This window comes from Myiozetetes cayanensis, unplaced genomic scaffold (genome assembly GCF_022539395.1).
Source record: "Myiozetetes cayanensis isolate MyiCay16 unplaced genomic scaffold, myiCay2020 scf2-11, whole genome shotgun sequence".
Classification (NCBI taxonomy): Eukaryota; Metazoa; Chordata; class Aves; order Passeriformes; family Tyrannidae; genus Myiozetetes; species Myiozetetes cayanensis.
The window spans coordinates 50,090,171-50,162,259 of record NW_026087411.1 but is presented as its reverse complement, the minus strand read 5'-3'; the positions used below and the strand labels follow the sequence as shown (position 1 = coordinate 50,162,259).

The 72,089-nt window shown below is 41.2% G+C and overlaps 1 protein-coding gene across 1 annotated transcript; it reads right to left on the bottom strand.

Annotated features, from left to right (window-relative positions):
• Positions 1-15,081: 15,081 nt before the first annotated feature.
• PPP1R14C (protein phosphatase 1 regulatory inhibitor subunit 14C) lies at positions 15,082-66,750 on the bottom strand. Its single transcript, XM_050316333.1, has 4 exons — positions 66,377-66,750; positions 26,727-26,810; positions 25,318-25,350; positions 15,082-16,411 (listed from the first exon to the last, which is right to left on the bottom strand). The coding sequence occupies exons 1-4, from the start codon at positions 66,653-66,655 to the stop codon at positions 16,337-16,339; spliced, it is 471 nt and encodes a 156-aa protein (XP_050172290.1). The 5' UTR covers positions 66,656-66,750; the 3' UTR covers positions 15,082-16,336.
• Positions 66,751-72,089: the final 5,339 nt, after the last annotated feature.

Sequence of the window (72,089 nt, the reverse complement as noted above, 5' to 3'; positions counted from 1 at the left end):
CCTAAGATCACTGTTTTACCTGCTACAAAATTCATCAGCCTTTCTTGAAGAATTGAGGTCAGTAAGCCATACCCACTCCTCCCACACAGCTGCTGTAGGCAGCTGCCCCACACTGTTTCTGGATGCCACCAGCAGCAGTGGGAGGGACACCATGATGAGCTCCTGTGGCAGCAGCCAGGGAGAATAATGAATCCAGCAAACTTGGAGACAAAGCCCCCTGCCCCATACTTTCTGCATGATCTTGGGCAAGTTGTTCAGCTGCTCAATCCCTAATGAGAACTGCACTTTCTTTAACCTACTTAGTCTAACACTGGCCTACGAGATACCCTGAAAACATATAGAGCATCACGAATATTGGTAAGATAAAGACAACTTTGGAATAAGAAATAAAGAAAGCTACCAGGGAATGTTTTCTATTTTCTTTCCCTGGGGGAAGCATGATTGCTATCCATTTGCTTTGGCAACACGCACCCACACAGAAGGGAAAATAGAGGGAAGCTGGCAGAGCAAGAGCTCCAGCTCAGGTCTACAAGGATACCACAGTGAGGTTTGCCCACAGCATATGCATCTTTATAAAGAAAAGTGCCTGGTTCCCATGGTAGCTGACCAAAAGATAAATCCAGGAACTGCTGAGCAGCTGAATCTATGGGATCATCATTCTAACAGCACCGTCCATTGAACTGAGCAGTCAGCCCCACATAAAAATCCAAATAAGCCAGATGGTCTCTTGTCACTGTGCAGACCGCTCAGTAGGAGGCAAATAGCCTTTGCACACTTCGTCTGCTAAAGTGTTACCTAATTTGTTTTAACTGTTTAAAAATTAAGGTCATACTCAACACTTTAGCTCCTCTTTTTTGTTTGCTTCGTTCTGTAAGTACTAAATATTTAAAAAGGTCTTACAAGGTACTGTCTAACAGCAGGTTCAGCTGTTGCTGTGCTGCACATTAATAATTTAACCCCCTCCCAGAATAAAAATGAAGCCTAGAATAGTGCACTGGCATAACCTTTATATTACAACTCTGTGTGCAGGCAGATGGGAGACTACACTAAGGAGCTTCCGAGACTGTGGTGAAACAGCTCAACACGTAAGGACCTTCTAATTCACATCTTCCTCCTATATCTCGCACTCCTTCTGCCCCTGTGACTCCAAAACCGAACTGCCTCCTTCCCCCTTCAGCTCTCCCCCTTCCTTATTTGCTTCACACACCTGCGAAGCTGCTTGTCACTCTAGGAACACAGCAGCTGTCAGCAGTCCTGTCTCCTCCAGGTAAGTGATGCTTTATCACAGTGCCACAGGCTGACAGGCAAGGGATGTGCAGGCATCTCCCTGTGCATTGAAGGAGTAAGAAAAAGGGTTACTGCAGAGGACAAGCTGTATATTTGCCTTTCCCACTCCTTTAGAACATTCCCTCCCTTTCAGGGGAATTCTCACAAATGTTCCAGCTTTTATTGCTAATAACTCTGTTGCTTGCTCGTTAAGCAGCTCTCCTTCTCAGACGTCTTCATGGTTATTAATACACATCACCGGAGCCTTTGCAAGGGAACCAGATTTCCCAGACAGCTTTGCCAGCAGAGTAGAGGCTTTACCAAACCCCACAGCAGCAGACCAAGCCTCCCTTTGAGCTTCCACTGGGGACCAGGGCAGGCATGCAAAAAGGAGCTTTGTGTCTCTAATTATTTGACCTGTCAGCTTGCCCAGACACGTTCAATGGTCTTTTCACATACGAACTGACTAGGAAAGTGTTGGGCCATCAGGATAAAAATTCACAGAAGTCATTTTGTGTACCCACAACTAAGGCCACAAAGGTAGGTGAAGGGAGTTGAGACTCTGCAAATAGAGCTCTGAGTATTTTAATAAAACGTCAAAAGTTTTGTCAAATTCAAGTATCTGGCTGCAAGTTTATTAATTTTATTTTTGGGGTTTTTTTATGTACAGTGCATAAGACCAAAATGTCAATAAAAGAGGTAGTGAGGAGGGGAAGCAAACAAAAAGCCAGAGAATTAATACAGACTTAAATGAAAACACTGACTTTGCCTAAAGTAACCTGGCATCAGGAGGCACTGCTGGGTAACAACGCTACAAACAACACAGGCACACAGGCAGAACTTTAAAAATAGTAACATGGGAATTATTAGCACACCAGCTTGCTATTCCCTTTCAGCTCTGTAACTCAAGAGGCCTCTGCTTCTGTTAAGCAAAATGCAAAGCACATCCCGTGGGTAGCATTAGCCTTGTGAGTACAGCACTTCCCACACTGTTAAAAATAATCTTTCTTGTCTCTGCACTGGACTTTGGGGTTGGCTTTGTTTTCTGCTTTAAACTTCCAACACAATTTCAATGCAAGCTAAAAAAAATTTACTTCACCGAGGTGAAAATACATGGGTTGAGTTACACATCCTATTTTTTGCATCCAATCAATCAAACCAGTCAAGTGGCTCATGTCACCACGGTGCTTTGTGGCCTCAGCTGCATTTATCCTGACAATACCCCCATGACAAAATCAGCCCTGGACTATTAGCGTAAGGGGGGAGCTGATGCATACAAGCGACTTTCTGAAGGCCACACAGGAGGTTGCTGGTGGAACAGCAAGCTTAAATTCACAGCTTGAGGAGCTAATATCCTTTATCAACTGCATTTTTTTCTTTGCTGCAGCCAAGCTCATTTGTATTGCAACTGCCTCCCTGCCAAATAGGTGAAATCCCCAGAACACCACCCAGGTACATCCCAGCAGTGATAGCTTGGGAGATCCCTGTAATTTCTCACAGGGGAATGCTGTGCAGCCGCTTGGCTGTAAGCACCAGCCCTCCGCTCGACCTGACACATGCGCGTCTTCCTCGCACTGTTCAACAGCACCAAAAAGCTACAGCTGAACAGAGCCGTGGGGATGGGAGGGGGTCAAGGCAGGAGGTAGTTCAAGACACCCTTGCCTGTGGGGCCAAGAAGAGAGTATCAAAGAAGGATGGGTCAGAGTATGGGTGAGGGAGGGCAAGGGCAGCCACCAGAGCCTGGAGACCATAAGGACAGACAGGGGTGTGCCCCATGGGGGCAAGCAGAGCAAGAAGCAAAGTGGGACTTTCTCTATAACAGGTCAGGAATATTTTGACTTCTCTACTGAGCTGAATCAAGCCCTGGTCCAGTGTAGGGTAACAACATCTGAAAGAAGTGTGTCAGGGCATAGTTACCTAGTGAGAGCAGCCAGTTTAAAAAAAAGCAATACATGAATCTAAAACCAGAGTAAAAGCACCCAAGAAACCCCACATGTGCTACTTCCTTCCCAGAGCAGCTATAGTGTTGTAATAGTGCATTTGAATCATCCAGCTCTCTTCAGGCTGCCCACTGGGCTGGAAACCTTGCAGTCAGGCACTCAGGTCTCTTCTTAACTCCCATCTGGGTCAGAATGAACCCCACAAGGTTTTCTGCCATCGACCAGCCAGTCAAAACCAGCGAGGCTACGAAACCAAGAGATAATGGCTTCATACACAAATCCCTTTAACAACACTCAGGGTCCAATGTTTCTTATTTCATTCAAGTCCATTAAAGCCAGCTCACATAGCAACTATCTATTGCACTTGTCAGCAAACACTGCTGGAAGCTGACCTTCACTTAGACCACAGCTCCCAAGCTCCAGTAACAACTCAGCTTCCTCCAAGCTTGACCTAAGCTCAGAAATGCACCATTTGGCTTGAGGATTTCAAGCTCTGTTTGCTGACGGTGAACACTGCATACCTGAGCCTGGCTCTTTATTCTCAGTTAGTTACCACTGGCTGCCTGTGCTTGGTTCATTGATTTATTCCCTTCCTTAGCCTGCTGCAGATGACCTTGTTCCGTTCCACACACCAGAAAGGCCATGTTCTGCAGCAAAAAAATTCATATGTCCTGAACTGAGGCATGCAACCACGCTGAAACACATCACTGCCTTCAAATAGCAGAAGGTGTTGCACACACATGAGGCACAAAGGAGTTCAGTGTAAAATGATTATTTTACATAATGCTACCTACGGCATTTTTATGAGTTCTTGGGGTAACAAAAGATGGTTGGAGAGGAGGTTTTTTTATTTACCCTAATATTCTTATGGCAAAGAAAGTCTTAGACGTGCTATACAAACCAGATGCTAACATTATCCTGTCAGAATATGGTAGTTTATCTAACCATACAGCCTGTCTTTTTGTTTATTTTTTTGTCGTTTACTGCCATAGCACCAAACAGTCACAGTCAGTCTTAACTAGGTATATGTTAATAATTCATTTGTCAATATCCAAAAAGTTTTCAAGAATGGCCAGTGAGTTGGGAGTCTCAAATTCCTAGTGCTCCAGGTGAGAAACCTTGTCCCTTTAAAGTGTCCTGTGCTGGAACACCAATAAATCAAGGCCCTTCAAATAAGTAATTAATTATTAATGCCTCAGCCTTAACAAGCTTGCAACAGAATAAGCAGTGTGTGTTCTTAACAAGAGAAAATCCTCCATTAGGTTGGGTGAACTTCAAGTTTGACTATTTAGACTACAGGAACCTTTTATTTGCCCATAGAGAATTTCTCTGTGGCATAAAAAAATGGTGTATCACTAATATTCTGGAGGGATAAAGATTATTTTCCCACTAATAATAATAAATATCTTAATCCTACTTAAACCTTTGAAATATACCCAAACAACAACAGCGCCTCAGCAGGATTCCCACTTGTTACATCTGCCATAACTCCCTCTTTACAAGTCTTCTTGTACTACACAGTTCAGTTTTTTCAACGGTATTTTAAAAATACTACATTAGTTATGACTCCTGCCAGTGAGCAACTGAGAGATGGCAGAGGACAGAAAAAGACAGAGAAATGTGAGCAAGGCTCCTTAGCATTCATTTAGGCATTCTCCTTAAGCAGTAAAACCTCATTAATCCGTAGAAATTAAAGAGGTTAGTGTACTGTTTCTGCCTTTGGTATTTTCAGCCTAGACACTACTTGCTACCAGGAGGCAGGTCCAGCTGGGAAGGAAAGATGTTAGAAAGCCACTGAATCAACCAAGAGATTCCCTGCAGATTTGCTTTGTTTTTCCAAGTCAGTGCCAGCTTCCTGTAGTTTCCTCCTGGATGCTTTTGACATGTCAGCTGCTAAAAGGACCAGCTCTATTCCTTTAGGAAACTAGAAATCAGCACGTAAGGAAGGAAAACTACTCACATACCATTAGATATAGCAGCTTCTTGTTTAGGAAACTGCTGTCCTGAGAAGCTCTACTGTCAGAACTTGTAAGGAGTTTCTTTTCCTTCTTCAAAGAGACTGACCATAACCTCTTTTGACAACGTCACCTAATATTAGATGCAGGAGAGTTCACATGGTTGTTTTCTTAAAGGCAACAGTCTGTCTATTACACAAAACTTGCACCACATTGACGGTAAAGAGCTCTGCGGAGAGGATGCTCTGCTCCTTGGTTTTTGACACTGCTGTTGAGTGAACACCAGTGACAGGCCCATCTGAGATGTGTATGAGGGAGCACTACCTGTATCTCGGCTTTCAGTCATGGGACTTGCTAACAACATTTTAGGTGTCTGCCTGAGTGTGTGAGAATCTGTGTGTTTTACCTGAGTCCCAAGCGGAACAAGTAGGCAGGTTGTGCTCACTGGAGTCCTTCTCTTTCCCTAAGCAGAGATGGGTAATAGCACACTGTCATGATCCAAGCAGTGGTAGTGCAAGTAATAGGAATTAACAGCCTATTTCAGGGCAGTGGGTTAATGCAAAATGCTGTCTTATACCCTCTTGTGGAAAACACTTCTCCATGATCTGCAAACCAGAAGACAGACAACAAAACAGCAGACAGCAAGAGACACTTAGGTCAGAACAGAAACCTCAGGCTTGACAAGTTGAGTGGGCACTAGAATACCAGGTGAAGTAAGGAACTCAATTCTGTTCAATTAATGATTAATGCCAACAAATGGGGGGGGGAGGAGGGGATATTTTGTGGTATTTACTTCAAATATAAGAGCTCAATCATTTGCTATCCCTAAGTGAATAACTTCTAAGTCTTCCATGCACTGTTGTGGCAATGAGCTACAAGCACTTACCTCTGCTTGGCTCCAAGTTGCCTGACACATGAAAAACTGGTGGGATCACCTGCCCTTCCATGAAACCCTGGTCTTTCTCTGGGAACCCTTCCAATTCCCTGCCCTACCCTAAGATAGGGAGGGTTCCAATGAACTGGAGAGTAAGATACTGTTTAATTAAATATATCCAAAACAGTACTCACAAAATTCTTATAAGATTATCCACATCTTTTATACAGAAAGCAACCACTGATTGTCTGTTCCCCCTAAGCAGTACAGCAGTCCCAAAATGTGAGGGAAAGATCTGGGGGTAACCGAATCCCACACCTAATCTGTCATTTACAGAAAAATAAAAAGGAAATCATGAAAATGTTGTCATTTTAGTTTGCTCTCCCTGTGGAGCTTCCCTCAAACATGTGGCACAGAAAGCCGTGTACCCGTTTCCCAAATGCCCTTACACAGCTTTGAAATCTTCTGCCAAGTTTTGAGCATCAACTACCATTCATTTATTAGAGTTGTTTGCTCCTAGTAAGTGACACTTTTAACAATGGAAAGAACTCAAAAGGCTTTCTTGATTTGCAGACAGCCCGGCATTTGACAGCCTTCTTCTGTCCCCAAAGGGCAAAATTGGAAGTCTAATTGCTTGGGGTGATAGGTAGGCTCCACTGCAACTCATTTTCAATCTAAATACATTAAAAATGAGCTTGTTTCTCTCTGTCCTCAACTATTTATACTAAAAAAGAGCTGATTGCTTCTAGCACACACCCAAGAACTGTTTCTTCCACCCTATGTACTGCAGTAAAGCATGGATGAAGTGATATACAAAAGCCCCCATCACTAACTCATTTTAAATGAAGGTTGCTTTCCAGTTAATGAAATCAGGAGTCTACATTTAAATGGATAAAGGGTAAACTAAATCAGCTCTAATGCCAAGTGATGCCAGTATATTTAAATTTTACCGAGTTTGTCTACCTCAGAAGTTTCTCTGAACAAGCAGACCTGAGGTCCTACCAGCACAGGGAGAGCTCCATGGGCTATATGGAATGCACCAAAAAAGGCAGTGTAGCATAACAGAAGCATGGTTACCTCCACCATCTACAAATGTTGCTTGCCTGATTTTCCCTAACAATGTTTTTATCATAAGCCCAGAACCTTTCCTAGGATTTCTGTTCCTGAGATTGCTGGAGATGGAAAAGGAAGATTCAGTCCCCTTTCAACAGCATGAACTACTTACAAGGGATGCTTTACAACTGAGAAAGCATATCAAAAAACAATCAAACCATGCATTACAAAAGATTTAGGACTCCATAGCCTCAGAGTGCCTATATTACTTGCCTCATAATTCTTGAGCATTTGAGGTGAGCAATTTTCAGACAGTGAGGAAACTGAAAGAAGTGAAGGGTCATTATATTCCTGTACCATGTGTGCTGTTTGACCTGGAATCCCTGCCCTGACACATATTTGACAGTTGCTCCACAATTTCTAGTTAACAAGACTAACTGGTTGGATACAAAGCCTCTGAACAGTCCCAATCTTATTTCTGTTTTCAAAAAGCCAACCTTGTAGATTAGTTTCGTCTGACATATTTGAACCAACTCCTAGAGTTTTAAGCACTTTAATTTGGGTACTTCCTGACTAGAAAAATAAAAACACTCTCCTAGGGAAGAGTTTGCTTGTGCAAGAAAGAGAAGATATGAAACTCAGAAGTGGGCTGGTTATGATAGCCTAACCTTCTCCAGAAAAAACTCACAGCAATACTGTGGGTTAATCTGATTTATTTGATCTCTCTTGAATCCCTGCCAAGTTATCTTTGCTGGTGCTGCAGAGGTGGCACAATTTTTACATTCTTGAATTTCTGTTGCAAAAAGGATGAGAGCACAAGAGAAGAATTCTGAGGGAGGGGGAACAGTTGGTAGAGCAGACACCAACTGCACCATAAATAAAAACTATAAGAAACACAAGTACTAAACGAATTAGGAAGCATCTAACAAGATCAGAACTGAGAAAATCATACTAACTTCAGGAAATGATCAGATTTTCAGATTTCAAAGGTAACCAGAAAAGGAAAAGCTAAACAATTATCACTTCACTCAAACCTAGCATTAAAATTTTTAATTTCTGAAGAGTTGACATGCAATTTTAAACACACTGTCCTTGTCCCAAGGACAAAAAAAAATCCAGCCTCAGAGTGATTAAGTGCTGAGCTGAATGTACAGCTTCACAGATGAAGAAATAATCAATACAATGTGTTAAGTGGCAGCTCTTGACCAAGGCACATCAGAGGACAAAAGAAAGAGCAGATACTTGAGGTAATCTATTAAAATTCAAAGGATTTGCTATTCTAAAACATACACTACTGTGGTACATTGTTGATATGGGAACAGAAATATCTTTGAGATAATTATAAAGGGGAGAATCTTAAAAAAAGCCCTTTTACGATATGTAATCTTTTTGTGCCTGGTTTTAACTCTAAAGCAGCACTAGAAAAATTCCCCAAATAGGTTAAAACTTTTGTGATAACTGTGAAATCTATGTTAAAAGGGCAACTGAGTTTTGGAGACATGAATTAAATGAGTTCAGATAAAAGAACATTGAACAGCTTCATCTTCTCACAAAAGCAGACGTTGGTTAGTAATAGCATACATACAGCTACACCTATTTGAAAGACCTGCTTTTTAGGTACATATATCAGAGAAACAAAGTTATTTGTATGCTTGGGTTGGCAACAAACTACTGCCCCTCCCAAGTAAAAAACATGCTCTTTCCTAATTTCAAGCCTGAAAAACTGCAGTATTCCTTAGTGGCAGTGGCAGCAGAGACTATATGTATCACATTCACTGCAAAGTGGAAAAGGGTGATGACACATCCTACCAATGCTCTGCCTCACACGCTGGTTTAGTAACAGCCCAAACACTGGATTCAGGGTTGAGCAACTTAGCTGGTAGCAATTACACTAAGGTGCTTAGATCTGCATTACTCCTAAAGAACCACTACTCACCTCTCCACCAGGCCACTGGTGCAAAGCCCAGTGCAGCATGATGGAAGTAAGTTCATCTCTGACAAGTAGTAAGTTTAGGAGACATGGACAGTTGTCTTTTTTTTTTCTTTTTTTTTGCAAACGACACAAAGAATGTCTCCATTTGGTAAGTTTGCGTGTCTGCCACTAGTTATTCCTTGATCCCTTACTTGCACTACACCCTCAAGTTTCTAAACAGGAACATTTCTACAGCCCTGCAAATGCTACTGGAGCATCTTCCAGGTATTTGGACAAAAAATAAGATCACATATATATATTTTTTTAGAATGTAAGAACAACTGATTAGCTTTAGGAGCTTTGTTCTCTCGTTATAGTGTAAGGCTGAGTTGCATTCCCACACTGATGAAAACTTACTTGGGGAAGTAAAGAAATAAGGCAAAAAGTGAGTAAGCTCCAGCAATACAAGGTCATAAATCAGAAGACACTAAATTTTACCGCATCCTTTCTAGTTTTTTGGATTGACTTGGTATTATCAGCAGAGCCACCGTGGCAGAAATAACACCATGATACATTTCCATTGAATACTAAAAGGTCCGTGAGAGAAATAATTAAGCTGTTAAACTTGGAGGAACAGGGAAAATTAACGCAGGCTGTAGACAAACACACCATAAGGTACTGGAAGTAATGGATGGCAAAACTGATTTAGTAACAACTACTTTGGTAGGCTTGAAACTAAGTCTGGAGAGACAACAGAATACACGCATTTCATTGAGGATGGTTAGTTGCAGGAACTAGGTACAAAACTGCCTGAGGGTCCACTTGAATGCAGGTTGAATTCAACTTCATTTTTTATATGATGTGGTAGTCAGATAATGCATGTGATCCATTACACTTCTACAGGCATTAGGCAATGCACTGTCCCCCTCCGCCCATGGTAGCAGAAGTAATCCACATGCAGCAACCAGAATTCCTCTCCATTGTGACAACTCTTCGAACACACCTGAAGCCCATCTATCCAGCCTGCCACAGCACTAAGTCATAGAATCATAGAATGGATTGAGTTGGAAGAGTTGATTAAAACTCATCTAGTTCCAACCCTAATGGAAGGGACATCTTACAGTAGACCAGGTTGCTCAAAGAACTGTCCAACTTGGTCTTAAACACTTCCAAGTCAGTTCTAGTGCCTCTGTCTCAAGCACCATCGTGGCATACTCCTTGTAGTCTTGTTATGGCTCTGGCTCAGTATTGGTTGCAGGACAAGCCTGAAGCACCCACTGAAGCCTTTTCATTTGCTTTATGAGGCTTCCTAAGTAGTAGAGGCAGAACAAACAAATAGGAAGGCAGGCTCGGGCCCAAAGTCTTCTTCAGACAGAGCTGTAAGGAGACCTGCCTGCAGGGTCTGCACAGCCACCACTGTCACAAATTGGTTTCTCTAACTAGGAGACAACAGGTACTTGATGAGAATTTCAAGATACCATCCCTATTGGAAGTCTTTCTTGACTGTTAATCAGTATATTAAATAAAGGTTATTCCAACCTGGATTTTCCTCAGGTCAAGCAACATGAAGGGAAACGTGGATCTTGGATAAGCACAACCCTGTCATAAACCTGCATGATCTAGTTCTCCATATGTCTGATAGTACACATTGCTGCAGATCCCACAAACCCCAGTATGACTGTGGGCTGCATGACACGAGCTTATCCTCAAAGCCTGGGCTGACACTGATGTAGGATCCTCCTTTAAGGAGGTAGGAAAGTTCTGTGTGCTCCTTACCCCCTAGTAGCAGGTAGTCAAAAAACTCTCTGTCCTTGAAGTGGGTCAGCTCCTACATTTTTTGTCAACTAGTTATGTGCTTCAAGTCCAACCCAGTATTATACAGTTACTCAGATTGAAACCTCTGCTAAAGGATATCACAGGATATTTTTGATTTTGATCTTAGGAGGAAAAAAGTTCAACCTAAACACCAATGCAATAAGACATCTGAGTTTACTACCAAACAAAACCTGTTAACTGCACCTCCAAAACATTTTTCAGTCCTGTACACATTTTAAAAATTATTTTTTAAAATAGCTCAGTTTCTTTAAAAAGCTAATGTCAATTTTTTTGGAAAACAGAGAAGTCTGTAAATAGCATAAGCTAATATCTCAGAGAATTTGGTTATTAGTTCAACCAAAAAAAACCCCAAAACAAACCCCATCACCACTAGGTTAGATTATTATAAATAGCAATTTCAAAATTTGAGAAACATTCTGTATTTACACTGACAGCAAAATCCTCCAGTGGCAAAAAATAAAATTTGCAGCACCAAGCACTTTCTAGTCACATTTTCTCTTCATCACTTGAAGCTCTCTAGCTTTCAATAGCAACTTCAATTATGCTCACACTTACTATTTGCTTACTTTCAGAGGAGAAAAAAAAAACAGAAACATGAAAGTCAAGTAAAAAGTAGTAAAGCTGTATATAATATTTGTAGCTACTATTGGTAATCTGGCTTGACCCCCACACAAGCATGTAGTTACATGGCCACAATACATAGAAATCATTTTCTTATTAATTTCCTCTGCTTTACAAAAATCTAAACCCAAACAAACCAACAAACCAACCAAACAACCAAGTAAAACACCCAACCCCCAAACAAACAAACAAAAACCACAACCCCCAAACAAACAAACAAAAACCACAACCCCAAACAAACAAAAAACACAACCCCCAAACAAACAAACAAAAACACAACCCCCAAACAAACAAAACCCATGAAGCAAAAGTCTAGAATTTTAAGGCCTTGGATTAACTTGACTGAAACTGAATAACTCACCTAATAAAAGCTTTTCTAGAAAAGCATCCAATTTCAATTTGGAGATACTAAGAGATGGCAATCTCACCTCTTCCCACGGTAGCAAGCTCAAAGGGCTCCTCACCAATCGCCATCAAGATGCTCTATCTTCTTCCACACTTCAGTTTTCTTTCCTTTATCTTCCAGGTATTCCTCCTCCTTATGCTTCTCTCCAATACATGAAAACACTCATTTCTCATTTTCTTCCCATACAGAAATATATGCAGCAAAGCAAGACTCCTCTGCATTCTTAACTGCTAAACACGTGACAGATTATTTTCTTAGTGATTTTTTCCTGAATTTCCCAACATTTGATTTCTTTTCTGACTTCCTCCCTAAATCTCAATACCCTTAAAAAGCATTGCACACAGTTAGTCGGTACCTGTTTAACACCTGTGCATGATGCTGGCAATGACAAATCCTACGCAGCCAAGAAGCAATTTGTAGTTTTGTTGCAGCATTTCACCAGAGTTTTAAGTTCAGCTGTTTGTTCAGAATGAGACCTGTATTTTATTCTAGTGCCCAAGCAAACAGGTCCTCCATTGATGTGGCCCACGTAATTTTTTTTTACCGTGGAGGTGCATGCTTACATTAAAACTGTCTTAAATCTGAAAAATCATAATAGAAATAGGTCACTCAGTAATTTCTATTTCACATACACTATTATACCTAAGAGAATAAAGTACTAGAAACTCTTACTAAGACTTTTTGTCAAAGACTTTGAAGTGCACAAGCAGAGCAGATATTTTGCTCTCAGTTTTCTTGGTTGTGTTCTTGGAGAATAGAAAAACTCTCCTTTCAACACTCATGTTCCCTGCATGCATGACAACTCTAGGAGTAAACCCCACTGTTGGGGTGAAGGAACAAAAGCAAGGCTGGCAGATGAATGGCTCATCTCCTTCTGTACCACAGGAATACACTACCCGGTCACTGCAGACTCACAAGGCACGCTAAATATCATTACAAGCACTTTCCTCTTCTTTCTAAGCCAACTGGAAGAGCAACCATGAGAGACATCACACTGTCAGCTCCTGCTGTAAAACATGCAAAGGCTAATTATGCCATGAAGCAGACCCCAGGAACACACGCTCTTGCAAGAGATCTTTGCACACTGGAGAGGCACTTCAATTCCAAAACAAAAACCTCAGCTTCACTACATATTTATAAGGAGGAACGTTAGTTCCTTTCATTCATTCATTTCACTTAAAAAGCCCAGAGGAAGCTCTCATTGCAGCCAGACTTGGCCCTTCTCATGAAAGCTCTCCAGCCAAAGCAGAGAAGAGCCTGGGCTGTAAGATTTAATTTCAAGTTGTTTCAGTAACAGTGTGCTATTGATATGCCCCTTGAATATTGCCCCAAAGCCAAGAACACCCACACAGTATAAAGACATAAAGCACAATTAAATCTTTAGTGAATGGGTCAATTCTTCCCTCACAACAAGGCCAAGAGTATTTCCATTAAGGAAAAATTAGCAAGAATGAGACCCCTTAAGTCCCCAGGAAAATCAGGCCAGCTGCAAACAAAAGCTATTTAGAGCTTGGTTTTGCTCACTGACACTTGTAAGACAGCAAAATCCATGGAGCTGGAGAAGACGAAGCCCTTCACAGAAGTGACTTGACCCACCTACATAAGGCAAGAAAATAGTAAGTGCTGTCCCAGTCTTAACCATTTCTAAGTGGACCATCAAACCTACTGTTTTAGAAGGGGTAGACTGTTTCTTTCCACTGCTACTTCAGTGCAAGATGAGTAGGACAAAAGACACAAATGTGTCATGCATAGAGTTGGGTGGGCAGCTTTTAGTCAAACAACAGGAAAGAAAAAATATTTGTGGACAGTATTTTGCTGTAGGAAAGCAAAGAACTGGTGCAGTTGCGATTATTTCACATTTCTGATTTTGCATATCATTATTATAAAGGAAAAAAAAGTTATATTTGGAATTGTTAGTGAAGTCACAAAATGCATTTGTGGACGTTGAAATTGCTAGAACCCTTACTTTTCATACTTTGGGTTGTTTCTAAATACCACCTGCAAAATGTAAGCAGCTGTAACCACCTCAGAACTTGAAAAGGTATATTACATGCTCTTAGTTTTTTCACCCATGTATTAAATGCATGTTAATAAATGTCATGAGTCCAGGAACAGTACCCGTGAGTAGACAGTTCAGACTCCAGCTCAAAACTCTAAATTTGAGAGTTGCCAACAGGTCTCAAATCAAAAGGTTTTTCCCAATTTTGGACATACTAAACTTGGGATTTCAAAAAAGGGTCTCAGTGGTTCACAAATCAAGAGGTTTTCCAGCAAAAGCACCTGCCCACTCAAACATCAGGCTTGCTAGCAAGTAAGACTTCTTTACTAACACCATTGATTCCTGCCTCCAGAGTTAAGTGAAAAATCTAACAAAAGGCCCCTTACCTCAGCAGTTAAAGAAGCTTTTTCTGTAACATTCCCTCCTTCGAAGGGTGACGGTTATATAAACTTGGTCATTTAGATCTAGCTACGTGAGATCCTTGGCAAGGAGCACAGACCAAAGAGAGACAGTCATCCTGTGGCAAGACACACGATTCACATTGACCTCTTTCAGAACCAAAGACATCTCACTGATAATGTTGACAACAATAACTGGATATACCAACACAAAAACAGATGAATTCACAAGCTCCCTTCGATTTCCCTGAAGCATCGGTTTCATTTCACAATTTAAAAAAAATTTGCTCGGTGACTCCTTAGGAATCCAGAGCTAAACTGCAACTTCAGCAAAACATGAGATCTAAATTTAAAATGCTGCAGGCAAGCCTCTTCTGAGGGCTGCTGGAATTTCTTGAGAATTCAGAAAGGTACATAATGGAAGAAAGGTAGAGTGCCTCCAGTTGAAAGGCCCCCTTCTGCCATACCTTCAGTAGACAACTGAGAGTCACAGCATGTAAGCCCTCCCCTACACTCACCTTTGGTGGACAGGAAAAAATTACTTGAACTTACCAGCATTTATCTGAAAGAATTTCCAAGCTTTTTTTCCCATCCTGTTTCATATCCCTTGAGGCACAGGAAAGGAAGGCCTCATCTGCAGTAGAGTTTCAAAAGTGAAGCTGTGCACCACGTTACAGGAGTTTAAGTGATACTGGGCACAGTAAAAGCCAATAAGGGTCAATACAGCTGGGTTCCATGTACTTACCACCTCCCAGGTTTCTCTTTTTGAGAAGCAATTTCATTTAAAAACACCTACTCAGCAACAGTAGTCTTGTAAAGTGTACATGTAACAAGTCACAAGTTGTTCCATTTATTTGAGTAAATATCTGGTAAATAAAATCATCGGTAAACATTACAAAATTAAATACATTAAAAAAGCTTGCCAGTATACATAAAATTCACAAACATGTACTTCTTTTGAAAAATAAAATATGTTCAGAGCACCCTTGATATAAAATGTCTGACTAGTGTCACCTACCAGTAAATGGTAGCTTATTGAACATTCCAGTTAGGACATTTTTCAGAAGGGAGCAGGGATCTCTGTCTGTTCTTGCTTTTACAAGTAAGAGAACCAAAGTTAAGAAGTCTCCCCACTTCTCAGGACAGAGCTATAAACAAAGACTATATTATTCTTTGCCTACCTTTATAAGAGAGGAATCTGCATTTGATTAAGACTACATCATTAAATGCAGTACAGTACTTGCAATTCATTTTGGTATCACTGCCTTTCCCCCAGCCTGAAGCAGCTTTTAAATGGTGATGGACATTTCTCTAGATATCACTGCAGGCCCATATTCAGTACAGGTCAGCACAGCTCCAAGAGACCATGAGGTGGAGAGGAAGTAATCCTGGCAAAGCATCAAAGTCAATCAAATAACTTTTAAGTCTACAAATTAAGTCCTTAAAATTCCCAATTTTCATCTGTTGCAGTCTGAACAAGGAGATATGATAAAATTCTTCACTGGGCTGCTTTAAGGGTATTTAGAAAAATGGCAGCACTTATTTCAGTAATCTAAATTGGGACCTTCTGGTAGCAAATTTGCGATAACCACAATTTAAATAATTTACTATAACAAACTTTTCCTTCCATCCATGTGAAACAGTATTCACAACCCACTTTAAAATTTATGTACAGACAAGCACAATAAACTTGACATCCATGAGTTAAATGTACAACCAACTTAAGAAACGTTATCCAACTAGTTGCAAGGAGAAGTCCCCTAGCTCTGTAAATTTACAAGATCTTCTGATTCAACATGTAGGCTTGCTGCCCCTCATCACTAACTCTTGGATTCTTCACTTGCTTCAGTAATCCTCAGCTGGAAGTTGAGCAGCATCCAAATTGTTGATATTTTTGATAAAAAAATTTGACACTTAAAAAAGAACCCTTAAAACACACAAAAGAAATTCCTTGAGTCAAAACTGAATAAAATCAAAGAAGTTGTGGAGAATGACAATTATTTTAATAAAGGTCTTGTATTCAAAGTCCCATTTCCCTTGCCATGTCTTTTACAGAGTGCTACTACTTCAAGTTATTTATATACTCTTCTTTTGAGGGGGACTGAGTTTTCTCATTCCTCTTATCCGAGTTAGCAGCTCTTTGATAAATTCCTAGGGAAAAAAATAGAAAATATGAGTAATTTTAATGATTCCATAATACCATGATTGAGAATTTTCAGAAAGCAAATTATGCATTTTTATTTAAGCTTTTACTGCTAAGCTAGAATTTCTCTGGCCTGATCATCAGAAACCTTATAAGCATATCCTCACCACCCAGCAGAGCTGTGAACAACTAGCTTTTCCTTGTGAGTGTGCTGGCTCAGTCATTAGCCATCTTTCAGGCTTTTACCACACAGGGTGTTCTACCAGCTATTGAATGAAGCAAAATCTATGGTTGGATACAATGCAAACAGTCAAAGCAAACTTTCACAACTTAAGCCTGCACAGAAATCAGCACTCCTGCCAAAAGAGGTGTTTCTCTCACCACTCTACGTGCCGGCACTAGCATTTTGGTTGGCTTCATACTAAGCTGTAAACAGAAAAAGATATGGCTAAAAATGCGGCTGTTTTTCCTCTTTGCCTGCTACTTTCCAAGCTGGCTCAGCCCTCTGAGCAGACTGACCACTCAGTCCACACTAACACTGAGTGAGGCAAGGCAGGAACAAGGAGCCAGAGGTAGCACCACTGGCTTATGATGGGTGGAACTGGTTGCAGAGCCAGGTGAATGATACTACTCTGGAAAAAAAACCAAACCCAAGAAAACCTCCAAATCAAACAAACCCCAACAAAACCAAACCCCAAAGCAAAACACTACACAAAAAACCAACCAACCAACCAACCCCACCCCCAACCCCACAAAAAAATCCCAAAACAAACCAATTCAGTCTGTGTGACAACAGAAGCTTACAGAATTGCATCATTATCTGAATTTTTTTCTAGTATACCATTTCTTATGGTAACTACAGATGCATTAAAAGCTAAATCATCTTACTATCACACTGGGAAAATAATGTTTATCCACAGTACTGTATAAGAAAGCTGTTAGCTATAAACATAGAATGTAATTATGGATTTTGTCAGTCAGGTTATGTGAAAAGCTGGGTTGGATAGGACTTTTAGCAACCAGGTCTTATGGAAGTTGTCCCTGCCCTTGGCAGGGGGTCAAACTAGATGCTCTTTAAGGTGCCTTCCAACCCAGATCATTCTATGATTCTATGAAACAATAAAAAGCATGACTTCCTGTCTGAATGCTTGAAGCTAAGAATTCCAGTGAACAAAGTTACCACCTTAAAGACAACACAGTACCTCTCAAAAAAACTCACATAGAAACATATATTAACCAGGTACTACACTTTACATAAGGAAAGTATCTGTAAATGTGTATTTTAACTTAAGAAATATCCCAGGTTTTTCTAGCAGAACCACAACACTGGCAGGTATCATCCCAAGAAACCAATTTCCTTTCCTGACCTTTTACGCATCTTTATACTGAGCTGCATGTGCTGTTGCACCGTTGTTGTCACAGCACCAACACTACCTGTGGCTGAAACCAACAGCAGCAAAGGCAGTGCAGCGTACATGTCACTGTGGTCTACAAACACTCACTAAGAACCTCTGATATTCTGGCCTCCGCCCATGAATTAGGCCAAAGCCAGTTCAGGAATACATCTGCGTATATCAATACCACGCTTCCCATCTGGATAGACAGACAGCCTAAAGGGATGACCAGAAAAACAGATTTGTTAAGACTCCAAATCCTGCCCCCCCACCCTCCAGAAGTCGTGTTTTTTCACGCAGGCATAAGCCACTGCAACAATGTCTACTCTAAACTTGTCAGAGTCCAGTACTTTTCCACTCAGAAAACCAGAAAAATGAGGAAGACGTGCTTACTCTGAAAGTTCACAGTTTCCAATGCACTTTGCATTGGTTCTGTCAACACTTCATCATTGTAAAGACCTGATAGATAATGCAAAACTACGTGGCATGCTGCTGCTTGAAACATATAAACACACTTTAGGATTTTTTACTATCAAACTTAAATAAAGCCCCGCAGTAAAATCATTATAGAAATAAACACCCTAAAGTGATCTTAAAAGATTTTTACTTGGGATTAAGGCCATTATTACTGACTTTCAGCAGCTCTTTCCATGAAAAAAACTCCTATACTCCTATGCCAAAACATCAGAATAAGACAGCTTTGGGAAGGAATGGGTGGAAGTGCAGTTCTTCCCTTTGAAAAACTTAATTTTCTGTTCAAGTCACAAATACTCTATACCACCTTCATTCACCATCAAGGCAGCAACAAGGCACTGCATCTGGAAACTGTCCAACAGCTTCAAAAAAGTTCAAAGTAAGAGCCTTACAGGAAGGGGCATATGCAGAGTGATCAGGGACACCTATGGTACTGTTTGGGAGGAACTTCTGCCATCTCTCTGCCCATTTTCTCTTGGGGGAGTTTGGAGCAAGTTTCCCTTAGATATGAAACACAGCCACAGGTCACTTGCTTTTCAATATGACATTAAAGCAAGAGAGGAATTCCTCCCCTTATATTTTGAAGAGGTATCACAAGCGTCTTCTTTTGCAAAACAAGATACTTGCTTGAAGTTTTCAGGCAAGTTTGAACACCACTTGGAAACTTCTTAGGGCTGCCAAAATAAACCACGCTGTAGGGACAACCCCCTAAGCAGATCTGAGGTAACTGCAGCTATTCTTAAGGCAGAGGAAGCATTCATTTGAAAAAGTTCATATAATAATTTACGATGCTTTACTCTTTCAGGAGCTATTTTTTCTTGAAATAAGGGTCTGCAGTATGAAACAGTAAAACCCAACAAGAGCATTTTGTATGTGGCAGACATTTGGGATAATGCAGTAGGGCTGTTGTGCACATCCCATGGATGCACAAACCACAGCACTGGGTCAGCACATTTCTGATTTAAGTATCATTTTGCATCTGACACTTGCATGGAGCCTGGCTGTCATTAACACAGCTCTGCTCTGGCGCACCTCTGCCTTTCCTGCTTTGCAGCTCCCCATCAAGGAAAGGCAGCATTCTAGAAAAGATGTACATTTTCCCTTATGGAGGCAGGAAAAGAGACTTCACAGCACCATAAGCCTTCATTTTATAACTAACTCTGCTTTATGACAGTAATACCCTTCTTTTTTTCCTTTAGCATCACTCAGAAATGGCAGTTTTGTTTCTTGTGGCCATTTGAGTCAAGGCTTAATATAGACATCTGTCTCCACCTCGTACACAAAAATCATTTTACACAGAGCATTTTATTGAAATCCCCTCTAACAAGATATGCTGAAATTTAGCATCTGAAAGTTGATCATGTACAAATCTATGTTAAAAGTAGTTCTGTAACACAGGTTGAATTACCTACCTATTAATTACCTATTACACTGATTTAATTCACTGAGTTGAGAAACATATAAGAATAATTCAGCTAAAAATTCAAGAACTTATTCATTATTCCTTGGAGGGTTACAGCCACAGGAATACACAGGCTACATCCACTTTTAATAGAAGAAAAACCCCATACCAGCACTGTTGTGCATTGGTAAATAAAAAATAAAAATTTTTTAAACAAGCAAGAATTCACACAAACTTGGTTTAAATTCTTTTTACAGATATTCTGCAAGGAGACACCCTTGTTACAAGTACTGAGGATCCTGTTAATTTATAATACTAAATTATTGTTTCTAGAAGACATTTCTAATTCTAAAGGTAAATTTAAATGAGAGAAAGAGACTAAATCTACAGTTCATTTGAACTCATCTATATTCAGCCTTAGGGAAAAAAAACCAAACAAAAAACCCACCCTCCAAACAAAAGATGACAAACAAAGGTGAAATGATAATTCAGGAAAGGGGAGGAAATCACCTCTTTGCTTTGGTGGTGTGATTCATTGTTTTAATGAGGTCATTTGCCCAACAATGAATTCTAGGCTTGCTATTCAAGTCTTCCAATTAATTCTGGAAACTAATTAGACTCTGTCTCTCCAGATTTCTCTTCCAGAAACAGTACACATGTACTAGGACTAGTTCTTAGACTAAAATTTAGAGTTTCTAGTCTACCTGCTTCACTAGAGCATGAAATGAATCCTAAGTCAGCTTTCCTTCACAGCTTTACTTCCCTGCAGCCAAGTCAAAAATCAAGATTTCCTTAACTGTTTGCGCAAGGCTGTTTCTTGGAGATGGCCTGATTGGTTGGATGTAAAAAGCTAAAGTCAGCCTGGAGAGCAATCCCACAGCTACTACCTGTGGAAGATATTAAATAATTACTTTAAAAAAAAAAAAAAAAGGTGCCATCTGAATGTGAAAAGGAGGTGGGGGGGAAGAGGGAACTCTAACTGTCCTACTGCCAAACACCTTCCCTTCTACACAGGCTCAAACCTGAAGCCAGTTGTACAGAAAGGAGAGAAGTAATGAGGCACAGATGTGGGAGAACAGGACCAGAAGCTGCCTCAATACACCCTCTCCAGTGAGGTCACAGCACCATCAGTGTCCAGAGGACGACAATATGCAGTGAGAGCAATAATATGCAGCAATTTAGGTTCTCATTGAGCCCTGTACAAGGCACTAACTACATACCACAAAGCTTAGCCATGGTAAAGACCTGCAGCCCAGTTATTCTCCAATTTGGCAGCATGTAAACAAGCACAGCTTATTCTTGCCAAGCCACTGTTTGCTCCTCCATTCTTGAAGGGATACTGCTATGGGTATTTATTAGTTGTATTCAGGAGTACTTGCAGAAATGAAAACATGAAAGATTAAATCCCTCCAACACTGTAGTACAATACAGGGCAGATCTCAGCAGCCACATAACGAGTTTTAGTTCACTGAATTCAGTGGTCAAATGGATGAACAAGAAACCATGTTTTACTAGAAATTCCTCCATCTGCATTGCTTTTAAATATACATGATTCTTAATCTTTTTTCTCTACAAGTTGTCCTATTTGATTTCAAAAATATGGGCACATAATACAGTTACTGTGACTTAATAATTTACTACCCATCAGCTGCCCTGCAATACATGTCAATGAGTTCCTAGGCTCACACAGATGTAAGGCTGTACACTGCACTGAGGCCAAGCAGTAAAAACAACTTGAAATAATTCATTACATAGTAGTACCAAAATAAATGTACAATCCTTCTAAAGTTTTGGGATTCTATTTCAGAAACACCGAACTTTCTACTCATGCCTGCATACCAAATACATATATTGTTTGAACAAAACAGGTTTTAGTTTTAAATCCACAGTGCCTAGACCACTCTAGAAAGCTGTATCACATTTGCCAACACGTATGTCATTTGCTCCAACTAGGAATTAAACTTTGCAAAATATATAGTTAAGCAAATGCATCTCTACCTTTTAAAAATGAAGTTTCAAAAGCTGCTGAAATAGTAAATGACTAGTTAGTGACTTAAATCTCTGCTTAAGTTTTCCAGAAAATATGCACAACAATTGAACATAGTTTGTTTGCAAATCCTATTGAAAATCATTACTAAGTCAAAGTTCCCAGCAATGCAACTTTCTTTAATGATGCAACTTCATCTCCTATTTCTCTCATTTTGCAGTTTTGTACTAACACAATGGTCAGGATAGATCTAATCCTGATTGAATGAGAGAGACCTCCTGGCCAATTAATCTGAAGCTTTGTATATTTCTATGAGGAAAAAAAGAAGTAAATAAACCACAAATCTAATTTATCCAGTTCTCTTAAAACATTCATCATCTGCAGCCATTGTGTTGCTCAGCTGCATCTTTTGGAGTAAGTAAGCATAAAAATTGCCCACTCATTGGATTTCCCTCCCATAGTAGTTTATGAGTTTCCTTGTCATTTCTCCTGTCATCTCTTTGCCAGTCCCACCAGGAGAAGCTCTAATTCACATTGACCACAAACATTTTAGATCTTCTGCAATGCCCAGTCTAAATGAGTGGTTTTGCTGCTAACAATAGCAGAGATACAGTAACACAAATTTAGTCAGCCTTCTTCAAAGCATATATCTTGAAAAAACCTCATTGATTTCACAGCCACAATAGTCTTCCTATCCTAAATAAAAGTCTACTGTCAAGTAACTAAACCTTATCATCAGGATTGCAGATTATATTTAAATTTCTTTGTTACATTCACTGCTAACATGGGATTTGAAATTCCCTGTGATCTACTTTAAGATTCTTCATCATATAAACAGAACTGAGACAGCAACTTGACAAAGGTTCCACAGGCGATGCATGGGACTGAATGAAGAACTGGCTGCTCTGGCACATCGATGATGCAGGAGGGGGATGCTGCTCCCTGCTACTCTTCAGCCACAAAAGTTCAGATCCCAAATTTGGTTACGGCACTGATTTAGCAGATAACATACCCCTTAAGTTAGTGTGCATGACTCGCTACATGAAGTTCCCACATTAAGCATATTTCCATACAAATTAAAACAGCCATAACTACTACCTTAGAAAAGCTTTTAACATTTTAGAGCACATTCAACAGACTATCTATATTTCCATTAGAAGAAAGGTTTCATAACAGTTCCTCCCAGCTTACAGCCAGCTACTATATTTGACCAAATTATTAAAGAGGCTCAGAGTTCTTTCCGTCTTTCAAGTGACCTGGTTAACTCCATTTCCTCTGATGACAAGTCATTCCAGAGTACATGCAAAAATCCCTATTTCTTTCCTAAACTTTTAGTCTAAATGGAAGGCACTAAGCAAAACTGACCTAAAATACATATTTGCATGTTCGGAGGGTTTTTTTAACAGATGGGATAAGAGCTTCAAGTTATTAAGCTTTGTGCCTGTACTATTTTTCTTTATGTTTGAATAGCAGAGGTATCATATTATATAACTTTTTCCCCAGTTAGGAATTAACTGCCTTTTGCAAACTGTATTACTCTTAATGATATGATGATATCCTGATTGGTCAGGATAAATTCCATCAGCTCATATCCATTCTCCACAAATCTTCTAAAAATCCTTTCACAAGCCAACTACCTTAATAGTTTTGAATGGTCTGCAAATAAAAAAGGACTGAAGATTTTCTAGATGAAGTGTGGATCTTCATATAGCAATTTTAAGCCAACTTAAAGGCTGTTCTTAGTCCACACATGGCATGCTAAAAATCTCTATTTTTAAGTGGACTTAGTTAGCAGTCATGCAGTATTACATGCCATAGATGAAGAAAAGCTGCTGCTTTGAAAACAGTGCTGGGAAGTGACACTCATTTTGGCAACTATCCTAACAGAATAGTGGATTAAGTACTCCACTCAACTTGGCTGTCTCAAAAGATTGTCAAGGAAGATGAATATTCTCCCAGATAAGGGAGCTGCCTCCATTCCTTTAGCAGATGACTGAAGACACAAGTCACCATTTCAGTTTTAAAATCTCACCCTCATCCAAGTGCCTTGAGGGTAGTCAAGCACATGTGTCCAGGATGTTTTTTCCTGTGCACTGCCATGCCAACTGAATTTTGCCAGCATGGCAAGGTTTCCAATGGAAAACTCACTAACATCTGTCAAGTACCCTTATCAGCTCTCTGAAATTTGCCCTTGCAATGTGTCAAGTTTCAGCTTACACATTCAATGAAGAAGGAAGAAGAGTAATTATTTGAGTCTCTGCCTTCTTCATCTGCCTTCACATACACAGTATTGAATGACTGTTAAACTCTCGGCAACCTGTTCCTACCACCTGGTCATGACTCTGGCTTTTTCTCTCTAGCCTGAGAGAAGAGCCATGTCAGTCTCCACATGCCGTATCAGTCTTCACACCTATCTTAAGAAGAGCCACCAAGGTTCAATTGCATGTGCTTAGAGAAGGCTGGAGAAGGCTGACAGGGGTCATCTGTATTACTACAGTGAGACATCTGAAGACTTGGCATTATGGCATCCCCACAATGAGAAATGTGTGTTACCTGCTGTAGAGAAACCAAGGACAACATAGATCAAGCTACACAAGTGTTATCATGTAAGTCTTCCAGGGTCAATTCTCTGCCCTGTCAAAAAGTTTGTACCAGCAGTTATAATAACAATTATGGAGAATTTCCCCAATCTGCCATAGGAATCAATAAAAATGGAAAAGCCCAGAAGAATCTGATGGACTGAGAAGTGCTTATTCAACCAACCAGTGGTTCTTCCTGACAGTCTGGCTATCCTTAAGCCTCAGTACTTTATGTGGTAACAGATGCAGGTATTACAGAAGAACCAGCCTATATGCAAGCCTTGTTTCAAGAACCCATCGCCTGGTTTCTAGTCCCGCACAGCTGAAAGGTCTCTGATTAGGGGAATCCTGTAAGCCACCACCTCTAATAAATACTGCGCAGCAGCCACCACTTCTGGGAAAGCACTGACCTTATAAATGGAACCAAGAAACTGACCCATGACCTAGAGTTTTGAATACTTTTTTTTTTCAGTGAGTCCAAGGTCTTTTTTACAATATTTACTCTTCCTAGTAAACACACACTACTATATGAGAAGTAGGCTATATTGGCACTGGAGACATTAATAGATATGCAAGTTGAAAGCTGAGTAACTAAATCTTGCTGGTTCAGATTATCCAACAATTCTTTTCAAGTCCATTCACAAACACAATTAGCCAAGTTGCATATCTGCATAACAGTTCTAAGAATAAAAAATTTTGCTGTCAGAGATAAAATTAAATGTTTTCAGATTGAAGACCACAGTCTATCATGCAAATATTTTAACCATCTGATGAGAATTGTTTAGTTTTTCTATCACATGACATCTTTAAGCATCAGTATAGTCAATATGGACATTACAAAAGACAATATTGATACTTCAGCTGGAATGACCAGCAGTTTCTCTGCATGGCAAAATCATGTTCCTACTGTAGCTAAGGGACAGGGCACAGACATTTCCAGGATATAAAGCCCCAAGTCCATCAGCTATCCATTAACATTCCTCTAATTACTTTATCATAAGTATAAAAGTAGAGTTACTTTATCTTGAACATAGCTACAGTTTCCACACATGAATAGTATTTAAGAAAAGTCTTTTACCTCTGTTGGTTTGTAGCAATCTACAAGAGTTTCCTAGAAGCAAAATATGAAAGTGTCAGTTCCCATAGCAAATAACAGTGAACATAAACAAGTCACAGCATGAAACCTGACAAGACAGGGGGGAAAGAAAAGGAGCAAGAACCAGGAATGACTGAATGAAGATGCTACTGAAAAGCAAGTGTTATAGCAAGTTATCTTTGCTCTCTGGTTGGATCAGAATGATTTGCAACATGAGAGAAACAATGGCTTCTTCCTCTAGGTAGGAAGTTATAAAACCCTTCTCTCTCAAAAAAAAAAGGAGGAGAATCCAAGAACATTTCTTCCAGCAACAGAAATGTGAAAGGTAGCTTTCTCTGAGGGCACCAGAGTCTTTGTAATGCAGAAGTACAGACAGTTAATCTTAGCAGGGGTGCTGCTGCAGCTAGTTTAGGCAGAAGCAGCAAAGTTATTAATGAATTCTCAGTAAACAGCCCAGGGCCATGCCCCATGTCTCTGTGGCTGGCCAGTGGGCACTGAGAAAAGGGTGCCAACAGGCACTAAAATCAGAGGAGCTGCATCTAAGCACCACATTAGTCACCTCCCAGAAGCAGCTGAGGGCAAAACATGACCCTGGAGCAGTTTTCCTTTTAACAATGCATCTGAAAAGATTATAAACAGAGCCTTTTCATATTGGTTTTGTACCTGATTTAGATAGATGGATAGATAGATATAGATAGATATTAAGACAATTTTATTTCTTTTTTTCTCCCCCTCATTCTTCCTTTGATTAGCTTCTACCTCACAGAGGATTCAAAGAATTAGAGAGCTGTTTTGAACTGTGTCATTTCAGCAGACCCCTTTTGAATTTCCCTATTAATTCCTGTTCCTGACCATCTTACCTTTCCTCAAGCTTTTTGACAGGTTACTCCAAAGTAGCTTGATGGGTTCCAATTTCTAGCTAGCAGAGACAGAGAAATAATTGCCAATAGTCTAAGGACAAGGGAAGATTTCTGGTCTGTATACACATGTATATATGTTTCTGCTGCTGAAAGTAACTATCTGGCCATTATAACTGACTCTCAGCCATACAGCTTTTCTGTGTGACTGTTCTTTATTTTTCTATGTTTTCTGTTCTTTATTTTCTTATACTTGTACAAATTAGAATGAGGCTTATATAGCTTAGCATATTTCCCTATAATACTGGATTCTTTGAACTTTTATTTACTCCTGTTATCATCTATCTTCCAGACATTTTTTATCTACAAGGATGTTGATTACCTTTGAACAGCCTAGTAGATTATGCTAAGCTCAGACCTAAGAATCTCCCAGTTTTAATTCTACACTTACAGTGGATTCAATCAAACACAATATATGGATCCAGATGCATTACTTCAGCCCCATTCTGATTTAAAATTATAAAATAATATTACCTGTAATTTGAGAGCTCTCTCCTCTTCATTGGCTGCATCAAGAAGATCATCAATGTCAATTTCTACTTCTGGCATCTCTTCTTCCTGAAAAGAAAAAATATCCACTTAGTTCATAGATCTCTCCTTTAACTAACCTCAAAACCAGCATAGTGATAGCACACAAACCCATCTTCCTGGAGCCAGACAAGGAAATCAGTAAGGGATGGTGGCTTGATTCCTGACTCCCAAGCCAGCAGAAGGCCAAGCCTCAACCACACAGGAGGTGATGGCTCTCAAGCCACCCTTCGCTCACGGCCAGGAGCTGCATTACTAACTCATGCCCAGCAGCACAAGTCATGCTATTCTCACAGTACTGCACAAGAGGATGAAGACGTAGTCAAGAAAGGGGAAGCAGATAACAGCTGCAGCAAGGCACAAAATTGCTTTGAAAGCATTCTTGATTGAACTGCTTATTTTATTAACACTGTGGAAGATCTCCCTTGCTTAAAGCTGGCTTACAAGGATGACATGAATGTCCTATCAGAAGAGCTCAGATTTTCTCGTGTCTGCAGTGGAGCATGAAGTCTAAGGCATAGAGTATTTTAGATAATTTTTCTTAAAACTCCTCCACTCACAGACTTCTCCCATTGCATCATCAACACCTCAGGTGCATTGTTCCTTGAGTCAGAGCAGCAGTCCAGACATTTTGAAGGACCCTGAGCTCTGGAATCCCAAAGAGAATTCATCATCCACAGGTATCTCCATTTATTGCATTTTCAATCATGCAAAAAATATTCCACTGGCCATTTTTTGCATTTTCTCATCAAAACTGTTAAGTTGCACCTCGCTGCACATACAAAACTCAAGTCTCAACCTCTCTCCCACATCAAGTCCAACTCTGATAGTGCCCTCAGTGCCATGGACACACAGCTCTTCTGTTGCCCCTCCTTCATCCAAGCCAACACACAGGCACTGCAAAACTGTCCCCTCCCACATGTACACTGTCATCAATTGAGTCACTGACACAGCATCACCTTGGCACCTCCAGAATGAAAGCAGGGACTTGAAAGCCTCCAAAGAGGAGGAAGGATTTGAGACTCAGGATGAAGCAACAAGACCACTATTCCCAGCAGCAGCTGTCTTCTTGAACTCCACCAACACGTGTCAAGATCCTTACAAGAAACATTTTGACAAAAATGTGGTGGTTTTCCAGCAATTTGCAAAAGTTTCAACAATTGTGAAATAATTTAACAGCTCAAATGGCAACTGCCCCAGGCAACACTTATTCTTACCCTGGGAGCAAGGAATCAAGCCACCATCTCTTAAAATTACTTTTCTACTGGATAAAGGAAGAGACCGAATATTAGCAAGGAAAATAACAAGTTAGCTTGAGTAACTCTAACAGAAGTTAAACACCAAGGTAGCAAACAACTACCCAAATCAGAAACTCCAGCTAAAATGCCAACTGTTCAACATCTTTTTGAGTGTGAGGAGGAAGGACAGAAGTTGGATGATTTAAGTTCCCCGGTTCCCATCTCTGAAGGAAAGCGTCCAGGAACGCAATAGCGCAGTTGCACAGGCAGTTAGACTCAATCAACAAAAATACACAAAGAACACTCTTTGCCCAGCTAGCAGGTTTAGAAAGGAAGCAGGGACATTTGCTGAGATGAATCAAAGACACTTAGTTATTGTAATGCAATCTGGCAAAAAGGGAGTTTCTAACCTAATGCTACAGACTCATTAGCAATTTAAACAACAAGGAGAAGAGGAAAGAAGTCTTCCACAGACTATAAAGATATTCAGCAAAAGCCATTTGAATTTGAAAGGATAAAGATTACTCCACAGCTAAGTGGTATACTTAGTAGCTTACTATCCCTTAACTCTACACTAATTAGCATATCACACCAAGAACCAGAAATTCCCCAAATAGAGAGTAAACCTCCTGAACATTTTATCTAAGCAGCTCATCTTAAATACTATTAAGACAAGGCACCTGGAGTTACTGTTAATACTGCAAACTTATCAAAATGCACATTCATTGACCTGTGTAAATGCCAATTGTGCACCTGTCTGCATTCAGAAGTGCTGTTCAGCACATTGAATATTTTGTCAGATACACATTTTGAACTCTTGTCTGTTGGAGCAGCATTCTGCCAAACTGAAACAACATTGGAAAGCAATAGTGAGAGGGAACTGTCTATAAGGTATATAATTTTTTTTTGTGATCACACTTCATTGAAGCTGAGTGCTCCTGAAAGGTTAGTTTTACTCTTATTGGTACCAATTAAGTGGGAGAAATCCCTGCTTCTATCCCCCTTCACTCTTATCTTCTTCAAGTCAACTTCCTCCTACATCTTCAAGGTTCAGAGTTACATCAGTCCAGAGGGCAACTGTACCAGCAAAAATTTGGTGTAAGAGGTAACACAGTTCCTCTACATCATAGAAAGCCATAAAAAAAAAAAATCAGAAATACTTCTGAAACGAGGAACTTTGTGTCTAACATACTGCCATTCAATTAAGTTACATTTTCTGTAAAAGATATATGTATCTTCTTCACTTCACAGAAGATTTGAACTCTGATACACAACATAAATGAAGAGGGACGCCCAAAAACGTAACTCTTGCTCTTATTTTTGGCTGAAAGAACAAATGGAACATAATTGAAGCATTTTTTCTCCATCTGAACTACTGTGCCTGCACGATCTCAAGAGTTTTATGTTAGGCATAAAAAACATGCCCTTAGGTCAGGAGCCTAACGGCTTCACAACAGCTGTAATGACAGAGGGAAGGAAGACACAATCATGTCTTCTGTTTGACACATTTTATTGGTGAGATAAATGTGATTGCTCCAACTACAATTTAGCAGCTACAGATTACGCTGGGGCAAGCCTGAAAGTTTCTGTGTATAGCCAAAAGGTGGTATTTTGAGAGTCTTGTTAGTGTTATGAGGTTGTGGAAAAAAAAAATCCCGAACATTTCCTTATTCTGCTCCAGTGAGAGCAGACAAGGTAATGCAAATAGCAGATGACAGGGGGGAAGGGGTGGGGAAGAAACCACAAGCAGCATGCTGAGAGGTAGCAGCCCCAAGAAAGCTAAAATAGAAGAGCTGTGGGGGTTGTGGATACAATCCATGAATTGAAACACATGGCAGAGGGGAGTGGGGGGAAGAATGGACACTCTGCTTTTAAGCACCCTCATCAGTTTGCATTAACAATGAAGGCAGAACATGAGCTGATTTTTGCTACAATATTACAAAGTCAAAACATATCAAAGTTAGTTTCCATGATATTTAATGCAAGTTAAATTCAACCTTACATTGAAAGACAGGCCCACGACTCTTTAGGTTGCAGGAACTCTTTGCAGGCTACTGGCAAAAGACCTGGGGCACAGATGTGTATTATGTAGCAAACTCTCCAGCTGACAGAGGTGATCACAGCCCCAGTGGTGAATGGAACAGAAACAGGTGAACATCCTTTAGTGAGATCAGAAAAAAGCCTTTGAAACCAGCTCCCACAGCAGCTTAAACCAAAGGCCAGATTTGGCAGGGGCATCTTGAAGAACACTTACACACTCCAGTCTGCTGACCCTGAGGACAGCACCTCCAGTACAGCAAAAGTTGGTCTGACATCATTCCAGGTATTTACTAATTAAACATTTATCTGAGGCTTTAAAATTTAAAGGGCACTATGGATACCTTTCCCGTATAAATCCAACTCTTAAATTAACCTATTACCCCATATCCTCACTGCCCATTTGCTGTGCATCATCTCATTTGCAGTGTAGGGAAATAATTAAATAGGCTTGTTTGGTGTTTACTTTAGCTTTTAAATTTGGGAAAGAAAGGAGAAGTTAAATGTAGCAAGAAAAGTTAAACCCAGTATTTGTATAGTGAGTTTGGAAGCAACATGAAAGGACAATGACTTAAGTCTCAGGATGATAAATAAATGTGTCATAAATTACAAGGACTAGAAGTCGTTGGTTGCATGTGTAACCTGAAGGATTATGAATGGATTACACTTAATCCAGGTAAATGAACATGATCAAATAGTCATTTGTACAAAAAACAAAGGGAAAACCCATGTGTTCCTTGTTTCAAAGCCTTCAGTTGTTTTGAGTCAGGGCAAAAGTAGATAAAAGTGAGAATAACAAAAGAATAATGAAGTGGAGAGTCAAAATGCACAGGTAAAATAAAGCTATTTGCAAGACAAAATGACTGCTCATGTCTACTGATTGGTATGAGGAAAAGAAGATTAGGAAAGGATGTTGGAGACAGCAAGAAGAGACTCAAAAGTGCTAGGGTTTGTGAAACTTGCAGAAGGAACAAGAATCCTCAGTGGTACAACCCAATTACTGCATGACAGCATGTTTTCTCCAATCCTGAAATATTGGCAGCAATAATGCCATAGCAGACATGACGATCTAATGTTAGACATGAAAAAAAATTATCTCTCATTTCTGTTGGTCCTGGTGAAGTGGTTCATGCAGCAGTGAATATTACTTTGTACAGCTGATAATCAGTGAACACATTTAGGATGATCCTCCCAGTATGATACAATCTTTAGCATGCAGTTATATATTATTTTCTCCCTCATCAGGCACTTATCTCAATCTCAGCAACCAGTCTGAAAGGCAACACGCAGTGCAAGGCCTTACACTCCTGAGCACATGCCATCTAGTATGGGCCTCCAACTAAGAGCTAGAAAAACCTGTGTTGTACCCAATCTGCTCTAACCAGAGCAGCAGCCTCTTCCACCAACAGCAATCTACCCTCCTCCATCACTCTTGTTCATTAAATGAAAGTGCAGACACATTCAAGGCGAAGTTACCAGATTTGTCCACTCATTTTGAGTCAATGATCCTACTGTTTCTGAATAATCATAATTTATCTGTGACAGTGTGGCCACTTAACAGTAACCTTCTCCTGTGCTGAACCCATCTTCAAGCCTGACATCATATGGATTAAGTTAAATACATGGAAAAGGAGGGACACCAAGTGCTCCCCTGTCAACAGAATGGCTTATACAAACTGCCAGTATCTCACAGCTACATAATACGGTATGAACGGCTGGATAAAAGTCAAGGAGACAGTGTTTTATCTCTATGGTTTAGATACGACCTACCCTCACCCCTGGAGCTAGCAGGGCATAGCCTTGCACTCACACCACTAGAGGGAGGTAACACTTTGCAAACATAGCAAGGGGCTCCTGAAGTTGCTGGTAGAGCATGAAAAAGTCTTCTGAGACCCAGATGCAGTTCTTGAATCTGGAGAACAGTCTAACTTTTGTCCTCAGTTACACATTGCCCTCTACTCCTGTTCTTAAAAATGTAGCCCTCAGCTTTTACTCTCACAGTTTGATTCCTGCAAAATCCTACCACCTCTGTGTCTACTTTTTGGGGTATTGCTCCCACATCCATCCAATCTACCTTTTCCCTTCAAAGAAAAAGAGAGCCAAAGAAAGGACTGCTGCAAGCAGAAAAAGGAGCAATTCAGCTCCCAGGTACAGTGACCAGGGCTCTCTGCCAAGACGAACTGCAAGAGCCCAGTTGCTTCTAGCTCCCTACAGAGCAAGTTTGTTCACACATGACAATCTTTGAGCTTATTGCCAAACTTTAACAAGTTCGGGCACATGACAAGCACAAGTGAAAGAGAAGGGAAGGGAGGTGCTTGATTAAACTGAGAACACTTTCATAAACTGGCCACAGGCACCTCCAACACATAGAAAATATGGTCCCTCCTAAATTTCCAAGATCGGACATACTAGAGTTTCAACTCAGCTGTTGAAAGTCCTCAAGCAATGTGAAAAATCACTCTTTTTCTTTTCCTCATGATTTTAGTCTCAATATCAGAAATAACTGAAGTCTTACCTAAAAAGCTTTCCAAGATATTCCATCTGAGGCAAGCACATACTGAGAACCTCCTCAGGTTAGATTATTTCAACTTGGACAAGTTTAACATTTTAAAAGTGTATTTGCCAGTTGTTAAATCAAGAGTAATGCCAAGAACAATGATTACGGGGCTCTGCATGGAGGACTACACACCTTGTGGTGAAGCAGAGCAGGAGCTTACTGAGGAATCAATAAAGTCTAGCAATGAACAGGGTGGAACAAACCTGCAGAAAAGGTGAAAAAGATGGACAGATACTTACACACAAAGGTAGTGTCTACACAGGAAGGCACAGCTGGACTGCAGCTTGCTCAGCCAGTCTGTACATACTGCATGGTCCAGAAGATATATCTGGATTAGGGCAGCTTTCAGACAAAGAGAATAAACCCTGTTGGCAGAGCATGTACCTTCAACTGCCATAGTCTATTAACATAGCAATTAAATTTCCAGACCAAAGCTTACCCACATCCACCTGGCTCAGAGAAGAAAGAAACAGCTAGCTAAAGTCTGTCTGCATCTGCCAATTCACCCTATTTTGGTAAGTAGATAAGTGGGCAAACAGCCTGAAGCTTATAATAGGAAGTGCATATCACATTACAAGGAAATCTCAACAAGGAAATCTGTTGGAGACTCATGTCTGAACCCAGGGAACAACAGGAAGCACTCTCAAGCTCCAAGGTCTAAAGCGTAGCCTAACAGCATCCCAGATCCATGCCAGTATGCAACTTAGGTGTTTGTTGCTCCCAGCCAGAGATACACTATGAGAAAAAGCACAGGATTACATGTTGAAACAAATACCACTATGCTCCTTGGACAACTGGAAAAGCATGACCATCCTGCAACCTAGCCAACCTTCCCTGAAAAGGTAGAGTTAGGAATTCTTGGCCTCCTCCATATCTACCACCATCTTCATTGTCTTTTCCTATCATACAGGTAGCAGATCAGTTTGAGCAGTATGTCCCTTAAAGGCAAAAGAGGGACACAAAGTCTTGATTTAATCAGTCCCCATAATGACAAGTTTAGAGATCTGATACAGTCAAACAACAGGTACATGCTCCCTCTGTGAGTTATATTACCTGAAAATATAACATCAGTATTCTTGTAAGTTGCCTAGAAAGCATAAGTCATGAAGGTCACACTTTTGAAGGGTTTGGTTTTGGGTGGTGGGAAGGAGGAAGGAACTCAGTACAGAATGATGTCCAGCAGGACATTCCCTGTACAAAGATATCACCCTAGGCAAACTGGGACACTAATCCTGTATGTTAGTGTTACTTATCAATAGACAAGAACAGCTAAAACTTCCTTACTTAGAAACGGTTATAAAGAAAAAAACATGACACAAAACAAATTTTAAAACTTCTGGGAATCATTTAACTATAAGGGCATCTTAATGTTCATGTATGTGCCAGGAGTTAGGTACAGCTATAGCTTCAGAGTTCAAGAGTAAGTGAAAAATATACTAATAGGGCAATGGCTGTACACACAAAACTTAAAATTCTAGTTACAAACCTCATTAAAGTGATTAGCAAAAACTGATATTTTTAATAAGTAGGGGAGGAGCACCAACTCACGCCAAGTTCTTCCATCTCATTACTCAAGCTGGCTCAGTCACTGTAAGCCATTGTTCTTTGTTTCAAGCTGGCACTGCCACAGACCAGCCTCTCCTCTTGGCTCTCAAGTGACAGTAGAGCAGATGAAGTAGACAGATGTTACTCCAATTCCAAGTTCCATTCAAAGAGTCAGCCCTTCTAAAGCAGCAAATGCACCCCAAAGTTTTTACTGTAGCATACAAGTACACAAAAATGGCAACAGCACAATCCTGGCACTTAGGTGATACAAAAAGACGCAATTCTGTTGCGCTGTTATTTCATGTGGGGTTCCTCTATCAGCATGGAGGGATTAGGGTTTTGGGCAGAGACAAAATCATCCCTCAATGCAACTCCTGTGAAAGCTTCCTTTATGGGCAAGTCTTTGTGAAACAGGATAGGGAAAGGACATCCACATCCAGAGCACAGGTTCCTCCACCCAGCTTCCTTGAATATCTTCACCCTCCCCCAAAACACAAGCCTGCCTGCACTAACATTCAACACAGAGGCAGCTGCTGTTTTTGCAAATGCCGCTGCAGTTTTGCCTTTCCTTCAGTTAGATGACTGGAGGGCAGAAAGATGATGGCAACAAACCATGATTTCCCCTGGACAAACTCTTACAGCTACAGGCACTAAATTTAAGTCAGCTGTTAGCTCCTACATCACAACATGGTTAGCATGACATTTTACCCCGTATAAGGAGTGGAGGAAAAATAAGACAGCCATGTGTCAAAATTCAGCTGAAAGAGGGGGAAGAGAAGATTAAGTTAAAGCACAGTGAGACAAGTACAAGTACTGCCAAACCATTTCCTGAAGTGAAGTTATTCAGCTGAAAGGGAGGCAGGGCCAATTTCAGAGGACAACTGAATCTATAGAGACTATGCAACTGTGGGTTTTCTGAAGTGAGCAATAGAAAACCTGGACCACTCTCCTGCTACTGTGATCTGCTGCACCACAGACAGATGCTGCACATCACATCTAAACTGCCTTAGTTATGCCAACAAAGCTTTGAAGGAAAAATTGTACCATTTTGCAAACAACAAAAGAGCAAGTAGTTGAAAAATCATTGATATATCAATTTGAAGCTAGAGTTTTATAGTGTTAGTAACTTGTAATAGATGAAGCAGAATAATTTCCACAAGGTGTTTCAATGTAGATTCTGGCCTACCTACACCCAGGAGTTGTGGCAATGGGATTTTCAAGTCAAAGTCAGGGGTTCTCTTTAATCAGTATGGGCTAAGCAGCCATTAAAATGCATTGTATATTTCTGCACCAATGTGACCACTACTGTCAGAGTTACCTTCATATTTATTTAGACCATATGAGAATGCCATAGTGACCTTATTCAAATACTCTAGAAGTGTGCATGCAGAAGAAGAAATCTCAGTTCCTCTATTTCCACAGTTCTCCATCCTGCTTGCTAGCAGGGCCACAAAGCTCCTATTGAAAGAATAATGTATTAGGAGAGCTAAACTGAGTTTTATTGCACTTCAAACTCTGCCAACTCAGTTGAGGCTGGGCTTGCCTAGCAGACACACTGCCTATTGTTGGTCACCAACACACCCATCAAGTTTCTTGGCTGGAAGGAAGACTTTCTGTGTTCTTTCAGAACACCATGCCTTTTTACTTAGATGCCTGGGCTGGCTGCCACATTTCACTGGCTGCGCTCTCCCATCATCAGCAAGAAGGTAACTCGTACAGAGCTGGATGCAGCCTGCAATGACAAACAGCACTGGAGGCTAGTGCAGGTGCCTTGGCCAATAAAGATAAATAATAGAGCCTTTTACTTTTCCCCCTTCTGTTCAAGAATTTTTGCCTCTCAGTTGGGTTTGTTAATGGTTTTTAAAATTTATTTATTCATTATTATTATTATATTATATGAAAGCTAAGGAAATAATTTGCAAAGAATCAACAGGAGTAAGTTTTCCTCTAATTAGCTGCTAAATGGAATTTTGTAAAATTAAAACAAATGCACACACACACTACTTAGGGGTTCTTTTATCAAATCCATTTCTTGGTATCCTGTGTTTTAACAAGTTTTCAAAAGAGTCCTATTATGTAGGTGACTGAAAATACTTACCCTACACCCTGGACTTGCTATTTTTAGTTTGGTATTTACCTGTTGCTTGAATGGGTGACTGAAACACTAGTCGGGGTCACACACTTGCAGTGCCGACTCTGGTCTGTCCATACACAGTAGCTGTTGTATGAGCAGCTGTTTGGGAAGCACTTGCTCAGAACTCCTGCCATAAAGCATCCAACAGTGAGAAACCAAAATAGGCTCTGACTTGGAACAGAACAGCTTCTAGGAATCCCAAGCTGGCCAAAAAACACAGTGTGGCAGGCCTTGCTTAGTTCATGGCCCTATCATTCATTTAAACGCTTCCATTGGTTTAGTTGGGAAATGGAAGTTGAGAGTCAGAAACAACTTGCTATTTACTCTTATTTTACAATGTGAGTATTTGATAAGTTCAGAAAAATTGTGACAGCCCTTGAAAATCAGATGGTTTTGACTATGACACTGATGCAACTGCCCAGTACAACAGAAAAATGCCCGCTTCTCTTGAACAGGCAAAACACCTGTTTGTGTTTTCCTCTCATGGCTGCAAAATTCTTGCCTAGTCTCCAAGGAGGAGTCATCATGATGCCAATGCAGACACAGCTGCTAAATTAGAAAAAAGCATCTTTCCCCAACTTTTCTCTACATACAAAATAGACCAAACCAGTAAGAAATATACAAAGAAAGATCCATTTTGTTATCACTTCACAATTTAATAAATGTCTCATCTGAAAAGTTTGTATCACTGGAAGACAGATAAAACAAGTAAGTGCTGGAAGGTGAAAGCCGAACATATAAATTCATGCTATATTCTCTGCCATTGTTATGGGTGTATTAATTCCTTTCAAAACAGGGATCAATGGAAGCATTCAGATCTCTTTCTTGCATTGAAGTGTTGTCTTCTTAGCTGGTTTGTTAACTGAGATTTCTGCCATGTAGCATCACCCTTCCTTCACACTTGCAAAAGCATCATTTCTCTGCCTAATATATGTGCTCGTGGGTTCAATGTCATGTCATTTCATCCCATTTTAGTTAATATCTAATTGTCAATAAGTTTTAGCCCACTCATTTTTTCCAAAATTCTTTTATTATATCCAAGTGTAGCATATAACCCCAAAAAATGGGTTGTAGGGAGACACTAATTACACATCAAGAGCACATCCGTGCCACCAGAGCACAAATGCAAGAGAAGAATTCATTGCAAAGAAGTCCAAAGCACAAATAAAAGCTTCTAGCAAACCCTTCTGACTCCCAGCTCTCTAAATTCTTCTACCCATTTCACTATGTCCCTATGATCACAGTTACCTATCCCAAGAGAAGCTAACCTTTGCTTACTGCAAAAGAATTGCACTCTGAACAGCCAGCAAACCTCATAAATTGCGTTGCCACCTTGAAAACGAAAACTGAGCAAGTATCACTCGGCAGAGCCTGCAGATGTTCTGCAATAACTGTTTTAAGAACACAAACCAGCTTAACTGCCTTCCAGGGTAGCCTTCAGCATCAGGAACTCCCATTTCAGCTCCCTTGACCCCTAAATAGTGCACTTTTGCAACAAATTCTCACTTTGCTGTGGTCAGCCTAAAATTTGTTCTCCTTCTTCTACTTCAGCTTCAAGGTTTATCTTTCATAAGCAGATGTCAAAAATATGTGAGAATAGTTTCCTCCACCTTTCACAGAGACATAAACTTGCAAAGTCAGGACTTGTCAGCAATCTTTAATCATATGCATTGTTGGAAACAGTCACAGGCAAAAAAAAAAAAGTGGTTTTTTCCAAGTGACATTCCAAAAGAAACAAGTTATGGATGATATGGAGATATATATATATATATATTTTTTTAAGAAATAAAAGCTTTGTAGTTCCATAAACATAGCCTAAAAAGTAATTTAAGGCATTCAGAAGAAGAAAAGTATAATGTAAGGCAAAATATTTGTTGTTTTGGCATAGTATAAAAGTAAAAAACTGAAGCCATTCCTGAAGCTTCTAATTCACTTGCAGCTTTACTTTTTAAATGCTAAAGAGCCTATCATCTTCCACAACAAACTATCTTGCCAGTAGCAAACATGTGGCAGACCTTTTCACATTGGATAATGAAAACTTGTGGTGAGCTGTATGATCATGACAGTGTTAGTGAGCTCAAAACAGAATGGGGCCAAAGCGTTGAGATGTCCCTCTGCTCCTCAGATACACAAACAGGCAATATTTTCCAGCACAGCCATAAACATTCCAGATGCTCGTGCAACAGCTGCTAGCCCTTACAAATCTCTATAGTGGAAAGATAATGCAGGCAAACAGAGCAAGTCCAGGACTGATGAGGTTCTTAAATGAGATGAACTTGAGTGGCAATAAGCAAGAACAGTGAAATTGCAATTGGGCTGAAGGGAAAGAACTCCAAGAGGCTGCTGAAGCATGAACACTTCCTCACCCCCTCCACCCCCTTCTTAGAAGTACAACTCCCATACACATGCTAAAAAAAAAACAAAACAAAACCAAAAAAAACCAAACAAACAAAAAAAAAAACAAAAAAAAAAACCAAAAAACAACTCCTTAAACTGTTTCCTAGACTGAACTACAGCTCCAGGAAAGGACTATTTTTCTAAAGCTGTATTAAGCCTAGCCCTTCATTATCAGTGTTGGAGCCCTGGCAGAGGGACCATAATACTCACATTTTCAAGTTAACAAAAAAGTGATAGACTACTGAAGTATGTTAATTAACACAATAGGGAAAAAATGGTGGGGAGTAAAAAAGATTTTAAGGGAAGTGTGATTTTCTCAAGTATCCTTTAAATGCCAGAAGGCGCCACCTTCAATTATCTGGAATACCAGAGATTCTCAGAAAGGAGAGAACTCACATGCATACTCAAGATCTCATTTCTTAAATAGTTTCCTGGTTCTGTAGACAGTGCACACACCAAGACTACCTGGGATCCAAAGCACTTTGATGTAAATCAGAGATCCTCTGCATCTCCTGCAAGTCCAGAACAAAATCAGAGTGATGCTTCTGGTTAGCACTGAGTTTCCAGAGGCCAAAACAAGGGTGTGCTATCAGTGGCCTTGTCTGCAGCCAGACACAGCTTTTCAGACAGAACCCAAATGAGTACAGCAGTCTTTCAGTTTTCTCTTGAAGTTCTTTCCATACTATGCAAAGCATTTCCAGCAGTTTAGGTATATTAAAAATAGAGCCAAACAGTAGCTTCATTCAGACTGATGTTGCACTGAATTGCAGTACTATTTCATGTTACACCATCCAACAGCATACTATATACACAGTGCACACATATATACACACTAGCCCTTCAGGATCATGTTAATAAACCACAAATATGCACCTACATCCACATATGCATGAACAGTTACCTGTTGTTACAGAAAATTACCAGAAGAAAAAGAATGTACACAAATTTCTGCAACGAAAGTATAGGTAGCAAAGCCTTGAAGAAGCACAGCTTGCCACAGCCCAGCAGAGCATATTAACAAGCCATCTGTTCATTATAACAAGCTCAACAGGATTCAGCCTCTAAATGCAGAGATGCTACCTACAGCATGTCCCTTGATCAAGCAAACAGTTGTTGGATATTGCCGAAGTCTTGCCACATCCTTTTCAGGGAGCACGTTATATGTCTCTGCCACCAGCACCGTCTGGATTTAAAAAGTGCTTTCCCAGAGGGCTATGCCTTCGAGCAGAATTAGTCACACTAACAAGCAGCCCACAGTCAGGTTTCTCCAGCTAGAGATAAGCAGACATAACCAACGCTATTTGCTTTAAAGCTCTCAACTTCTGCTCTCACCTTGGAGAAAAATGCATTGTACTTCCAGGAACACAAACACTGAAGAACATGAAATCTGTTCTCAGAAGAGATACTGCCTCTCAAAAAAGAGAGAAGAAAGACATTTCTCTCTAGTCTTATGCAAGCAAGATGACTTGTTTTTTATTCTCTCCCCCAGCACTCCTGCTATATTTCTCCCTTCAAATAGAGAAATTATGAAACAGCTGTTGCTTTTGCCAGCTTTGTGAAAGGCAAAGAACAGCAGTCAGAAGTAGCAGCAGGGGAACAAGACTGTAATATACCCCGAGTCCCATCTGTTGAGAGTGGGTTAACAGAAGATAGAGGGCAAGGAGAAAAATTGGGACCCCAACATAGAGTCAAACAGCTCCTTTCTCACCACCAATCTCATGTTCTTCAGCTCAATACCCAGCGACTGCAGCAAGAGAAAGGACAAAACTCTTCAAGATAAATGTACAGCATCAATCAATTTAGTATCTTGATAGTGTTCACAAGCAAGTCGTTTAATTAATACACTGTGTAGCCAGTATTTTGGCTTAGTTGTTACTCTGCCATGTGGCAAACTAGACAAAGCAGATGGTCAATAAGCTCTGTTAAACTGTCAGGGCCAGCTATTATGAAGAGACACAAAACAGCTCTCTGCTAGTTCCAAAATTTATAAGCTGAATCTCAGCAACCTCAGCTCAGTTTCTCCTCCTAGAAAGGCTAGCATCAAAAAAATCAAAGTTAAACTAGTGACTTTCCCAAGGCTCCAATCCTGAAGTTCAGAGCATGCCAGGCACCATGCTAAGAGATGCTCAAGTTCATTAAAAGGTGCAAAAATGTGAAAATAGCCAGTATCATCTGTATTACACCAAGAAACCACTGATCTGTGAAATCAACAGGTTTGCATCTTAAAAATTAAAAATTTAAAAATGTGTAGCAAGTAAATCAGGAGAGCTGGGATTGAAACTGAATATTAACTCCTCATCCTTTTAATTCCAAACAGGGAAACCAGCCCAGCATAAGTCTTATTAAAAGGAACGGTTAACAAGTCAAATTTCAAAATACATTCTGCTTTTCACTAAAAATGCTGTTGTCACACAAACTCTGGAACTATCCCAGACACTTTACCTCACGTGTACCTCCAGATAGCACTTTGATCCTCACAACAAAGAGAGATGCTCTGAACAAATAACCAAGCAGAACTGAAGTCTGGTTCAGCAAAGTGCACAAGTGTTGCCATATTAGAGGAGGTTTCTGGTAGCATGTACAGATACACCTTGTTCTGTTCTGCTAAAGTCTGCCTCTTCATGCTACAGTAGCCTCTGCCTACTCATCATGTAGGGACCTTGTTCTGAGGAATCTCCAGAGACAAGTGTTTTAACATTTTTACAAAATGCCATTCACGCTTCGCTCACAGAGCTGTAAGGAACACACGTTATGCCTATGTGTACTGCTCCCCGACCATATGATAGCTAGAACCAACACACGCCTTCTGCTCTAGCACTACATCTAGCTAAAGTAGCTAAAGTTTGCTTCGGATTAAGAAGTTTTGAGCCCAATTCTCTGTAAGTCCCTATGAGGAGAGGTTAAAAGCTTAAATGTGTCTTTCAGGCAACAGAACACATGAAAGAGCATCAGAAAAATGCTGTAGTTGTAAGTTAAAACACAGTTTTTTATTTAACAGACAAACTGGAAACATTACTAGACATTCTTGAGATGGTGTCCAGTGAGTTGATGTCTCTGTCTCTGTATGCACCATCTCACTTGGATGCACTGCAGTCACCATCACTAGACACCCCAACACCACATTTTTCAGGCAGTACTATATCTCATTTGTGTTTGCAACTAAGTGCCTATCTGAGTAGGGCTCTAGTAACAGTGGCTTGCTCTTGCAAAAGGTTCTGTAAACGCTGCCAAAGCCATTTTAATAAGTTTGCTGGCATCATTCAGAAGCTGCTGGCAAGAGCAATTAAAGGCTCAAGAGACAGACCAACTTTGTTTTTCTAAATTATCTCATGATTTGTGTAATATGGACTCAAAATTTCTAGGTCTTGAACTCAGCCAATACAATATATTTACAGCAAGGAGGCAGAACAGCTTGAGCAAGCCATCAGGTGAGGCTGTAACATATTTCCTCCTTCTGGACAACACTGGCTTGTTTCTAACCTCTAGCAGACTCTCAAGGAGCCGTTCAAAGAATTCACCTGGATTCACACTTCAGCTACTCATTCCTGTGAGTCTCGCTTTCCTTTCACTATCTTATGTCTTGGAAACAGAGGTTAGCCGTCTCCTTTCTTCATCTACCCTGCTATCAAATACACACATTGATCATATGACAACTAAAATTCATACACATGAAGCCACTTAATATGTAAACAATCATATCTAACTCAGGAGCAGATGTCTTCCAGAATGAGACCTTCATCTGATCAAAATAATTTTTGTTGGGAAATATTTTAAAGCAACAGTACAAAAATGACTGGGTTTTTTTGCTAAGTCCCAGGAGTCACAAGTTGGGAATTCTCTCACTCAGTTTTCTATGTCTATCATAGAAATGGTATCATGCCCCATCCCTGGAATATGCCCCATACCTGGAAGTGTTCAAGACCAGGTTAGATGGGGCTTTGAGCAATCTGGTCTAGTGGAAGGTGTCCCTGCCTATGGCAGGGAGGTTGGATCTAGATGATCTTTAAGGTACTTTTCAACCCAAACCATTCTATGATTCTATGATTGAGCAACCATCCATCCACAGCAAACAAGGGGAGACTGTAAAGGGAGCATCGAGCCATTATAGCCTGGAGGTCTGTCTCATGGCAGATGAATCTAACTAATGGTATCTCTCATATAACTACATGGAAGACCTACATCCTTCTGTTAAGGAGGAAGCTGAAGTTCACTGCTGCTATTTTCGATCCTGAAGGCAACATGCAGTATTAAGAAAGTTGGAGACAATGCTCTTCTTCAGATTGTGATAAAGTTAATCAATATACAATGACAAAGGTTGTGTCAGCATGTGAGACAAAGGGCAGACTGGTCTTCAAGTCTGGCTGATTGTGTAGCTCACAACGCTTCACCAAAAGACACATGCTACAAATCACATTTAATGTAATTTAATTTTCCCATATATTACACTGTATTTTAAGACTAATTATTTTACCATCAGATCAAATGAAACACATCAGAAGTTCTAAAGATGCGCGCTACAGGCTGGTTATCTTGACCACCCAACAAATGTTAATTTCAGTGTTGAAAACAACAACAACAACAACGACAACAAAAAACCAAACAAAAAAAAAAAAGAAAAAAAAAAGAAAGGAAAAAGAAAACAGGGAGAAAAAAAACACACACACATAAAAAAAATCTGAAAAAAAAACCCAAACCAAAAAAGCAAACCCACATAAACAAACCAAAAAAACAACCATAACCTTCCTCAAGTCAAGCATTTAATTTGGAGAGATTTTAGTTACTTTACTCAATATAGTGCTGTATTCTTTTGTGTAGAAAATTATTTTCTACTTGCAGATAACAAGAAAAGGAAGTAATACAATCTGAGCATCCTTTCTGTTCCAGTTCTTAAACACAGTGCAGCTTTTTCTCATTAGCACACTTTAGTCAAATAGCTGACTATTTTGCATTCTTCACACATTACTCCACCTTTGAAATAAAAGATAGGATTGGAAATGCTGGAAAAGAAAATTGCAATCAGTTAAACATTGCCACTTAATAAAATGATAGATATAAAGGACAGCAGTGTTCTCATTGACACTGTACTTAGCATATACTCTGAAATCTAGAGTCTTTGGGTTGCAGTGAAGTATGTATAAGAAACTTAACATCATTACCCAATAGGGCATAACTAAGGAGCTAATTCCAAAGAACTCAAAATAAAGTCTTTCAGTGGAGCTCCTTCTTATTGACCCACACCTACAAAACTCCTGCATATAAACTAAATACCTGCAGCAGCCCATTTCCATTCTAGGGACAAAATGATAGCCATAAGTAATCACACCCTTTCTGCAAACCAGGACCCCACTGAGTCTGACTTCACAGTCATGGTTACAGAACTGATGCCATCAAAAGGAATGCAGAAGCACTCCTGTGAACCTCTAAAGTACCAGTTGTGTGCTAGTTTATGTTTAATACAGAATAATCCGTTCAAAGGAACTTTGAATTCCAAGTATAATACTGTGTTAAACAAACAATCAAATTATTTTTAACTGGCTACTTTTCTTACGAATATACAAAGTCTTAAGATTTGAAGCCCTTATAGAAATCAGCCTGGACACAGACATGTTAATGAGGAAGACTCCTATAATCTTTGCTCCTCCAAATTCTCACAAGCCTTTTCTATTTCCACCTACAGATTTTCTCAAATGGGAGATACTTCAGGAGCACCTGAGATGATAATCAAGTCTTCAGACAGGAAACTGCATGAACACACACGCAGAAGCAGGTGGAAGGAAGGGAATAAGATCAAAGTCAGGCACTCCCTTTCCCTCCCTGGGAAAGAAAAAAAAAAAAAAGATAAGAGAGGAAGCTCCATGCTGCTCCTGTCTCATGTTTCTGTTGTTTTCCACTTTAAAAGATTTCAGTTGTCAAAATAGTTTTCAGCACAAACTACATCCAATGCATCCCAAAACAGCTGACTTCCACAAGACTCCTTGTAGATGAAATGAGGGTTCATCCAGCTCCCAGGGTAACATACAGGATCACCAGAGTTTCGGGGGTTGGAGGGTATATTTTGTGGTGGGTCATTTTGTTCTTTTGCTTGTTTGTGGTTTGGATTTTTTTTACACTGTGGCACACAAAAACAGCTAAGACTCCCTTTGTCAATGAAATGGCACATCAACAAAGTAGATTGAGGGGATAACTACTCACTTGGAAATGTTTCACATCAGAGTCTGACTTACTGCTAACGGGTAATTTTCTTTAGTAAAACATCCACTTTAAAGTGATACTCAAAAGAGGGCTGGGCTATGTATCACATTTGTGTTTGGATTGCTCAGGTCTGTTCTTACACCAAGCAGAAACAATTACATGGGTTAGGGAGCACCAGAGCTAAGGAAGTGTGGGTTTCCTGTAATTTAATGTCTTGATTCTCAGGTGCCCCTTTCCTTTTCAAGAATATATAGGAAGGCATAACAATTTATCTGTGTGTATTCTCTACAATCTAATAAAGAAGGAAATTTTTACCTTCAATGAAGATACTCAGGGGGTCTGTATGTTTTGTGAAAATAGACAGCTAAATTCCACAATTATCATCATGCTCTCTGGCCAATTTCAAGCTAGAACTAAAAGAGTTAGCGTGGCAGAAGACACACACAGAGACAAATTTTCTGCCAAACATTTTTAGCTTGTCATTTTAGCTTAATAATGGAAACAAATACACTTAATGCCTTTAAAACACAGCCAACCCTGATCTAGTTGCAGTCCAAACTACTATTGGCCAGAAAATCTGCTTTCATGATTTGTATTTGAATGAGTTCAGCAAGCTGTCCTGAGCTTGGAAAAAGTGTCCATAAAAATAATGTGCTCCTGCTCGGTTTGTAAGTACATTGTAGCACCAGTTCAGAAGACTTTCTGCAGTGGAAGAGAACCCTTCTAGAACGTAGTGGCAAATCAGTGCTCAGGTAACCCCAAACCCTTTTTTTTTCCCCCAAATCAAAAGCCTGAGCTTCAGAGGACTCCACATGCATTGTCATGATTATATGTAATCACTCTTTGTCCAACCTACATTAGCAGATTTCTTCAAAACTCTTTTTAGGCATTTTAAAACATGTTAGCATACCACATTAACCACAAGCTGCAAGGAATGCACATTTCTTTAATATTTTCTCATATCAATGAACAAGGAAACAAAGCAAATAAAGAGTAAGCATAATCAAAGTGACAGGTGGATTCTGAAAATCACTTCAGGCTACAGCTAATAATAGAATACCCAGTTTCAAATTAAAAGTTTGGATGACTAGTCTGGCACCCTGAAATGCTAAAGAAACTCTAATGCTTTTCTAAGAGCTGGTCAGGCTGCGTGAGCATGCCAAAATACAGGAGTAGCATGAGAATTTTCTCATGCAGTAATTGGCCTGAATCCAAGCTCATGGATAGATTTTTTTCCTCCAAGTAAAGCTGGGTTGCACATATATGCAATCTCCAAAGGCAAGATTTGCTCCAGCAAACCAAGTCCAAGCATTCTCAGCCTAGCTCAGAAAAGGCACTAGCTGGCACAGGCTGGCTCCTTCCAGTCAGCACAAGGTGGTATCATCAGCTCCTTCCCACCAACCTTCACTTAGTGCTAGTCTTCCTAATCATTCAGAAGGCCAATGCAAGCAGAGTTTAAAGTTCACCTCACCACTTTGGGGATGTCTCCAGAATGAGCACATTTAAACATTAGAAATTTCTCCAGGAACTACAGCAAAAGCACTTTCTATCCCTGCACACCCCTGTTTATTGAACTTCACTGTAACAGCAACAGCTTAGGAAATGTCTGACTCCCTCCTCTGACAGAGAGCTTAGAATGCTTGGGCCATTTAAGAGGTCTCTATCTGCTGGTTGAAAGATAACATAAAGGACTGGGAGAGAGAAAGCTGTTTTCTGTAAATAAAAAAGAGAAAAGTGTTGAGATTTTTCTAAAGCAGCTACATTTGTGTACTGTTTGAGGACCCCACTTTTTCATTATTGCCCAAAGCTATCAAATAGCTACTTTCAATCCTTCTCAGATTCTTCCAAACCCAGATGGTTTTGAAGATAGTTTGGAAGAGAGAAGATGGAGCAACCCCCTCAAACGCTTGTCTTCACAGCTTGTAGAAGATATGTATAAAGTACACTGTACCCATTTTCCTCCCACAGGCAGGTAGCTTAGATAAAGCACAAGTGGTTCAGTTCTGCACACATAGTGTCAAGCACGGGATTCAGGACACTAATAAATCCTACATTCATAATAAGCAGTGTTACCTTCCATAACAAGAGTTCTCAGGGTAAAATCCACTGAGTATGGAACAGGTGCAGCAGCCATCACCTGGTCATTCCAGCACAGCAGAATACAAACATACAGGTAGCATTTTATGACCTGGAAAGAGTCTAACATAAACTTTCTAACTGGCCTATGGAATAGAGAGTTAAAAGAAGGTAGCAGAACGCACTGCCACTCAATAAAATCAAATGTAGTCACATTATTCCTTTGTTTAAAATCCCCACTACCTACAGCTGCAAGCAGGAGATAAGCTGTGCCAAAAGTACTTCTATGTTTATTCTGCTTTTAAAATGCTGAAGATGCTTCGTTTAGTGACTTTGGATCTACCACTGAATAAAGACAAGCCAAGTCATAAGATACTTTGTAACATAAAAATATTCAAACCCAAAATACACAAATTTGCAACACCATTTTCCAACGCAAAAGGATTAAACCATTACGTACTTAATTAGAAAAATTAGGTTATCAGTTTCACCTTGTTTCAAAACAAACCAGAATTTGTTTCCTGCTGCGGTTTCTGATGTAGTTCTGGACAACTATTTATGCAATTGCACTATGGAAAGCAGGCTAATTTTTAAGTTCCTTCATGTTGTTGTTCTTAATGAACAAACAAAAAATACACATAGAGAAAAAATAACTACTTTTTATCACCAAAAAATCTATGTATTCACTCAAACAGGGAATACTCATGTGAAATCCTGAAATACTTCAGATAGAGCCAAAGGAGAAGCAACAGTTGGTTGAGCTCCCAACCTACAGAGATTCCAAATATACAGAAAAACAAGTTGCAGTTAAAAATTACCTATCCCTTGGTAAGCGCAGTTTGGTGGCTTACCCTACATATGCTTTAAACCTGGCAATTTGTTTTAGGTGATAACAGTTGTTTTGAGCACTGGGCCAAAGTTTTACTTCAGAGCATTTTCACACTGCTGTAGAAACCAAGGCAATGGTACCTGTCTCGTTCAACAGTTTTAATCATAGGAAACCACTCAGGCCATCTTTTAACATTTTTTTTTTTTTTTTCAGCAAGTCAGCTTGGACCTTTACTTGTGCCTTGCTCCAAACAAGCTCCTACTCACATAAACAGTCCACTGTGCACTTGGTGCTACACTCCCAGCCACCCTGGCCTGTTTGGAGCTACAGGCAAAACCCTCACTGCTGCTTTCTTGTGGGCTGGTTCTCTTCCACCTTTTGATGGTTATAGCTCTTTGATTTCAGCCCTAAAGCAATTTCAGTTATTTGATGCTTTCCCACAATATATTCTTCTCTTCCCCCTCAAAATATGCCCCAAGAACAGCCAAGTTCCCACAATTCCCTGGGAAATAAAAAGCAGCTCACTTTACTGCAGGAAAAAAACCTATGGGAATAAGATACCAGCAGCCCTAGCAACGGGCATGTGGGACTGAAATGCCTAGGTACACAGTGATCCATGCTGCTTGTGAGTGCACCAGGCCCGGGAGCCCAAGTTAGTGCACTCGCTCTGCATCTGACTCTGTTTTACATGCAAGGTTATCTTGCACACAGAATAAACATGTCAACTGAACACGAATTAATTTGTACATTACAAGACTGCTACCCTGCAGAAGTTTGCAATTCACAAGGAAGTTTGTTTTTGGAAAGAGTAAAGCACTCCACATGTAGGAAACAGGAATTACAAGTAGTGAATTGGTTCTACAATTAAACCCAGCCTAAATAGATGACTGATTCCAATAACCTTACAATAGAATCTTACCAGTAAATATATGTGTGACATTGGGCAAGCCGTAAAGTGATAGTTTCCATCTCTGACGTGGAGGAAATACTTAGCTAGCCCTTAGTGCTGAAGCTTTGTTCATTAACCTTTGAGCACTTCAGACTGACTGTGCTTCAGAATTAAAGCAATGTAAATATTTATCTGGGAAACGAGAAGAATAAAATTCTGTAAGAGTCAAATGAAAACTAACCTCAGTTTTAAAAAATTGGTCTTCCAGTTGCTTGACTGTCCTCAGTCACATAGCCTCAATGTTACATTAACAGGCTTCTTTTTATTTGCATATAATTTTTCTTGTGATGTATTTAATAATCGCAGTTAAACGGATCATTAGGATTGGAAATGTTCATCTTTTTGGATATGAAAAGTTTTGTTTTCAAAGCTGCCATTAGCCTGCTGACAGTTTCCTTTAAGGCACCATTAACACAGCAGCAATCAAGACTAGCTTACATTGCTGCAAAGAAATTATTATCCAACAAGTTTAAGCCTTTTTCTTTGAATCTTTGCAGGAAGCTTTGCAGGTCAGGTAGTCATGAAGATGCAATCAGAAAAGTCCTGCACTTCCTTTTATCCTATATTACCTGCCACTGAACTTCCATGACAATGTGATAGGAGGGGATTGCATTGCCAGCTTCTGAAGGAATATTGGATCAGATATAGTACTCAAGCTCTTACCATCTTTTTCTCCTTTTAACACCTCCAGCCAGCCTGCAGTCTCCAGGAGGACTGCAGTTCCTCCAAACAATATTCATGGGCTCTGGGCTTACCCTGCCCCTCTTCTCCCTTCCCTTCTCCTTCTCCTCCTTGTACGGCTACTCTGCCTTTTACAGCTATTTCATCCTCAGCAACAAAGAGGCTGTAGCAAGCAAATCTTTCAGCATATCAGACTATTACGATATGATGAAAATAAAATAAGAAACATTGTTTCAGAAACTGACATTTAAATGGGTTTCATGGCTGAACAAAGACTTCAAAAAATGAGTCGTTACATAAAAACTAAATTAATAGTGCGACACACACCTTCTCATCAGGCTCCACATGGCCACTGTGGTTATGATAACTCAGCTGGGTTTGCACCAACATCTTTAAAAGCTCAGTGTCTGACACATATGTTAACATACCTCACAGCCTTACATTACAGCCTGTGATCTAGACCTGGAGCTCTCCCTGCAAGGACAACTTTCTCACATTTGCCCCCAACAACCTTAAGAAGGACTCAGGACCAAAGTCCTGTAAGATACGTAAGATACATAAGAATGTATCCTAAAGCAAGCTCTGCTCACAGGCAAGCCAGAGCAAGAAGCCAAACTCGCCTGAGTGCTCGGGCCCCAGGAACACCCCCATTACCCCCTTGGCCTGCCACATCAGCTCCTGGGACTATGAGGAGTCACATCCCAGCAGGGCCAGCTCCCCACAGCCCAGCCTAGCCCAGCCACACAGCCTTGCTGAGCCAGACCCACATCAGGGCCCGGTCTTGGCCCAGGCACAGGGAGATGCCCAGAGCTGGGGCTGCCCCACTGCCCGCTGGCTGGGCGTGGGACAGCCCTGGCTGCCATTCCCATGGCCCAGGCAACTCCCATGGAACAGGAGCAGCACAAGCGCACCGGGTGACCAGCAGCAAGGCCCAGGGCTACACACTGCACCTGAGCCCCACACAGCACTGCCAGACTGCTGCATAAAACCTGACAAGGAAGGCAAGTATCTTTCACCAAATACCAAATTCTTGCAGCCAGAGGCAGAGACAACCCCATCTGAATTCCAGCAAGAAACATCTCCCACCCAGCATCAGGCAGCCAGCCACAGGGTCAAAGCTGGTGTCCCCCAGGGTTCAGTACTGGGGCAGGTCCTGTTCACTGTCTTTGGTGATGATCTGGACAAGGGGACTGAGTGTTCCCTCAGTCTGCTTGCAGACAACACCAAGTTGTGTAGGAGTGTTGATCTGCTGGAGGGTAGGAAGGCTATGCAGAGGGATCTAGGCAGGCTGGATGGATGGGTTGAGGCCAACTGTATGAGGTTCAATAAGGCTAAGTGCTGGCTACTACCCTTAGATGACAACAACGTCATGCAGTGCTACAGGCTGGGGGAAGAGCAGATGGAAAGCTGATTGGCAGAAAAGAACCTGGGGTGCTGGTCGACAGGCAGCTGAACATGAGCCAGCAGCATGCTCAGTTGGCCAATGGCATCCTGGCCTGTATCGGCAATAATGTGGCCAGTGGGACAAGGGAAGTGATTATCCCCTTGTACTTGGCTCTGGTGAGGTCATGCCTCAAGTACTGTGGTCAGTTTTGAGATCCTCACTTCAAGAAGGACATTGAGGTGCTGGAACGAGTCCAGAGAAGGCAATGGAGCCAGTGAAGGGTCTGGAGCACAAGTCTGATGAGGAGCAGCTGAGGGAGCTGGGTTGTTTGACTGGAAGAAGGGGCCTCAAGTTGCACCAGGGGAGGTTGAGATTGAATAATAAGAAAAATTTCTTCACTGAAAGGGTTGTCAGTCACTAAAACAGGCTGCCCAGGGAAGGAGTTGAGTCACCACTCCTGGAAGTATTTAGATGTGTAGATGTGACACTTTAGGACACGGTTTAGTGGCAGACTTGGCAATGCTAGTTAATGTTCGGACTTAATGTTCTTAAAGGCCTTTTCCAACATAAACAATTCTATGATTGTCACCATCCTCCTTTCTCAAAGGTGCCCAGGTCTTCCTTCCCTCACTGCCAGGCAGCCTTACCAGCAGTACCACTGCTCTGCAGCCCTGTTGTGACCAGAAGTCAGTTTCAGCATCACTGCTGCTCCATGCTGAGCATTACAAGATTTGAAAAGGCAGTGCTTGTAAATTAGGAGAGAGGAGAGAAGAGATCACATCCTTTTCTTCCAGTTTTCACTCCGTGCAACATCTCAAACGCTAAGCTAGAGTAATGCCAAACAAGCACATCTTCTCATATATTGATTTTCCTCCTATAACACACACCCTCTACTTGCTATTATTCTTCCCCTTCTCCTCAGCCTACCGCAAGCAAAGACTCATGTACAGCAGCAGAGCTGAAAGCCAACTGCTCTGTGCACAGCTACTCTGCAAGTCAGTCTTTGCTAACTCACAGATGGCTTCCCTTCTTTTTGCCTTATCTATATATGTCTAGGTATTTTTTATTCTGAGGCAAGAAATTCCCAGGCTAGGCTTTCATGAAACTTCCTTCATTCTGATTTGCTAACTGACCACTTGAAAAGCAAAAGCAAAAACAAAACCCACATAAACCTGGATGACTGCTAAAAGAAACAATCACACAACATGAAAAACAAGGCAGTGTGGAAGGAGAGAGTCAGACATACTCTAACTTCACTGCTTTTATGCTTAGCACTGCAGCTGTGAAAATGGGAAAGGAAGAAACACGCTTTTTCAAGGCACAGACAGGCAGTCTGTTGCAGTGTTTCAGAAGTACATCCCTAGTGCTCCTGTTCAGCACTGTGAAAATAATTGCAAGTATAGTTCAGGTTTTGCTTTTTTGTAAAGTTAAAAAGTCAAAAGGATGAGAAAATAATGGTATTCTGTAATAACAGCAGATGCCATAATCTGACAGGGTGAACAGGTCATTTTGACAGTAATGTTGAAAGACTGCAATTTTCTAACACTAACTGTTTGTACCATAGATGGAGTACTAAAATTAAATAAGTGTTTAGCTGGGCTTGGTGAGTGGAAAATTGATTTTATTAAAAATTTGCCTCATAACATGCTTTTAGGAGGTATAGAGGGCAGAACACCAACTCAAAACTGGCTATTATTTCATTTTTGCTGTAGCCTGTACCTCTGACATTTAGACCTGGTAGTTCCCGTTCCATGAGAAAGTCCTTATTGCCTTAAACAACTTGTTTTGCTGAAGGCCTATCATCCCAGAAAATTCTGAGGAAAAGTGATTTACAATGACCATTTCACCTCTTGGTGTTAGACATGGAGTGAGGGGGCAACTGCACAAGCATACCTGAAGACACATGCCCAGATCAGGTATAAATTACAAAAAACACTGGACAAATGTTTCAGAAGCAGTTTGGTACATCACGTGTCTCAGAATTAAATGTACAGACATCCTTACTAATTGTAGAAATACCAGCAATTGTTGACAGTGATTGTATTACTTCTCCCTCTAATCCATATCCCGTGGACTCTCCACTGCTTTAAACATTATTCAAACAACCTTTCTTAAAATGCAAAATTCCAGCTCTCACTTGTCTGAAGAGCAACATCTAGAGCATGGGAAGCAGACTCAGAACAAACTGTTGTCAATCTCATTGTCCCTACAACCCCTGACTTCTTAAGTTCTCTCTTTCACTACTGTGAATCTTTAGTGGAGAAAGACAGAAGGAGACAAAGGGTACAGGATGAAAGCAAGTCAGAAGAATAATTACCTACATTTATCAAATTGGTACAAGCAAGCCAGCAGAATTTGGGTAAGGAGACATATATCCACACATCTGGACTTGAAGTACACACGAATAAAAGAAATAACCTGGAAAAGCATGGAGACAAGGTAGGTAGCCTACATTTTCTACATGCCATCTCTACCTTAGTTCTGCCTCTCCAGGTCCACCCAATTCTTCATTTTCTTCTTTTCTTCTCCAGTCTCTTCCTATGTGGCCCCAGTAACCCAACACTTCCCTTTGGTTCAGAGGCAGTGGATATCCTTTTACTGCCTATTGCAGAGATGGACAGAAGTAAGCTCTAGAGGAGAGAGGTGTATTTGTTCTCCGCTAGTCAAAGGCATGGTATTTATAACAACACAGACCTTTGTGGGACAGGACTCGAACTCTGCTTTTTGTCAGTGGAGAAGTAGGTAGAGGAAGGATCCCCATTTCCTCAGAGCCCTGTCAACAACTGCAGCTTTTGCACTTGCTAGGAAACTGTTTCCAAAGGAGTTACCAACCACTCCATCCTCCCAAGCAATTAAGTTTCAGAGCAGTTCACAAGGCAGGGCATGTGGTATGCCTCCTAAGAGGGTAAATTACCCTAGAGCCACCAGCAGTAAAAGCAGAAATGTAGCCAGCAGGTGGGGGCATGCACAAAATACAAGGTGGAGCAGCAAGTTCTCTGGAATTCATGCCATTGCTGCTAAATGATGAAAAACAAGCATCACGTGAAATACAGGAGCAAATGCCACAAGATTCTGAATTTTGAGAACTCTACACCTCATGGTGCCCGTAACTCTGACGATAAAATTCAATCCCCTGCTACAACGGCTGCAGCTCTCTAACATCTTCAGCACAACACAGAAGAAAATCCACTGGTGAGATGATGTGATTACAGTGAAAAGATATCAAAATACCTGTTTCCCCAAAACCATCTGCCACTCATAGTAGAGCACACCAGGCATTCTATTCAGCCATAGGGCTAATAAAAAAAAAAATCTCTGCTCATTATGCAGACAAAGTAAAGAACTTTGCACTGTGCAACTGCAGTGTCATTAGTAAGCACAGAGAAGAAACCGATATCCAGTCAGACTTAATTTAGCCTTCTTTAGTACTAATGCTGGTATTTTACTGTTTTCATAACTGAACTATCAAAGAACTTCAGCTGATCCAAATACATCCAGAACACGCTGGTTCAGGAATTGTTGTCTAATTTGTGCATCTTACAGAAGTCTAAAGGAATCACTAGAGTGTGAAATTGCTAAATGAAGAAGAGGCATTGATCACAAACTATACTGAGCAGAGGAAGAAAGAAGCATTCAGCACTTCCTAACCATACCCATAACATGGATCCAACCTCAACAAGACATTTGTTAAAAATCAAGTACTGTCTCCAAAACAAATGCCTTGTGTTCTCAATATAAAAATAGGGCAGCTAAGTCTATGCCTGGATGTCACTTCTATTAAGCAAAACACTCCAAAGCAGATAGGAAGGACATGTCATGTTTTTTGTCATCCTCCACTTTCACAGCGAGCAGAAATAGTTTGGTATTAGCAAATACATGTTGTACACTAAATCACTGTTACACAGTCACCCTTAAAAGGCACAGAACTTAAAACCATCAGGAGTTTTCTAAATTTCCTATCTGCTTTGAGGATTATGCCAGTGGATGTCATAGGACATCCCTACTTCTGGCTGATTCACAAGAGCACTCTCTATCTCCAAGTAACAGAAATCCTGCTGACTGCTTCCCTGCAATTTGTACATAGTTCTGCACACAGGAAGAATGCAATTGTGACTAAGACAATGCTATACTAGGTCAAATTTGACAGACTGATTAATTTTTTTGTAAGAATGGAAATGAAAAACACCTAAAAATTATACTCAAGAAATTTTGATCAAACAGGATCCACACCAGGTCCTCTGCACTCTGGGAGTTTAGGCTAAACAGCAGTGCAATTAAGTAGGTTTGCCTCCTGAGGCACTTCAAGGATTAATTACTCCATCAGATTGTTTGAAAGAACACAAGGAAAGAGTACATGATATAATGAGGCTTCTAAATGGCTCTCCTCACCTCAGTTTCAGCAGCCATGTAAAAAAAGTCTGTTAGTCTCCAGTATTGATTTTCTTTACTCTGAGAAGCTGTGTGTAAACTGACTTCTGCAATAAGTCATACAGTACGGATACATCAAGCATCTGACACACTCATGGTCTTCTCTTTGCATTTTTGTCTTGTCAGCCAATTAAAATATTATTGGTCGGAATAGGAGACAGTTTTCAATTGTCAATATTTCTTTAGTCAGAAGTATTACATCCTTTCAGATTTAACATGGGAGACAAGAAGTCTGCTTTCTGGGGCATTGGGGGGAAGGGTTTTATTGAGTGGTACCAAAACAAGTGCTCTTGCACCCTGCAGAACCTAGAAGGAACATAATCTTCTTGTTGAAGAAATTGAGTCTGCAAGAGATCTGGATTGCTTTCATGGTTTGTAACAAGTCATTCCTTCAAGTGTTGCCTGGGCATAGCAGTGTGCTCTACACACTGACGACTGCTAGACCTCTCCCTTACCCAAGATACTAGTTTTGAGCAGCAGGCAGGCCAGGGACTGGCAGTCAATGCATTTTGGCTCTGGTCCACTGATGTCAAGAAATATCAGCAGGAGTTCTAACATGCTTTAAAGCAGACACTCCTCTTCCCCAGGGGCCAGAGACACCACTTGGCTACACAGGCAAGTCCCAGTACTGCAAAATATGGAAAAGTGCCTGAGGCGTCTTTAAAATGAATTTGCAAACAACTTCAGATCCAGGAGGTGGGATAATCTGCCGTGACTATCCCATCAAGGACGGCAAACCCTGGGTGAAGGGAGCTGAAGACTGTATAGGACCGCTGTTTGATTCCAGTGCTTCTTCTCACTGTCAGATTCCCAGAAATGTATTTTGATACATTGTCCTACCTCCTTCCACTTGCTACATTCAACGCACTACGAACTACTAGCAGAGAGTAAGAGCTAACAATCCTAATATCAAATGTAGTCATTACATATTTTAAGGTGAAATTGGATACAAATTTAAAAAAAAAAAAAAAAAAAAAAGGAGAGCAAAAAGTGTTCAGAGACATTGAAAAAGAAGACAAAGTTTGTTTAGGTGTTGGCTTTTACAGAAACAGTCCTGGAAGCCTCTTTTGAATGTAACCTGAGACAAGACAGTCTCCAAATTATAAAGTGAAAGACTGATATCTTGCTTCCTCATATAAATGCATTCTTTGGTTATCAAAATTACTTCAAGACACTAAAGCAAACCTTCTACGTAAGAGTTTTGGTTTGATAAACAAATAGCAGCTGGATACCTATAAGCAAATTGATTAAATCTTTAGCTAAGCAGACTAGTAAACTAGTACTACAGCAACAGCTGAAGTAACAGCTGAGATGCTTCTGGCTGCCAATGAGCTAGTTACCACAGGGCTCCTCGCCACGCCAGTTTCTGCACTCAGAGAGAATACAGTTTTCAATATTAACATAATCCAAGTTTTAGGGGCTTTTGTTAGCTTTTTAAGAAAGACGACTATGCAGTTTTACCTCAACACACCTAAAACAGAATTTGAACCATAAGATTAAAGTGGCATGATTACTACCAACATAACAAAACCAAAAAGACATAGTAATTTATTCCAGATCATTTGGACTTATTTTCTGACAAAAAAAAGTGCACTATGTTCTTCAGGTACTATCTTTTAAAATGTAAAGCAACCAACTGTAAAGGCTCAGGGCATTCTTTGTGTTTAAAGTAAATGTGTCAATATGTTATATGCCAGTAACCTAAATTAGAACAAATCGTTTCTACCATGCTGGAGTTACTTTAGATATCTGCTTCAAAGAGGTTATCATTCAAGTGCTAAAATAAGTTAGGATCTTAAGCCACTAACATATATTTTCCAAGTACTGCCAAATTGATTACATGAAATATTAGTGAGCATATTTCTCCCAGAGTCTGCAGTCATCTACTCAAAATACTGCAGTAGTAACTGAACTATAGCAGAATCACTGCCTCAATACTTCTGCCCCTTGACTGTGGTCATCACTTGAGCCCAGTGACGCCCAGAGTAAGGACAGGCAGCAAAGTGCATTTACAATCTGTTTAAACTTCACCTCAGAGTGAAAGTCCAGGCAAGCTCATTCTAAGCAAGCATTGATCTTCTGTTTACGTCTTTCTACATTTTATGGAAGGGACGGGAAAGCGACTAGTGTCTAAAAGCTTTAAAACATATATTTAAACATATGAAATAATATGCAAACAAACATCATATAACTGAGTTACCCCATTTAAAAAATTATATCAAATGTAAAGAGCTTATCTGCAAATGAGAAGGAAGACCATATGACCTAGGAGATTCTTCCCAATTCTGTGTTCTGGAAAGTAATCCTATTAAGACAGTCTGGTAAGAGGATTTTCATTAGGCATTGATTGTGCCATCATTTGCATTTATGAAGTCCAACACACAGGACTGAAGTGTGTGATCCCTTTGTTGGCAGCCCATTTAGAATAGTAAACACTTCTCAGTCAGCACTAAAGTGTCACCTGTAGACTAGCACCACTGCACAAGGTAGTCATTCATTTATTTACCATTATGCCACTAAATTAATGCTATCTTCTCTACTAGCTTTGCTTTACAGGCTGAACAGTGATACATTGAATTAAGTATCTACAAGCATTCTAATAATTAAAGACCTATAGTGCATGTATAGTTATGATTTTTCTCTAGTTTTAGATCCCCTAGATCTATGCTGCTGATAAATATCACATGGATTGAAAAGATACAAGATGCCTTCTGGGGCTGTGATCTGTGTGTTCCCCAAAAATAGTTTAAGATGCCATGTTGAACCAGTTCCGAGAATAGATACCATGTTCCCAGGGTGGGGTGAGTGGTGGTGTGGTGGGGAGGTAACAGTTCTGTTATTCAAATGTGATCCTCAGAATTAAATACTTATCACTTCAAAGAAGACTTGATTTGTTACAGTGTGTACCTCTGCCCAAACAATTCCTTGTTCCAAGAAAATCTTAAACAGGCTAAATTTATTCTACCCTTTGAAATACAGTCTGCTCTATGGACTGCATACAATTAAGATTTCATCCTCCTTCTCCAGCATTAGTAAGTTCTAGAAATCTTGACTTCCATAATTCCACATTCCACAGAGGGAAACAGCAAAAGAAACTGCTAATGTTTTACAACAGGCAGCCAAAAGTTGCAGTGACAAAGATAGATAGCCATGTCTAACCTACTCAATTTGTGCTGTCAAATAGAAGTTTCTGGAGTTAGATGTAAGACAGGGAGAAATGAGAATTTAGCTTTTGAATACTGCAGGCAAGACACAGGGCTGGTGGAAGAATGGATTGATATAGTTGCTGCTGCTTTATCACCTGTTGTGACAAGAGACAAGGTGACCATAACTCAGACTGAATCAGGTTAGAGATGGGATAGCATTTTTTTTCTATCAGCATCTCCTGTGCTGTCAGGATACCGTATGTACACATTATGTATAGTAATATGCACTACAAAATTGTATAGGGTGTTTTGGCTGGGCTTGGGGCCAAGTACAGTGTTTTTTAAGTGGCTGCACATAAGCTGTTCTAAAGGGAGAACTATAAGAATGCAAACAGGAGCTCAGCCAGCCTTTGCAAAGCAAGAATCAATAGATAATTAGTTTAGGGTTGTCATGAGACTAAACTATCACAGTACTTGTTCTAGTTGAAGTAAGACTTCATTTCACATCTTTTTATTTAGATACAGCACCTATTTAGAAACATTTCCTATGCCTTATAAGAAGAGTAAAGTGTGCCATGAAATACTTATTTTCCTCATTTAAATGGGGTTATTTTTGTTTTAGGCATTTGCTTCCATAGCACAGGTTAAACCAGCTAATGCAAATCTACGAGAACAAGGAGAGATCCCACTCTGTCATAACACAGGGGTACGAGGGACCAACAGCACCCAAGTCAGCCCAGCACCCTCAACAAAGCGCAGCATAACCCACTCGCAGCTATGTGTGGATAGATCATCCATGTTGTAGTTTAATTGTGCTACAAGTACAGACACATCCAAGTTAGACTTGTGTCCAAAAGCAACATAATGAGTTTGTGTGATGAACTTCAATGGGAAAAGGAGGTAGATTAATGACCAGTTCCCCCTCTTTCCCTTCAGCTGTACATTCACTGCATGATTTGTAGCATAGTTTACCATTTATTTTTCTTATCCACAGTTTTTCCACTGTACCCATGTTCTCCCTTCCACCCCCTCTTCTCCCTTCTTACACTGGATAATCAAGTACTGGCACTAGGTAAAGAAATTTGCCCAAAGGCACAAGAGTCTTTGTAGGCACAAAGATTGGAAGATACTGTTTATAAGAAGTACAATTATAAAATGTTAAGTGATGTAAGCAATCAATTATTTATTCACCTCATTATAAAACAACCACACCTACTGCTTCAGCAAAGAGACCAGTTGAATCTTGAACAGAGAGGGAAAGGACAAAAAAATTGCTATGGAATAGCTTATGAAAGGTAATTTGTTTTGTGAAGTGAAGAACATTGTTGCTGGTTCTGATAAAACAATGAACCATGACCAGTGCAGAAATTACATCTAAACTATACAAAGATCAAATAGTAGAAAAAAATAATTTTCTTGGAATCATAGAATGGTTTGGGTTGGAAGGGATCTTAAAAATCACCTAGTTCCAACACCCTGCCATGGACAGGGACACCTTCCACTACACCAGGTTGCTCAGAGCCCCATCCAAACTGGTCTTGAACACTTCCAGGAACAGGGAGTCCACAACTTCTCTGGGTAACCTGTTCCAGTGCCTCACCACCCTCACAGTAATTAATCTATACCTGCCCTCTGTCAGTTTAAGATGAATCCCCCTTGTCCTCTCACTACATGCCCCTGTAAAAAGTTCCTCTCCAGCTTTTTTGTAGGCCCCCTCTAAGGTCTTCCTGTAGTCTTCTCCAGACTGAACAATCCCAACCCTTCTCAGCCTGTCTTCACAGGAGAGATGCTCCAGCACTCTGATTATCTTCATGGCTCTCCTCTGGTCCCTGTCCTTATGTTGGGGAACCCAAAGCTGGATACAGAACTCCCGGTGGGGTCTCACAAGACTGGAATAAACGGGGAAGAACTGCTCCCCTCGGCCTGCTGGCCACACTGCTTTTAACGTGACCTAGGATGCCGTTGGCTTAATGGGCTGCAAGAGTGCATTCCTAGGTCATTTTGAGCTTCTCCTCAACCAGCACCCCCAAGCCCTTCTACTGAGGGTTTGCTCAATTCATTCTCCACCCAGCCTGTATTTGTGCTTGAAATTGCACCAACCCATTTGCAGAACTTTGCACTTGACTTTGATGAACTTCTCTCTTCTTGAATTCCTTTGAGATGTTATGCAAATTTTGCATGTAAAAAGAAGGAAAGTAGTTAAATAGTGGTATCTTTCCTACTAGAGTAGAGTCTTTAGAACTTAAGATGAGTTTAAGAAGTGCATTTAGAAAAAAACAGACTCTGACTTCATCACAGATGATGGCATCCTATAGGTATTTAAGCCACTCCTTCTCTGAAAGCAACAGGACACATTTTACAAGGTTTGTTTTACAACAACATGCATTTCTTTAAGCTTCCTGTTTTCTGTTCTTAGGATTCAAATACCTTTCTGTAGTTGCTACATGACAGAATAAGCCTTTGCTGCACCTGTGTTGCCTGCATCCTTTGTAAGTCTCTGATGACAGCAGCTCTTCAACTGACACAGGTACGTTGAGCAGCATCCCTGCCATCTCCAAAGTTCAAGTCATACAACAAAGAGGTCTGACAACAGTAATACTTGTCCAAAAGAATAATATATATAAAAATATATAATCCAAATACATTTATAAGCAATTTGATGGACCTCCAAGTACTCCACTCCAATGCATCTAGACTGTAATACTCAATCTCCTGAAGAAATAAATCCTTTATTATATGTCCTACTGACTTGCATCTTTTTAAAGGCTTGACACTCTCTCCACTTCTCAGCCTCTTTCCACTTTTGATCAATTCAGAAAGGAGTCCACACACAATTACCTTTTCTGAGATCTTAGTACAAATTAGAAGTCTATTCAAAGAGTCAGACAGTAGGCAAAAATCTGTAGTGTTTTATTCAGTGGATTTTCTTACCAAATGTCTTTCTGAGAAATGAATAATGAATTTCAAACATTATCTCACTAGAGCCTGAAGTAGCACCTGATCATACCATCAGGTCCACATCACAACATAGCAGTCTTATAAGCATGTTGACCAGGCTGTTTTGGAAAGAATTTGGGGTTGGAAATGTTTGGCCCTGAAGTCCTTACACCATTTGATCCACCGTTTTTCCAACCCCAAAACAGAATGGATCACTGGTAACCATGGCAACTGTTTCAGACACAGGGTCTGTAGGGCAATCTTGTGACCCATGAGCAAGTGAGCTGGAGAAGATGATCCATACTGTGCCAAAGGACAGTGCCCCCTATAAATATAGTCCAAAATAGTAGGGGAGAAACAGCTACAAACAAGTCCACCAAATCACAAGCAATGCATGCTTGGATGGAAATGCAGAGGAACTTTATTCAGCATATGCAGCACTGTTTTTGGTAGACCCCCCATCAGTCTGCAACTGTATTTAAAATGTATTTTAAATAAATCCAGTATTTAAAATATAATTTGAAAATATAGTCAATTTGTTCAGAACTTATGGTTGAATAGAACCCCTCTTGCAAGAATCCATCCTTTTCAGAAAGTCTCATACAAAGACAGACAGCTCACCTTCCTCCCAGCCCTCAGTCCAACTTTTATACCTTGCCACTAGCTTTTCACCACTGCAGCCAAGACATTTGTGCAGCAGGAGAAGAAAAGGAAGGCTAGGAAATTTTTACTTTTGTGATCACTCTTTCCAGCCTAAATAAGCGCCTTCCTCTTGTCTTCTCCTGTCTAGCAACCACCAGTCCAAATTGAAGTGTGCATAGACCAACAGACTATCTGGAGCTATATTAGGGACAAGTGGTCACTGTTATCATATCCCAGCAGCTTCAGGAGGGTGGCCAAAGAGGATGTTCTCCAGCACCACAGTCACAGAGCACAGAGGGGAAGAGAGCTCTCGATCCGTGCAGTACTGATGTAAATTGTTCCCTCGTCTCAGTTTGGCATGGGTTTGTTCTCTTAAAGGAAATGTTTGAAGAGCCTTCAACAGCTCTTCCAAATATATTTTCTTGTACAGTGAATTTTTAAACAGAATCCCAGGGTATTTCCATTTCTGAAATGGAAGATGGGTATGTTTGGACATAACACCCTCTTAATTCCAGACCAACATCATATCCTTTGACAAGTACTGATTTCTGTAGACATACTCTAATAAAAGAGTTTATTACTCAGCAAAGGTTACCAATTATCTAATCTCTCATATTAGAAGGTAAGCCTAATATTCAGCTTTTAGAGTGTATAATCTAAGGGCCCATTTGACTTGCACATGCAAATCTCTACATTAAAAAATATTCAGCAACAAACCCATAGCACAAACAAAATCTTTCTTCATTGCTATGCAAAATCTGCGTGCTGTTTAGAGCAAATGCTACAACTGTGGGTAAACAGGACCCCACAGAACAGAAATTCACCTCCAAAGTTGAATGATTTCTGGAGACAAATCCAGTAGTCTCTTTCTTTCATATATAAAGTTGTACAAGTTTGGCAGGTGCACACAACGTAGATCATACATCTGGAAAACTAGACTGTCATCACTTTCATGCTGAACTACAAGTTGCAAACCATTAGGGAATGAACAGTGATGATGTAAGTTGTTTTGTGCAGCATTATTTTGCAATTCTTAACCAATAATGGACTTAGCCCAAAACACAAAGCATCTGTGGAGAAACTATTTTTAGAAACAAGATACCTAGTAAAGGTCAACACTGAAGTCAGTCCAAGTCCTGCAATTAAGGCACGGCATTTTCAATATACTAACCTGTGACCACAACCTGTTTCAGCATTCATAGAAACCAGAACAAACAGGTTGTAAAACTTTTTTTTTAATGAAGCAGTCCCAGAAACAAACAGCCAGACTGACACTCACCTGAAGCACTTGACCTGAGTTCATTAGCCTGAAGGTTCTGGTGCCCAACAAATCCTGCTTAAGTCTCTCTGGTCCTATTAAAGTTTCCTACCTTGGTAACCCTTTACCATTCAGGCTGGTTTTTATCCCTGAAGTCTGCATCATGTAGAAGTAACCTTTCTAAAGCTGATCTTGGTATCATATAACTGTAGTCTGCATTAAAAATAGTCTCAAACAGCTCCTTCTAAACCACTCCCCCCAACATCATTATATTGCTTGGTATCCAATTTTTAAAACTAGAAGTGTATCAGTAAAGATCCACTAGACAAGTAAAGATCCATCCAGACAAGATCCACTAGAAAAAGAACACAAACAAACCTGTCTCGTTATTTCCCAACCTCATCTCCTAAACTTTGTCATCAAGCCAAGAGAGGCTTATAGCCGACTTGCAAGTACTTGAGAGACTATGAATACACGTTTGGCTTCAAATAAAGGGAGTGTTTCTGCAAGTATCCACTTATTGATGAATCTCAGCATAATAGGAAAGATTATTTAAATGGAAAACAGTGAACAAGCACTACGTTTATGCAGTCCCACAGAGACACTCAAGTCTTCTTGTAGACTTTCAGAGCATCATACTGCAAGTGACCTCTACTTATTTCTGCTTTTCCCAGGAATAAAGTGCATTGCTCCTTAGAAACAGAGCCCTGAATCAGAACAGCAATAAAACACTGACACTGGTTAGCTCCTCCAGGATTAATAAATTGATGTCTATTTCTGACATTATGAAAGACTTCAGATTGTTTCAGAATTTAAGTGTCATTGCATTGGGAAGTTATAGTAGGTCTTCTACAGAAGTTAAAGTGAGCAATTCCCAACCCTCTCCCCACACACACATAACCTGCCCTCTGACAGGGTTATTAACTGTCTGCATAGGTGATTAAATTTCAGTCTGAGAGCTATATCTCTAAGCCTGAAAGTAATTCAAGCAGATTCAGAGAAAGCATCTTGCATTAAATTGCTGTTGTCTTTAATCGCTACACTCATCATGCATCTTCAACTTTATTCTGATAGCATATTAATTGCTTGACCTTTTCACTACCATTATCTGTGCTGGCACTGGATAGAGTTCATGCGTAATAGCAAGGAAGAGCAGAAGATGACTGAAACATTTTTGCCCTCAGCCTTCAAAGCTAAAAATATTTTCATCTTTTGTGTCAAACCATTTTTTCTCCCTAAGATTCACCTCAGAAACCGAATAAGTTAGTTTTATGCAGCCATGTTTGGTTCCCACCTTAATGAAGAGCCCTCCTTTTAAAGCAGATCTTTTTCTATTTTTGTTGGAGGCAAAAACCACAGTAAGGAAAAGAATGAAAGATCTTCCTTCAACAAGCCTGTGATTTGAATACTGTGAAGAGCAGCAATAATTCCTCTGGGCTTTGGTTTGGTCCCATGTATTGCATTCTCTTACAAACAGAACAATTATGCCTGGATGTCAAAACCACACAGCCCAAAAAGGCCTGGTGCTTTTGAACAGCTAGAGTTAAACCAGAGGATGGATCCAGCAGACCAGATACTAGCTACATTATGAGCTTGCACGGACACAAAATCATCAGTTCACACAAACAACTGTAAACACTCCTGACCTCAGAGGAATCCCTGTAGCCTACAGGCTATGTGGCCAAACAAGTCATTAGACTGGAGAGGCAAGTCACACCAAGAGAAAGAGTAAGAACTGTTTATTTTTATTATTTTTAACTAGAGTTTCCATTTGTATTTTTCCTTCCCATAGCTCATTGATGTGAATAGTTAAGGAAGTTTAACTTGCCACATGCACATTTTTTATGCACGCTTCTAACAAATTGGCTGATAAGCTGGTTTTGAGATTAAAGGAGTTTCTTTAAACGTTTATATTACGTGTGTGCTAGATATTCCAACCAGGTTATTTACATTTTCACATCCACTCAAGACTTCCACACCTCAAGGACTGTCGAGCTCTTGCCTTCCTAGCTCCAGAATGCTCAGGAGCCCTGGTGTGAGATGTTGGCTTCAGAGATGCTAGCTGCAAAATTAACACTTGGCTTCAACAAATCTCACTTCAGAAGTCTCTAATAAAAGTGAATTAGACTACTGATGGGAAAAGTATGTGCAAATCCCAGGTTAGCCATAACATTTTGATCCTTTATAACAGTAAATACCTGAGGTGGAAGGGAGGTAGGATCTCCTGGGGACTAGAAGGTCTACATTTTTAATGAAGCTTTGACAAAACAATGTACTGGTACTTCCTTTACTTACAACATTATCTCTGTAAGAACAACGACAGTTGCCACTCCTTTGAACAATCTTGAAACACCGTCCTGCTCACCTGTCCTCTACTAAAGAGAATTCATTCTGGCAACACTCGCTCTTTGCCCAGAGTAACAGAACAACAGATTCGATACCTACAAATTAGGCACATACAAGCCCCCAGTGTTGCCCATTCCCTAATGATCTTCGAACTGCTCACTGAAATCTCCCTGCCAGTATCTACCCGGTCGGGGTAATGCAACACCACGGCCCAGAGGGGACCGTATCCGCACCGGAGTCCTTCCTCCACAACAGCCACCTCCGCACAGCCCCCGCGCAGCTCCCGTTCCCTCCTCCTCCTCGCCCTGCGCCCGTCGCACACCGCTGTCCGCCCCGGCGCTCGCCCAGCCCGGCGTCTAACGGAGATCGAAGCTCGCCCGGCCCCGAGCCCCGGTCCGCCCTGCCCCGGAGGACTACAGGGACAGTGGCTCCCGGCCAAACACGCCGCGGGCGCACCTCCCGGCACCCGGAGGAGAGGGGCCGCTCCGTGCCCGGCCGTGCGGCAGCCACCGCCCGTCCCCGCAGGGCGGTCCCCTCCCGTTCAGCTCGGGAGGGGACGGGGGACACCCCTTCTGCAGGACGGGGAACGCCTTTCCCCCGTTCCCTGCGGCAGGGCACCACGGAGGCGCGGGGTGGCGGCAGGGAGGGGGCGGCGGGCCAGGAATGTCATTTGGAGGTGGCGGTGACAGCGCTCCCCTGCCCACCGCCGAAAGGCGAGTCGGGGCGGGAGGAGGATGCCGGGGGCGAGGAAGGCAGCGGCGAGCGAGGGGACTGCGGCGCCAGCAACCGCGCCGGGGACCCCGCGACCCGGGCCCCGCACCTCGCAGCCGTAGAGCTGCCCCAGCTGCTCCACGATCCACTCCTCCAGCACCAGCCGCTTCCGCAGCTCCTTCCGATCGTATTTCACCGTCACTTTTCCCTGCTGGTGGCGCCGCTGCTGGACCTGCACCACCGCCGCCGCCGCCGACACCGTGTCCTCCCGGGAGGTGCTGCCGGAGGAGCCGCCGCTCCCGCCGCCGGCGCGGGGGCTCTGGAAGAAAACGCGGTTCCCGCCGCCGCCTCCCGCCGCTGCCTCGCTGCCCCCGGTCGCCACCGACATGCTCCGCTCCGCCGCGGCTCCCGCCGAGCCGAAAGGCGCCCGTCGCTACCGCCGGGCCGCCGCAGCCGCCGCCTGTGCGTGTGCTCCGCTCCCCCGCACCTGCCGCTTAAAGCCTCGCATGGCTCGGCGGCGCAGCGGCCCCGCCGCCGGGGGGTGGGCCCGCACCGGCGGGGGCGGGGACAGACCAGGGGCGGGGCGGCGCGGCTCGGCTCGGCTCTGTTTGGCACGAGCTGGGCTCGGCTTGGCACGGCTAGGCACGGCTAGGCACGGCTTGACTCGTCTCTCCCACCGCCCCGGCCCGGCGGAGAGCAGCGCGGAGCACCCCAGCGAGTCGCGGTGCCGGCGGCGCAGCCTCTGGGCCGCCCCCGCTGCCAGCGAGGCGCGGGCGACCGCTCCTCGCCGCCGGCGGAGGCGGAGCGGCGTGCCCGCGGCAGGGCGCTCCCCGGGAACTTCGGCTTGCTGGGTCGTTTATGGCGCTTTTTTTTTTTTTTTTTTTTTAAGACATTGTGTGGTGCCCCGTCATACACGCTACGTTTATAAATACTGCATACCTGCAGCATCAAGACGCTGAATGCGATCGTTTTCTTCTCTTCGTGGGGAGTGTAAGTGTGAATGATTCCAGGACAGTGAACACAAACAGCAAATATTGCAAGGTATCAGCAGGCAATGTAACGATTAGCCATAGAATCATGGAATCATAGAATCAACCGGGTTGGAAAAGACCTCCGAGATCATCAAGTCCAAACCTTGATCCTACACTGCTGTGGTTACTAGATGATGGCACTAAGTGCCACATCCAGTCTCGTCTTAAAAACCTCCAGGGACAGAGAATCCACTACCTTCCTGGACAGCCCATTCCAAGGTTGGATTACTCTCTCTGTAAAAAATTTCTTCCTAATATCTAACCTAAACCGCCCATGGCACAGCTTAAGCCCGTCCCCTCTTGTCATACTGCTGGTTGCCTGGGAGAAGAGACCAACCCTCACCTGGCTACAACCTCCTTTCAAGTAGTTGTAGAGAGCGATGAGGTCTCCCCTGAGCCTCCTCTTCTCCAGGCTAAACAACCTCAGCTCCCTCAGCCTCTCCTCATAGGACTTGTGCTCAAGCCCCTTCACCAGCCTCGTTGCTCTTCTCTGGACCTGCTCCAGCACCTCAATATCCTTCCTGAACTGAGCGGCCCAGAACTTGACACAGTACTCGAGTTGTGGCCTCACCAGCGCTGAGTACAGGGGAAGAATCACTTCCCTGGACCTGCTGGCCACACCATTCCTGATACAGGCCCAGATGCCATTGGCCTTTTTGACCACCTGGGCACACTGCTGGCTCATGTCAATCAGCATCCCCAGGTCCCTTTCCACCTGGCTGCTCTCCAGCCACTCTATGCCCAACCTGTAGTGTTGCAGGGAGTTGTTGTGGCCAAAGTGCAAGACCCAACACTTGGCCTTGTTGAACCTCATCCTGTTGGAATCAGACCATCTCTTGAGCTTGTCCAGGTGCCTCTGAAGAGCCCTCCTGCCTTCCAGCAGGTCAACACTTTCCCCCCCAACTTGGTGTCATCTGCAAATTTGCTAATGGTACACTCAATCCCCTCATCCAGAATATGATCATCAATAAAAATACAAAAGATATTAAACAGGACTGCCATGTGGTGATGGCACATGGTGATGGTGATGGTTCTTTCTAAAATGCACAAGTTAGCCTGTGCTTTCAGCTTCCTGTCACCCAGGAGGCACTAAGTGAAATCACTGATGGCCCATCGTATGCACCAAAATGTGCCTATGACTGCAAGTAAGCAAACAACATTAACACAGGCACTGGTTAGGGATCCCAGGCCATCCCTTTTAGCAAAGAGATTTGCCTGTGACAAGGGGCAGAAGCCAACCTCCTGCATGTGCAGACTTGGGACTGGTAGTGCCTGGTGTCCCAAAGCTTGGATATGGCTGTGGGAACCATCCTTTGTACACAATGACCTGGGGGTGGATTTCTTAGGTCAGCAAGGGGCAGTTGGGAAGGAGGCATGGATCACCAGCCATAATTACCTGGGTGTGTCTGCTTCAGTCAGATCCTTGCTGATGTTTGGCATGGCCATGTGGTAGCAGTGGCATCTCAGCCTCTTCTGCTTTCTGCACTTGATGCAACACTGAGCAAGAGGCTAGCATGAGGCATTTGAGCCTCATCAGGCTATTTGGGTAAAACTCAGCTTGTGCTGCTAAACAGATCATAGTCTAATATGATAAAATGTTATTATAGGTCTTGAAAAGCTATGATAGCTTTCAGATTTTCATCTAAAAAAGCACCAGTCCTTCAAAGCAAAGCACACAGAGTTAAGCCCCTTATCTGTATGTAGGGACCACATGATTTTCAGATATACTGAGCAACTGCAACTAGGAATCAGTGTGGATCACACTTGAAGCTTGGGCTGCAGGCAGAGCTTGAGACAAAGTCACATGCCACAAATCTGAGTTTATGCAAGAAGGCTGCCCTATCCACCAGGCAACCATTACCCAAGTGAATCTTGACTTCCAACTGCACTGGGTAGTGCTGCCTGCCTGTTTTTTATAACTCTAGGCTTGTGTAAGTAGAGTAGGAAAACACCATCATCAACAATTTGTTCTTAGGAAAACGAAAAACATACAAGAGAGTTTTTGAAAGAGGGGAGTGGCTGTTCTTTAAACTTTTGTGTTTGTAGTGGCCTATAATTTAGGTCTTCATCTCTGCATGTCATGTTGGAAATCTGGTGCTGACGTTCTCAGCCACAAAACTTCAAACTTTTCCTATTTAGAGCATTGACTCTGAATGTGAGAATCCAGAAGGTCTCAGCTGAAGGACTTTTTCAATACTATCATTAATAGCATATTTTAATCACTGTAGACATTTAAAATCTGGTACCCGCTATTCAAATAGCACTTCTGCAACACTCTTAAAGTAGAACATGAGATACTGGTGATTAAAAAGCAGGTCCTCAGAGGTTATCATTTCAAAGTTACAATTCTAGCATAATGCATAGTGCTTGGTAAATGTGGGTGGATAAGAAACTGGTAGATCTGCCAGCATTGTCATAAGGCAGTTTTATGTGCCATTGGTTTTTCATTCAGTTTTTAAAGCGAGCACATTCCTCAGGAAGCCAGAGCAAAAAGTGCTGCCAAGAATCTTTCCTGCAATGATTTTGCTTCATTTGAAAGAAAGAACTAGTTGTTTAAAAGTCAAAGTTGAGCAAAAACGTTTAGATCTGCTAGCATCCTGAGAATGAGCAATGCAGTCCAGTGTGGGCACAGTCTCTGGTCCTGAGTGGCTGAAGGCATATGAGAGCATTTCTTGGAGAGCGAAGTTTCCTCACAAATACTTCTCCATACCACAATAGAACTATTAATGGTTACACCCATAACAAAGACAAGAGTTAATCTGGCAGAGGGAAGAACAATCCTTCCCAGCACTTCAGCCTTAGTTTTAGACCTTAGTTGAGGGCCTTCCAGCAGCTGAATCAAAATCACAGTGCTGCATTTCATCTGAAGCTAATGGCTGATCAATAAAGCCAAAGGGGAGATCAAATACTATACCACTGAAATATTGTGCTCTTTTAGTGTGACCATGTCTAGATTTCTCTCAGAAGAGAAATCTGTCAGGTGACAGGATAAGTAAAGAACAGACAACATGAAATAGGAAGCACCAAAGGCAGAGGAACACTTCCATAACCTGCAATTCCCTATGTTTCTTTCCCGAAGAGTGGATGTGAGAACCTCTAGTGAATGTAAGCAACATGAAACTGTGTCAACTTCCTGTGCATATATTGCATGGTCCTAATCTGTTTTCCAGTCAAAGAAAATAATAAAGAGCATCTAGACTAATTTTTCAGGAGGCCTAGGCAGTGACCCTTAAGGTTTCAAGGCTCTGAGCTTTAATTGTGTGTTCACCTTTAGTAACCCTGTTTGACAGCACGTGTATTCTCTTCCTGAACAATTGATGTTTCACATCAGTGCTGGCCACAAATGTCAGCATTGACTCCTTTCTGTGGCTAAGAGGTTCTTCTCTAGGCAAGCTTGCTATTTAGGAAACAAAGTTTAAGTTTGTCTCCAATGATAGTCTGAATCCCCATTTTCCTATACTGTCAAATATTACACTGGACAAAGCCAGTATCTCCTTTTTAAATCCTTCAATGGGCTTTCCTTCCACAGACGCTGCTCAAAGGAAGGACCCCTTCAGCTTGTGCCTTCTCCGTGACTTTCCATTGTTTCATAGCAACTTCTCTTAGGTGTTTCCATGCTCTTTTCTGAACAACTGGGGAAATAAGTTGCTGGACTCTGAAATAAACCAGTGTGTGTAATGAAAATTCAGTCTTTTTAGTACCTGTTATTTTTCTGAGGCATTTTATCTTCAAGGGATTCACATGTGTGAAGTTTTGATGGTTTCTGCTTCATGTGACGATGTGTTCAGTAAGAAATTCGGAGTTGAGTGGAAGACTCATAGGCGGAGATTTTCGGCATCCGAGAATTGTTTAAAACTGCAAAGTACACACCAGTCAGTGATTTTGTTTCCTTACTGAAATGCACATTTGTCTTTTCTTGTTCTCAGAACCATAGAAGTCATTTCATGCTTGTATTCCTTGGCTTGTGAACAAAATACTCGAGTTAGGAGGTGCCAGGGAATCTCTTAGGTGTGTAATGATAGACTTCATTACTTTTGCAATGCTAGACAGCCTTTGCCTACTGGCTACCCCTACATTTGAAGAGAGCTCTTTGAGTGCATGACACTTTGTTGATGAGCTGTGAGACTTCGCTCCAGGCACACTAGTGAAATTTACTGTTGCAGGGCTTCTCTTTTGCACAATTATCGGAAATTTCCATCAATCAGATAGTCTTTGTGCCTAATGGTGGCATCTGAGGAGTCTGAAGACACTGTCCTGATTTATTTGATTTTTTTGTTTTGTTTTGTGAGAAAAGTGTTTCATGAATGAGGAGGCTTGACATTCCACTCAGCTGGGAGGAGATTTCACCCTTGTGGTGTGGGTACTGTACGTTACCTTGTCTGGATGAGTGTTGCCATCGTCCTCATCAATAAGCCAAAGCAGTTCAGGGGAATACTGCCACAGTTCATAAACCACTGCAGAACTAAGCTCTGCTTTCATCACAGTGGTACCCCATGCGTGTCAGATGGTGTGTAAGTGCCATTTTTGTGTCTTCTATTTGAATTTAGCTTGGGGCTATGAGCTGTTAATAGGTTCTTTGTGTCTAAGTGATTTTCCACTTTGCATGTCCTAATTAATGCCCCTCCCTCAGACTGGTAACTTCCTTGTCTCTCCAGATGTATTATGATTTTGTTTTCATTTTTAATCACTTTTCATCTGTTTGTGATATTGTTGTTCCATACTCCAAAGACACTGTGCTTGTGTCGATCTGTTATTCTTAGCACTGCCAACTTTTTATTCTTACAGTCATCC

Bases quoted from the DNA above. Each gene is read 5' to 3' on its own strand.
- PPP1R14C (XM_050316333.1), bottom strand. From the start codon at position 66,655: ATGTCGGTGGCGACCGGGGGCAGCGAGGCAGCGGCGGGAGGCGGCGGC. The intron at 25,351-26,726 runs GTAATATTATTT...TTTTGCTTCTAG, and splicing joins AGAGAGCTCTCAAATTACAG to GAAACTCTTGTAGATTGCTA. The intron at 16,412-25,317 runs GTAAAAGACTTT...TTTTTTCCCTAG, and splicing joins ATTGCTACAAACCAACAGAG to GAATTTATCAAAGAGCTGCT.